Source organism: Oncorhynchus kisutch, linkage group LG26 (genome assembly GCF_002021735.2).
Source record: "Oncorhynchus kisutch isolate 150728-3 linkage group LG26, Okis_V2, whole genome shotgun sequence".
NCBI classification, from domain to species: domain Eukaryota; kingdom Metazoa; phylum Chordata; class Actinopteri; order Salmoniformes; family Salmonidae; genus Oncorhynchus; species Oncorhynchus kisutch.
The window spans coordinates 45,611,804-45,683,892 of NC_034199.2; the positions used below are offsets into that span (position 1 = coordinate 45,611,804).

Genomic DNA, 72,089 nt, shown 5'->3' on the forward strand with positions numbered 1-72,089 from the left:
TATAGCCTCACTACTGTATATAGCCTCTCTACTGTATATAGCCCCTCTACTGTTATAGCCCCTCTACTGTTATAGCCCCTCTACTGTATATAGCCCCTCTACTGTTATAGCCCCTCTACTGTATATAGTCTCACTACTGTATATAGTCTCACTACTGTATATAGCCTCTCTACTGTTATAGCCCCTCTACTGTATATAGCCTCACTACTGTTATTTTTCACTGTCTTTTTACTGTTGTTTTTATTTCTTTACTTATCTATTGTTCACATATTACCTTATTTTTACTTAAAAATTGCACTGTTGGTTATAGCCTGTAAGTAAGCATTACACTGTATTCTGCGAACGTGACTTTGATTTGAAGTTGTATATTCTTCAAAGTTGTTTATTCATTTCACCAACGATACTAAAAATAGCAGCAAAAAATTATAATAATTCTGATGCATCCTTGAACCTATATAACATTACCGCCTGCGCTTAGATTTACCATTGCGTTAGGTTAGTTGAAATAGAGGCCTTTCTTTCTCTCTTTCTTTCATTCTCACTGGCAGCTGAGTTTTCTTGACCTGATGGTAGCTTGGCCTGTGAGCAACCGTTTGTCTCTTTTCATCTCTGTCTGTGTGACATAAACAATCTATCTTTTACACCTCATACTCTTTCCACGGGTGCACACACACACACACACACACACACACACACACACACACAAATGAACAAATGAAGGCACACCACCACAAGCAGTGTTTGCTATTAATTACGGCACGTCTGCAATTTTAATCACGCCATTATACCGTTAAATATGAACAACATGAAAAATACTAACAAAAACAAAGGGAAGTAATTAGGCCGGATCATTATTTTTTATTAATTGCTAGCTACACAATCCCTGCTTCTCTCTCTTTCTGATCTATCTCCTCTCGCTTTCTGATCTATCTTCTCTGTCTTTCTAACATATCTTCTGTCTTTTCTAACATATCTCTTCTCGCTTTCTGATCTATCTTCTCTGTCTTCTAATCTATCTTCTCTGTCTTTCTGATCTATTTTCTCTCTCTCTACTCGATCTTGTCTGTCTTTCTGATCTATCTTGTCTGTCTTTCTGATCTATCTTGTCTGTCTTTCTGATCTATCTTGTCTGTCTTTCTGATCTATCTTCTCTGTCTTTCTGATCTATCTTCTCTGTCTCTTCTAACATATCTCCTCTCGCTTTCTGATCTATCTTCTCTGTCTTTCTAACATATCTTCTCTGTCTTTTCTAACATATCTCCTCTCGCTTTCTGATCTATCTTCTCTGTCTTCTAATCTATCTTCTGTCTTTCTGATCTATTTTCTCTCTCTCTCTACTCGATCTTGTCTGTCTTTCTGATCTATCTTGTCTGTCTTTCTGATCTATCTTGTCTGTCTTTCTGATCTATCTTCTGTCTTTCTAATCTATCTTCTCTGTCTTTCTGATCTATTTTCTCTCTCTCTCTACTCTATCTTCTCTCTCTTTCTAATCTATTTTCTCTCTCTCTCTACTCTATCTTCGCTGTCTTTCTGATCTATCTTCTCTGTCTTTTCTAACATATTTTCTCTTTCTCTCTAATCTATCTTCTCTGTCTTCTAATCTATCTGCTCTGTCTTCTAACATATCTTCTCTCTCTTTCTGATCTATCTTCTCTGTCTTTCGCTCTCTTTCTAATCGATTTTCTCTCTCCTCTCTCTTTCTAATCAATTCTCTCTCCTCTCTCTTTCTAATCGATTTTCTCTCTCCTCTCTGGTAAACACAATACCTGCCATGTCCCAGGTTCAAAACATTAGTCAGAGTAAAGACAAAGATCAAGGCACGACACACTACATGAACAAAAGTATGTGGACACCTGCCAGTCTAACATCTCCTTCCAAAATCATGGGCATTAATATGGAGTTGGTCCCCCTTTGCTGCTATAACAGCCTCCACTATTCTGGGAAGGCATCATCCACTAGATGATGGAACATTGCTGTGGTGACTTGTTTCCATTCAGCCACAAGAGTATTAGTGAGGTCAGGCACTGATGTTGGGCGATTAGGCCTGGCTCACAGTCTGCATTCCAATTCCAGATCTGTCCGTCGGACTGCCAGATGGTGAAGCGTGATTCATCACCCCAGAGAACGTGTTTCCACTGCTCCAGAGTCCAATGTCGGCGAGCTTTACACCACTCCAGCCGATGTTTGGTGTTACGCACAGTGATCTTAGGCTTGTGTGTGACACTGCTGAAGTCCCCGACTAACAGTTATTGTGCTGATGTTGCTTCCAGAGGCAGTTTGGAACTCAGTAGTGAGATGTGGATTTTTACTCTCTTTGCGCTGCTGCACTCGTTGTTTCCGTTCTGTGAGCTTATGTGGCCTACCACTTCGCGGCTGAGCCGTTGTTGCTCCTAGACGTTTCCACTTCACAATAACAGCACTTACAGTTGACCGGGGGGCAGCTCTAGCAGGGCAGAAATTTGACAAACTGACTTGTTGAAAAGGTGGCATCCTATGAAGGTGCCATGTTGAAAGTCACTTAGCTCTTCAGTAAGACCATTCTACTGCCAATGTTTGTCTATGGAGATTGCATGGCGGTGTGCTCGATTTTATACACCTGTCAACAACGGGTGTGGCAGAAATAGCCAAATCCACTAATTTGAAGGGGTGTCCACATACTTTTGTATATATAGTGTAAGTGCCCTCATACAGACAGTATAATCATTGATTTTAAAACAAAAAGGGGTGTGAAAAAGAGCTCTGGAATAAAAACCGATCTTAAGTCCCGTGAGAGTGGGTTGTTGTGGGTTTGCTTACCCGTTTAGTCTTGTCTGAGCAAGAGCCCTTTCATTAGAGTATGTTACTCTATTGCACCACTGTGGTGGATTTGATGAAGGCTTTTGATCGTAGAGTAGAAATGTTTGGTTTCTGCTTCTGAAGAAGTCCATTAATGATTGGTTATGTATCAAACCCTGGTGAAACCCACAGCCTTGTGTTGGGCCTACAGAGATACAGTTTTAAACCAGAGGTGACTCAATAAGGGCTTTCTTTCTAAAGGGGACAAGTATGTGTGTGTCACAGAGCTGTCTCTATCACTGGTCTGTCTCTGGTCTGTCTCTGTCTCTGGTCTGTCTCTATCACTGGTCTGTCTCTGGTCTGTCTCTGTCTCTGGTCTGTCTCTATCACTGGTCTGTCTCTATCACTGGTCTGTCTCTGGTCTGTCTCTGTCTCTGGTCTGTCTCTATCACTGGTCTGTCTCTGGTCTGTCTCTATCACTGGTCTGTCTCTGGTCTGTCTCTGTCTCTGGTCCGTGTCGATCTCTATCTCTGGTCTGTCTCTGGACTGTCTCTGGTCTGTCTATGTCTCTGGTCTGTCTCTGGTCTGTCTCTATCACTGGTCTGTCTCTGGTCTGTCTCTGTCTCTGGTCCGTGTCGATCTCTATCTCTGGTCTGTCTCTGGTCTGTCTCTGTCTCTGGTCTGTCTCTGTCTCTGGTCTGTCTCTGTCTCTGGTCCGTGTCGATCTCTATCTCTGGTCTGTCTCTGGACTGTCTCTGGTCTGTCTCTGTCTCTGGTCCGTGTCGATCTCTATCTCTGGTCTGTCTCTGGTCTGTCTCTGTCTCTGGTCTGTCTCTGTCTCTGGTCTGTCTATGTCTCTGGTCTGTCTCTGTCTCTGGTCTGTCTCTGTCTCTGGTCTGTCTCTGGTCTGTCTCTGTCTCTGGTCTGTCTCTGTCTCTGGTCCGTGTCGATCTCTATCACTGGTCTGTCTCTGGACTGTCTCTGGTCTGTCTCTGGACTGTCTCTGGTCTGTCTATGTCTCTGGTCTGTCTCTGGTCTGTCTCTGTCTCTGGTCTGTCTCTGGACTGTCTCTGTCTCTGGTCTGTCTATGTCTCTGGTCTGTCTCTGGTCTGTCTCTGTTCTGTCTCTGGTCTGTCTCTGTCTCTGTCTCTGGTCTGTCTCTGGTCTGTCTCTGTCTCTGGTCTGTCTCTGGTCTGTCTCTGGTCTGTCTCTGGTCTGTCTCTGGTCTGTCTCTGTCTCTGGTCTGTCTCTGGTCTGTCTCTGTCTCTGGTCTGTCTCTGGTCTGTCTCTGTCTCTGGTCTGTCTCTGGTCTGTCTCTGGTCTGTCTCTGGTCTGTCTCTGTCTCTGGTCTGTCTCTGGTCTGTCTCTGGTCTGTCTCTGTCTCTGGTCTGTCTCTGGTCTGTCTCTGTCTCTGGTCTGTCTCTGTCTCTGGTCTGTCTCTGTCTCTGGTCTGTCTCTGTCTCTGTCTCTGGTCTGTCTCTGGTCTGTCTCTGTGTCTCTGTCTCCATCTCTGGTCTGTCTCCATCTCTGTCTCTGTCTCCTTCTCTGCTCTGTCTCCTTCTCTGCTCTGTCTCCATCTCTGGTCTGTCTCCATCTCTGGTCTGTCTCCATCTCTGGTCTGTCTCCATCTCTGTCTCTGTCTCCATCTCGGCTCTGTCTCTGTCTCTGTCTGTGTCTCTGTCTCCATCTCTGGTCTGTCTCCATCTCTGGTCTGTCTCTGTCTCTGTCTCTGTCTGTGTCTCTGTCTCCATCTCTGGTCTGTCTCTGTCTCTGTCTCTGTCTGTGTCTCCATCTCTGGTCTGTCTCCATCTCTGGTCTGTCTCTGTCTCTGTCTCTGGCCATGTTAGAACAGTCCCGTGACTCCTGTCGTGTCTAAAGACAAACAAACAAAAACCGTCTGTCAGAGAATCAGTGCACAACTGATAAATTGTCGCTTATAGATCTGTCAGTCTGCCGGCAGTAACGTTGAAGGTGTCTGGCTTGTATTACTGAGCCAGCTAGAAAGATGAAGTAAGAAGCTAACATTAAACAAAGCCTACCTCATCAGGAGCAAAAGATAGGCTACTTAGTTTTCATAGTACCTTTACATTACAGAGAGCAGGCTACTGAGACAGACAGTGATGTGGCACTCAGTGGTGAGGCTGAGGCAGACTACAATGCATTCAGGAGAAAGAAGAAGAGGAGGCAGACAGAGAGTAAGCAGACAGAGAGGTTAGTACAGTGGTTCCCAAACTTGGGGTCAGGGGCCCCGTGAGAAAATCTGTACTAGCCCTTAGCGAACAAGCAAAACATAAAAATGAACGTCTCCACATGGCCTTTCTTCCATATCGTCCAACATTAAAATGTAACCAACACAACTCTAAAAACGTCAGACATTTTCAGTTTGTCGCTGATGCTACGTGTTAGTGTGAATCATTTCTCATATCTCCCCCCTTTCAGAGGTATCACATTACAACTGTATAGCTAATGGGCTAGGTGTTTGCAGATGGCCTGAGGTGAATGAAGCAGCCGAGGGGTTAATGATGGGTTGTTCTCCAAATAGCATTTCAAGGTAATGAGTTTCACCCTTCCAGAACCGTACTTAAACACAAAACCCCAGTTACAGCCTTGGGTGGGTCGACCAGAGGGTGGAGTGGAGAGATCCCTTCCTCTCTCATCTTCTCTGCTGAGGGTGGAGTGGAGAGGGTGGGACGACCAGAGGGTGGAGTGGAGAGTTCACGTCCTCTCTCATCTTCTCTGCTGAGGGTGGAGTGGAGAGGGTGGGTCGACCAGAGGGTGGAGTGGAGAGTTCCCATCCTCTCTCATCTTCTCTGCTGAGGGGGGAGTGGAGAGGGTGGGTCGACCAGAGGGTGGAGTGGAGAGTTCACGTCTTCTCTCATCTTCTCTGCTGAGGGTGGAGTGGAGAGGGTGGGTCGACCAGAGGGTGGAGTGGAGAGTTCCCATCCTCTCTCATCTTCTCTGCTGAGGGGGGAGTGGAGAGGGTGGGTCGACCAGAGGGTGGAGTGGAGAGATCCCTTCCTCTCTCATCTTCTCTGCTGAGGGTGGAGTGGAGAGGGTGGGACGACCAGAGGGTGGAGTGGAGAGATCCCTTCCTCTCTCATCTTCTCTGCTGAGAGTGGAGTGGAGAGGGTGGGTCGACCAGAGGGTGGAGTGGAGAGATCCCTTCCTCTCTCATCTTCTCTGCTGAGAGTGGAGTGGAGAGGGTGGGTCGACCAGAGGGTGGAGTGGAGAGATCCCTTCCTCTCTCATCTTCTCTGCTGAGGGTGGAGTGGAGAGGGTGGGACGACCAGAGGGTGGAGTGGAGAGTTCCCGTCCTCTCTCATCTTCTCTGCTGAGGGTGGAGTGGAGAGGGTGGGACGACCAGAGGGTGGAGTGGAGAGTTCCCTTCCTCTCTCATCTTCTCTGCTGAGAGTAGAGCGGAGAGGGTGGGATGACCAGAGGGTGGAGCAGAGAGATCATCTGCCCTGTAAGAGCCATTATTCACTGTGAAAATGTACCTCGTCCACTTAGAACCTAAAACAGAGAATGCTGTCATTAAAATTCCAAACATTCCTCAAAAAATATACCACGTGAAAGGACAGGACACTGCTGACAGGACACTGATGACAGGACACTGATGACAGGACACTGATGACAGGACACTGATGACAGGACACTGATGACAGGACACTGATGACAGGACACTGATGACAGGACACTGCCGATAGGACACTGCCGATAGGACACTGATGACAGGACTATGCCAACAGGACACTGCCAATAGGACACTGCCGATAGGACACTGATGACAGGCCACTGATGACAGGACACTGATGACAGGCCACACTGGCTGCTGGTTTCATGGTTTGGGACGTGCCATCCTTGAGAGGCCACGTGTAATTGACCAATTCAGATTTGACATAATTCTGGTTTTACATAATACCACTGCAGACTTGACTTTCACTGTGGGGAAGATTAATATGATCAAATAAAAAATTGACCAAATGGACAGAAAGTACGGCCAACTGGAGTTCAGATAACATCTGTTTTTGAGTAGGAGGTTAGTGAGAATTGATTTCTGACATAACAGCACTCTACACTCAGCATCTCCTGAAGACTCACACAATGAATGATTGCCTACACACCTGGGTCCCTTAGTCCCTTTCCCTAAAGCTAGTGTTAAACTTTGTCTACTCCCTTTCTTCTTCTTTCCTCTTTCTTCTGTGATAGACAGGTACTCACCGTAGGTGTCAGTAGTTCACAGGGGCGTCTCTCTTTTGTATAAGGCAGCGCTGGTGGGCCCTTCAAACTGCAGCTTGATGGCCTGTTTCAGGTTGAGCTGGGGGTCCGTGGTCGTCATGACCACCATGCAGGGAGGAGATAAGGCACTACTGGACTTTATAGACATCTTCTGGTTCTCCTCCCGTGTCTCTCTCTGGGCCGGGCTCTGGAGCTCGTAAGGGTAGCCCATAGGGAGACAGTTCCTGTTTTTGGGGCCATCTTGTCCTGGCATCACCCCTAGAGAAGCCATAACAGAGTTCCACCTCCCCCCTTCGTACTGAGACCTCGCCTCCTGGATCAGGCTGGGGGGTTTGTGTTTACTGGGATAGTCGAATCCTATTGGGTAGCCTTTGCAAGGCTGGTCAGAGTCATGTACCGTGGCCGTGACTGTGTAGAGGGTGGGTGGAGGAGGGCTGGCCTTAGGGCATTGGGCCCTGCGGCTGCTGCTGTGCAGGCTGCCATGAGCGGAGTCTGGCGGAGGCAGGGTGGAATGGCCAAATCGGCTGCGGGGGAGGGAGTGCTGCTGGATCTGCTGGGTGAAAGACAGGCTGTCAGCGGGGACGGTCTGCACCGTGGCCAGGGAGTGGGCTGTGGAGGAGGATGTCTGGGAGCTCTGGATGGAGTGGAAATGCTCGGCTGTGGAGCCTGGGGAGCAGGAGGCCGAGGCTGAGGAGGTGGAGACGCTAGCCTCGTTACTCTCTGAGCAGGTTGAGTACAGGCTCTTCACAGTGGATGACTTGGGCGACCGGGTGTTCGATTGGGGCAGAAGGCTTGAGTACGGTTTGGCTCCGTAGCTCTCCAGCATCCTGACGATGGTGAAGTGGCCCCGCTTTCCGGCTACATTGACGGGGCTGCGGCCGTACTTGTCTACGTGGTCTGGGTTGGCCCCTCCCTCCAGTAGCATGGCAACGATGTTGGCGTGGCCCTCCTGAGCCGCGATGCACAGTGCCGTGGCCCCCTGCTGTCGACAGGCCAGATCCACGTTGATCCCCCTGACCTCCAGGAGCAGACGACCAGGCGCCACATGACCCCGCCAGGCTACAGAGTGCAGGGGGGGTCGTCCCTCCCCATCCTGGGCGTTAGGGTCCGCCCCATGGCTCACCAGCAGCCCCACCGCCTCCAGATTGCCCTGCCAGGTGGCCACGTGCAGCGCCGTACGCCCCTCCATGTCCCGGGACTCCAAGGGCACGCCCCCTTTCTCTATGAGGAGGGCAGCCATGTCCAGATGTCCCTCCAGAACCAGGAGGTAGAGCAGCGGACGGCCCTCTGCGTCCCGTACGTCCGTGTCGGTGCCCCGCCTCATCAGTAGCTCCACCACCTCAGCGTGGTCCTCCAGGGCGGCGGCGCTCAGCGCAGAGTGGCCGTCGTACGCCCGGTGGTCAATGGGTGAACGGTGGTCCAGCAGAAGCCTCACCGTGCCACAGTGGCCCTCCTGCGCAGCCAAGATGAGGGGTGTCCGTCCCTCGATGTCCATCTCTCCGACACGAGCCATGCTCCCACTCTCCATCAGGATGGCACATATACCCCGGTGGCCCTCGCAAGCGGCGGCGTGCAGCGGGGTCCAGCCCAGATCATCTTTATGGTTCTCATCCAGCCCTCGGTCCAGGAGAGCTCTGACCACCTCCACGCTGCCCTGTGCTGCTGCCAGGCTCAGAGCTGTACGACCCTCCCCATCGATGCTATCCACCGTAGCGCCCCAGAACAGCACCCTGCCCACCGTCTTAGTATGGCCCATGGCGGCTGCCGCCAACAGTGGGGTGACAGCAGCAGAAGCGGCGGCGGCATGTGGCCCGGCGCTCTCGTCTACGTCGGCCCCAGCCTCTAATAACAGTTCTACCACCTCCTCGTGACCTTCATACGCCGCCAGCAGCAGAGGGGTCATCCCATTCCGGTCCCTGTGCCCCGGGTCAGCCCCTCTCTCCAACAGCAGGCTGGCCACGTCTCCATAACCCTTGACCCCGGCTGCTGTGGGCACACAGAGGGCAGCCACGGACAAGGCAGTACGTCCGTCTCCATCGGCCAGGTCGACCTCCGCACAGTGGTCTAGCAGGATCTCTACTGCCTCCCTGTGTCCCATGTAGGCGGCAGCGATCAGCGGCGTGCGGCCCTCCCGGTCTGCCATGTCCACCTGCGCTCTGTAGTCCAGCAGTGTGAGGAGGATCTCCTCATGACCCCCCCAGGCTGCCGCCCTCAGCGCCGACCGGCCCTCCGCATCACACCCGTCCACGTCCGCCCCTGCATCTAGCAGCAGGTGCACTGCCTCAGTGTGACCACCCCAGGCCGCAGACCGTAAGGCTGTCCAGCCCTCGCTGTCCGCGTGTTCCACCATCCTCACGGCGGCCTCCGGCTGCTGACCCCTGGCCCAGTCCAGCAGCATCCCCAGCACCTTAACATGGCCCTGCCTGGCAGACAGCGTCAGGGGTGTCTGGCCCTGGTGGTCACTGATCAAAGGGTCAGCCCCTCGGGACAGGAGCAGGATGGCAACGTCGGCTGAGCCTGCGTGAGCCGCGCTGGCCAGCAGGGTGCGTCCGTCTGTGGGGTCGGTCCGGTTCACACTGACCCCGCTGTCCAAGAGCACCCTCATTGAGTCCTGCCTCTCCAGCACCCGCCGGATGATGGTCCCCCCTTGTCCTGCACAGTGTACCCCCGTGCTGGGGCCTCTGTCTGGGGCGCAGGAGGGAGGGAACACCCCACTCTTCATCAGCAACTGGAGGACTTCCTGCTTGACCAGGACAGGGGGCTGAGAGGCAGGGGAAGAGGGGTATGAGGAGCTAGCCAGAGAGGGCACATCTGCCCACAACAGCCATAGGGCCAGGAGGTCAGGTTTGTCCTTGTGCATGCCTGAGCTGATCAGGTGCGAGCCCATCTGACAGGTGTCCTCTGTGTTAAGGTGTGGGGCGCGCAGGGTGAGAGCCATGGCCAGCATGGTGTGTCCCTCAGACACGCTACACAGATACTTCTGGGTGCAGTACTTCACGTCCGTCAGCCACTCTGCAAAACTAGCATGGAACAGAAGCTTGCTGCCTCCCGGCCCGTCGATAAGCAGCGTAGACAGAGCCTTTAGCCTGCTCTGGAAGTCCAGAAGGCTGAGGGACATGTCCTGGGTCCAGGTGGCTGTGTAGATCTCCTGGGTGGTGAAGGGCCTAGGGGAGGCCAGGAGGGCGTTGAGGAGGGGCCTAACCTCAAGGAACAGGCACCTGGGGAAGAGTCTCTGGCAGAGCCACAGGTAGAGGCCGTTGAGGGTCCCGGGGATGTCTCGGATCTCCCGGAGACCCACCAAGGCCCCCGCCACGCCATCTAGAACGCGTTCCAGAAACAGGAAGCAGCCGCCACTCTTGATGTGCAGCAGGTTGAGCATGTCGGCTGTCTCGGGGGTCAGCTGACGGCGGAGCGGCCCTTCCTCGTCCAGCCTCCGCAAGATGTACTGCTGCACGTCACGCACTGGCGCCGGCTTCCGCAGGTCATCCAGACACAGCTTACGGAAACCTGGAGGAGAGAGAGACAGAAAGAGAGAGGCGAGAGAGACTTATTGAAACTCACTTCGTTTATTTTTCTGTTTTAGGAAGAGGTATTGGACTTCCCTGCAAAGACAGGTGTATAACGTGTATGGGGTAGCATTGAACTGCTGTCAGGCCAGAGGGATACAGTTGATGTCGGAAGTTGACATACACCTTAGCCAAACACATTAAAACTCAGTTTTTCACAATTGCTGATATTTAATCCAAATAAAATGCCCTGCCTTAGGTCAGTTAGGATCACCACTTTATTTTAAGAACGTGAAATGTCAGAATAGCGGTCGAGAGAATTATTTATTTCAGCTTTTATTTCTTTCATCACATTTCTAGTGTGTCAGAAGTGTATATACACTCAATTAGTAATGGGTAGCGTTGCCTTGGGTCAAACGTTGGGTCAAACGTTTAAGGTAGCCTTCCACAAGCTTCCCACAATACTTTGGGTGAATTTTGGCCCATTCCTCCTGACAGAGCTGGTGTAACTGAGTCAGGATTGCAGTCCTCCTTGCTCGCACACGCTTTTTCAGTTCTGCCCACATATTTTCTATAGGATTGAGGTCAGGGCTTTGTGATGACCTTTGTCGTCCTTAAGCCATTTTGCCACAACTTTGGAAGTATGCTTGGGGTCATTGTCCATTTGGAAGACCCGTTTGCGACCAAGCTTTAACTTCCTGACTGATATCTTGAGATGTTGCTTCAATATATCCACATACTTTTCCATCCTCAAGATGCCATCTATTTTGTGAAGTGCACCAGTCCCTTCTGCAGCAAAGCAACCCCACAACATGATGCTGCTACCCCTGTGCTTCACGGTTGGGATGGTGTCTTTGGCTTGCAAGACTCCCCCTTTTTCCTCCAAACATAACGATGGTCATTATGGCCAAACAGTTCTATTTTTGTTTCATCAGACCAGAGGACACTTCTCCAAAAAGTACGATCTTTGTCTCCATGTGCAGTTTTATGGTGGTTTGGAGCGGTGGCTTCTTCCTTGCTGAGCGGCCTTTCAGTTTATGTCGATGTAGGACTCGTTTTACTGTGGATATAGATACTTTGTACCTGTTTCCTTCAGCATCTTCACAAGGTTCTTTGCTGTTGTTCTGGGATTGATTTGCACTTTTTGCACCAAAGTACGTTCATCTCTAGGAGACAGAACGCGTCTCCTTCCTGAGTGGTATGATGGCTGCGTGGTCCCATGGTGATTATACTTGCGTACTATTGTTTGTACATATGAACGTGGTACCTTCAGGTGTTTGGAAATTGCTCCCAAGGATGAACCAGACTTGTGGTCTACAATTTTTCTCTAAGGTCTTGGCTGATTTCTTTTGATTTTCCCATTATGTCAAGCAGAGGCACTGAGGCTGAAGGTAGGCCTTGAAAGACATCCACAGGTACACCTCCAATTAACTCAAATTATGTCAACTAGCCTATCAGAAGCTTCTAAAGCCATGACCTCATTTTCTGGAATTTTAGAGGCACAGTCAACTTAGTGTATGTAAACTTCTGACCCACTAGAATTGTGATACAGTGAATTATAAGTTAAATAATCTGTCTGTAAACAATTACTTGTGTCATGCACAAAGTAGATGTCCTCACCGACTTGCCAAAACTATAGTTTGTTAACAATAAATTTGTGGAGTGGTTGAAAAACGGGTTTTAATGACTCCAACCTAAGTGTATGTAAACCTCTGACTTCAAATGTATATATATATATATATAAACACTATATATACATAAGTACGCGGACAGGCTATTTCAGCCACACCTGTTGCTGACAGGTGTAGAACATTGAGCACACAGCCATGCAATCTCCATAGACAAACATTGACAGTAGAATGGCCCGTACTGAAGAGCCCAGTGACTTTCAACTGAGACTCAGTCATAGGATACCACTTTTCCAACAAGACCGAGTTCCATACTCTGGAAGCAAGAGCACAAGAACTGTACGTCGGGAGCTTCATGAAATGGGTTATTTGGGTTATTAAAGCCCATGATTTCAGAATGAGATATTCAACGAGCAGGTGTCCACATACATTTGTTCATGTAGTGTGTATATATACAGTACCAGTCAACAGTTTGGACACACCTACTCATTCAAGGGCTTTCTTTATTTTTACTATGTTCTACATTGTAGACTAATAGTAAAGACATCAAAACGATGAAATAACCCAAATGGAATAATGTCGTAACTAAAAAAGATTTTAAACAAATAAAAATGTTTTTCAGATTTTAGAATCTTCAAAGTAGGCACCCTTTGCCTTGATGCTTTTCCAACCGTCTTGAATTAGTTCCCACATATGCTGAGCACTTGTTGGCTGCTTTTCCTTCATTCTGGGTGATTGTGGAGGCCAGGGCATCTGATAGAGCACTCTATCACTCTCCTTCTTGGTCAAATAGCCCTTACAAAGCCTGGAGGTGTGTTGGGTCATTGTCCTGTTGAAAAACAAATGATAGTCCCACTAAATGCAAACCAAATGGGATGGCGTATCGCTGCAGAATGCTGTGGTAGCCATGCTGGTTAAGTGGGCCTTGAATCCTAAAAAAATCACCAACAGTGTCACCAGTAAAGCTCCCCCACACCATCCCACCTCCTCCTCCATGCTTCACGGTGCGAACAACACATGCGGAGATCATCCGTTCGCCTACTCTGTGTCTCACAGACACGGCAGTTGGAACCATAGATCTCAAATTTGGACTCATCAGACCAAAGGACAGATGCCCACTGGTCTAATGTCCACATTGCATGATGACTCTTTGCTGTCCCCAGTCCACCTGACCGTGCTGCTGCTCCAGTTTCAACTGTTCTGCCTGCGGCTATGGAATCCTGACCTGTTCACCAGACATGCCAGAGACACTCTTAATGATCAGCTATGAAAAGCCAACTGACATTTACTCCTGAGGTGCTGACTTGCTGCACCCTCGACAACTACTGTGATTATTATTATTTGACCATGCTGGTCATTTATGAACATTTGAACATCTTGGCCATGTTCTGTTATAATCTCCACCCGGCACAGCCAGAAGAGGACTGACCACTCCTCATAGACTGGTTCCTCTCTAGGTTTCTTCCTAGGTTTTGACCTTCCTAGGGAGTTTTTCCTAGCCACCGTGCTTCTACACCTGCATTGCTTGCTGTTTGGGGTTTTAGGCTGGGTTTCTGTACAGCACTTTGAGATATCAGCTGATGTACGATGGGCTATATAAATAAATACATTCGTTGGCCCAAGTTTTTGTCTAGTTTCTTGGCCCAAGCAAATCTCTTCGTCTTATTGGTGTCCGTTAGTAGCGGTTTCTTTGCACCAATTCGACCATGAAGGCTCCTCTGAACAGTTGATGTTGAGATGTGTATGTTACTTGAACTCTGTGAAGCATTTATTTGGATTGCAATCTGAGGTGCAGTTAATGAATTTAACCGTGTTGAGCAGGATTGTGTTGGAAATAGAGTCTCTCTCTCCTCTCCAGAACGGACGTCTTCAGATGTCACCCACCCTGTGATAATGAGAGTGTGGGGTATCTGTGCTTTGTTAAAATTAATGTAGTGCTGTGTGGGCAGTAGGAACTGGCATTCAGCACGCCTGACAAGGACAGGAATACAATGGCTGGTCCCCTCGCTGCTTTGTTCCTGATCACGCCACAGTTGATTAAAATTTGCATTTTCTAACACTACCCACATTCTAATGACATTCAAATGTATTTTTGTTTTGTTGACCTTTTGTAGAAAAGCCTGACTTGAGATATTGTCCATGCTATAGGCTTGTAGAAAAGCCTGACTTGAGATATTGTCCATGCTATAGGCTTGTAGAAAAGCCTGACTTGAGATATTGTCCATGCTATAGGCTTGTAGAAAAGCCTGCCTTGAGATATTGTCCATGTTATAGGCTTGTAGAAAAGCCTGCCTTGAGATATTGTCCATGTTATAGGCTTGTAGAAAAGCCTGCCTTGAGATATTGTCCATGTTATAGGCTTATAGAAAAGCCTGACTTGAGATATTGTCCATGCTATAGGCTTGTAGAAAAGCCTGACTTGAGATATTGTCCATGTTATATGCTTGTAGAAAAGCCTGACTTGAGATATTGTCCATGCTATAGGCTTATAGAAAAGCCTGACTTGAGATATTGTCCATGCTATAGGCTTGTAGAAAAGCCTGACTTGAGATATTGTCCATGCTATAGGCTTGTAGAAAAGCCTGACTTGAGATATTGTCCATGTTATATGCTTGTAGAAAAGCCTGACTTGAGATATTGTCCATGCTATAGGCTTGTAGAAAAGCCTGACTTGAGATATCGTCCATGTTATATGCTTGGGGCGGCAGGTACTCTAGTGGTTAGGGCATTGGGCCAGTAACCGAAAGGTTGCTGGATCGAATCCCCGAGCTGACATGGTACAAATCTGTCATCCTGAGCAAGGCAGTCCCACCTTTTTAAAAATGGTATTTTACCCCTTCTTCTCCCCAATTTCGTGGTATCCAATTGTTTTAGTAGCTCTATCTTGTCTCATCGCTACAACTCCCGTACGGGCTCGGGAGAGACGAAGGTTGAAAGTCATGCGTCCTCCGATACACAACCCAACCAAGCCGCACTGCTTCTTAACACAGCACCATCCAACGCGGAAGCCAGCCGCACCAATGTGTTGGAGGAAACACTGTGCACCTGGCAACCTTGGTCAGCGCGCACTGCGCCCTGGCCCGCCACAGGAGTCGCTGGTGCGCGATGAGACAAGGCCAAACCCTCCCTAACCCGGATGACGCTAGGCCAATTGTGCGTCGCCCCACGGACCTCCCGGTCGCGGCCGGTTATGACAGAGCCTGGGCGCGAACCCAGGGTCTCTGGTGGCACAGCTGGCAATGCAGTACAGCGCCCTTAACCACTGCGCCACCCGGGAGTAAAGATGTCGATTCTGATTAAGGCAGCCCACCGCACCTCTCTGATTCAGACGGCATTCAGTTGGAAGGTATTCAGTTGGAAGGCATTCAGTTGGAAGGCATTCAGTTGGAAGGCATTCAGTTGTACAACTGAAAAGCCTAGCAGAAAAGCCTGATTTTAGATATTGTCCATGTTGAAAACACATAGACTCTGTCAGCTGATGAGCCTAAGGGCACTACAGCTGTTCTAATCACGTTTACAGTAAACAACCATGTTAGGCTGTGTATTGGCAAGAATGGTGGCAGACAACTTTGTTTCATGTTTACGAAAGCATAATACTAATTAAACCGGTCTGGGTAGCAGCCAGAGGTGGTGCTTTCAAACACAAGCCAACTCACTCCATATACAGTACCAGTCAAAAGTTTGGACATACCTACTCATTCAAGGGTTTTTCTTAATTTGTTTGACTATTTTCAACATTGTAGAATAATAGACATGAAAACTATGGAATAACACATATTGAATCAAGTAGTAACATTGTTAAAAGTTAATCTGTGTAATGTCTTTCCATCTTAATGCATTTGAGTCAATCAGTTGTGACAAGGTCGGGGTGGTATACAGAAGATAGCCTTATTTGGTAAAAGACCAAGTCCATATTATGGCAAGAACGGCTCAAATAAGCAAAGAGAAACGACCTTCCATTATTACTTTAAGACATGAAGGTCAGTCAATGCCGGAACATTTCAGGAACTTTGAAAGTTTTTTTTTCAAGTGCAGTCGCAAAAAAACATCAAGTGCTATAATGAAACTGGCTCTCATGAGGACCGCCACAGGAAAGGAAGACCCAGAGTTACCTCTATTGTTCAGAGGAGACTACGTGAATCAGGCCGTAATGATCGAATTGCTGCAAAGAAACCACTATTAAAGGACACCAATAAGAAAAAGGGACTTACTTAGGCCAAGAGATTTTTGGTTCCAACTACCATGTCTTTGTGAGACGCAGAGTAGGTGAATAGATGATCTCTGCATGTGTAGTTCCCACGGTGAGGCATGGAGGAGGTGTCATGCTGTGGGGATGCTTTGCTGGAGACACTGTCTGTGTTTTATTTAAAATTCAAGGCACACTTAGTAGAACTATCATTTGTTTTTCAACAGGACAATGACCCAACACATGTCCATATGTGGAAACTCCTTCAAGACTGTTGGAAAAGCATTCCAGGTGAAGCTGGTTGAGAGAATGCCAAGAGTGTGCAAAGCTGCCAGCAAGGCAAAGGGTGGCTACTTGGGGTTTTAGGCTGGGTTTCTGTACAGCACTTTGTGACATCAGCCGATGTCTGGGCTTTATCAAATAAATTTGATTGATATTTGTGTAGAACATACAAAGGAAAACCTGAGACAGCCCGCACATACCTGAAAACATCTTACACACAGCCTTGTTCTGTCTGCGGACAGAGCAGACCAGGAGCAGCCAGCTGGGGAAGAGGTGCTGGTGGCTGGACAGGAGCTCTGAGATAGAGTTGTTCCTCCCTGGAGCCCCAGCACTGGAGGACCCCTCACCGGCCCCATACTCAAACCCCGAGTCCAGGGAGTCCACAACCAGAAACAAGGGCTGCCCTGGGGGAGGGAGGCCCAGCAAAGGCAATAACACTGCCCTGGAGAGAGAGAGAGAGAGAGAGAGAGGGGAATGTAGCTGGTATTTCATCACACGTGGTAAATTAACAGATCAGATGTTTTATTTTACCTTCATTTAAACAAGGCAAGGCAGTTAAGAACAAATTCTTATTGACAATGGCGGCCTAGGAACAGCATGTTAATTGCCTTGTTCAGGGGCAGAACGACAGATATTTACCATTGTCAGCTCGGGGATTCGATCTAGCAACTTTTCGGTTACACTGGCCCAACGCTCTAACCACTAGGCTACCTGCCACCCAAAATAGCTGTAGTAAATTACTGTACATAATTGCATCGTTCAGTGACTGAACTGTCTGAACATGAATGTCCATGGTTGAAGCTACCGTAATGAAACATGGTGAAAGCTGGTGTCATAAAGGTAGAACAGAACTGTGTTATCAACTGTGTTTTTTCTCTCCTGAAGGAAATAGCTTCTACATTCACCAGGGCTATGGGTGTTACATCTGTCCTGCTCAGGCAAGCCTTTCGGCCCCACTCGCCCTGGTTTAACTCCCTCACCCTGTCTCCCTAGGCCTGGGTAGAGTGATCCAGTGACTCAGGTCTAAAGAAGCCCTGGGATTTCCTGTACCGCCCTGGGCACACACACACACAGTACACACAGTACACACACACACACACACACACACACACACACACACACACACACACACACACACACACACAGACAGACAGGTCTGTAGTCCCTGCCAGCCCTCTTACAACCTTCTTATCAAAAGCCCTGTTCTACTAACTATAGCATAGTAACAACAGACACAGTAGATTTACTAACTATAGCATAGTAACAACAGACACAGCAGATGTACTAACTACAGCATAGTAACAACAGACACAGTAGATTTACTAACTATAGCAGAGTAACAACAGACACACCTGGACAGGACACCTCTACAGTATACAGGGTTCAATGGAGTCCTCTGGAACCGGAGGGTGGCTTCACACCATACCTAGGCCATGTTACATCCATGCAGTGTATGTGTGTGTATGTGTACTGTGTGTGTATTGTGTGTGTGTACTGTGTACTGTGTGTGTGTGTACTGTGTACTGTGTGTGTGTGTACTGTGTGTGTGTACTGTGTGTGTGTGTGTACTATGTACTGTGTACTGTGTACTGTGTGTGTGTGTGTGTGTGTGTGTGTGTATGTGTGTACTGTGTGTGTGTGTGTACTGTGTGTGTGTGTGTACTGTGTGTGTATGTGTACTGTGTGTGTGTGTGTGTACTGTGTGTGTATGTGTACTGTGTGTGTGTGTGTGTGTGTGTACACACTGTGTACTGTGTGTGTGTGTGTGTACACTGTGTATCTGGTACTGTGTGTACTGTGTGTGTGTGTGTACTGTGTGTGTGTGTACTGTGTGTGTGTGTAATGTATGTGTGTGTGTGTGTGTACTGTGTGTGTGTGTACTGTGTGTGTGTGTGTGTGTGTGTGTGTGTGTGTGTGTGTGTGTACATAATGGGGGCGATGACACGGCGGTGCTGTGTGTTGTTTTAACGCCTCACATCTGGCAGTACAGTACAACACGATGCAGCAGACATCTAACGATGTGACACGTTGAAACGTTTTGGAACCACATGTACTGTATAAAGTGTTTGATTGGTTGAGACGGTGTTGAAAAAAGAGAAAGAAAAAAAATGAAAAGAAGGTACTAATTCAAAGAGAGACCTGAATAACAGCCTTGGTCATTCACAAACATTCAACAACGGAGTAACACTCCTACGCTTCAATGATCTCTCTTAGAAGTATCCAAAGGAAGGTGTCAGCTAATGTAAATGTAAGATATAGTCTAGAGAACACAATTGTAAAAGTCGGCCGTACTTCCCTCCCACCCCCACTACTCACGCTGACCAATACACTAGAGCTCAAGTTTTATGTAAAAGCACTTAGTGCCTATTGAGAGAGGGGATGTGAATGCAGTCTCCAGTCTAAACCATTTAGGTCACGAGCTTTATTACACTTATGATATACTAGTGGAGCACGCCCTGTGTATGTGAGCACACACACGCTGTGTGTGCACAGAATCAGGTTAATGACCCTTTAATTGACTCAGGGCTTCCTGCCCCATCCTGTCATCGTGGCACTGGCCCGAAGGCTGACCTTTGAACCCACAGCCCTGCTGTGATTGTACAGTGTAAGCTAAGCGGGTTGTTATATGTTGTTAACAACTCCAATGGCTACAGCTAGCATTTATATGGTGTTAACGACTCTAATGGCTACAGCTAGCATTTATATGGTGTTAACGACTCTAATGGCTACAGCTAGCATTTATATGGTGTTAACGACTCTAATGGCTACAGCTAGCATTTATATGGTGTTAATGACTCTAATGGCTACAGCTAGCATTTATATGGTGTTAATGACTCTAATGGCTACAGCTAGCATTTATATGGTGTTAATGACTAATGGCTACAGCTAGCATTTACATGGTGTTAATGACTCTAATGGCTACAGCTAGCATTTATATGGGGTTAATGACTCTAATGGCTACAGCTAGCATTTATGTGGCGTTAATGATGCTAATGGCTACAGCTAGCATTTATATGGTGTTAATGACTCTAATGGCTACAGCTAGCATTTATATGGGGTTAACGACTCTAATGGCTACAGCTAGCATTTATATGGGGTTAATGACTCTAATGGCTACAGCTAGCATTTATATGGTGTTAACGACTCTAATGGCTACAGCTAGCATTTATATGGTGTTAATGACTCTAATGGCTACAGCTAGCATTTATATGGTGTTAACGACTCTAATGGCTACAGCTAGCATTTATATGGGGTTAATGACTAATGGCTACAGCTAGCATTTACATGGTGTTAATGACTCTAATGGCTACAGCTAGCATTTATATGGGGTTAATGACTCTAATGGCTACAGCTAGCATTTATATGGTGTTAATGACTAATGGCTACAGCTAGCATTTACATGGTGTTAATGACTCTAATGGCTACAGCTAGCATTTATATGGGGTTAATGACTCTAATGGCTACAGCTAGCATTTATGTGGCGTTAATGATGCTAATGGCTACAGCTAGCATTTATATGGTGTTAATGACTCTAATGGCTACAGCTAGCATTTATATGGGGTTAACGACTCTAATGGCTACAGCTAGCATTTATATGGGGTTAATGACTCTAATGGCTACAGCTAGCATTTATATGGTGTTAACGACTCTAATGGCTACAGCTAGCATTTATATGGTGTTAATGACTCTAATGGCTACAGCTAGCATTTATATGGTGTTAACGACTCTAATGGCTACAGCTAGCATTTATATGGTGTTAACGACTCTAATGGCTACAGCTAGCATTTATATGGGGTTAATGACTCTAATGGCTACAGCTAGCATTTATATGGGGTTAATGACTAATGGCTACAGCTAGCATTTACATGGTGTTAATGACTCTAATGGCTACAGCTAGCATTTATATGGGGTTAATGACTCTAATGGCTACAGCTAGCATTTATATGGTGTTAATGACTAATGGCTACAGCTAGCATTTACATGGTGTTAATGACTCTAATGGCTACAGCTAGCATTTATATGGGGTTAATGACTCTAATGGCTACAGCTAGCATTTATGTGGCGTTAATGATGCTAATGGCTACAGCTAGCATTTATATGGTGTTAATGACTCTAATGGCTACAGCTAGCATTTATATGGGGTTAACGACTCTAATGGCTACAGCTAGCATTTATATGGGGTTAATGACTCTAATGGCTACAGCTAGCATTTATATGGGGTTAATGACTCTAATGGCTACAGCTAGCATTTATATGATGTTAACGACTCTAATGGCTACAGCTAGCATTTATGTGGCGTTAATAATGCTAATGGCTACAGCTACCATTTATATGGTGTTAATGACTCTAATGGCTACAGCTAGCATTTATATGGTGTTAACGACTCTAATGGCTACAGCTAGCATTTATATGGTGTTAACGACTCTAATGGCTACAGCTAGCATTTACATGGTGTTAACGACTCTAATGGCTACAGCTAGCATTTATATGGTGTTAACGATGCTAATGGCTACAGCTAGCATTTATATGGTGTTAACGATGCTAATGGCTACAGCTAGCATTTATATGGTGTTAACGACTCTAATGGCTACAGCTAGCATTTATATGGTGTTAACGACTCTAATGGCTACAGCTAGCATTTATATGGTGTTAACGACTCTAATGGCTACAGCTAGCATTTATATGGTGTTAATGATGCTAATGGCTACAGCTAGCATCTGTTCAAATTCAAGGATCCTTTGTATATGCTTTCACCCTCACTCCAAGCTCGTGTTTCCTCTGACAGTGTTCACATGACAGTGGCTCAACTTCAGACACTTTCTCTCACTCAGGCTCTGAATGCACACAGCTCCCTCCAGGCTATGGGTCAGGGGAATGTGGAATGTAGCCCTATACTTCACACCAGAAACACAGCAAACAGAGAGGGAGAGCGTGAGCGTTCCTCCGCCGTCCACAACCATCCCCAGAGTCAGCACGACAGCAGCAGACAGACAGAGAGGGTCCTCGTAAGAATGGCGACCTCACCAAGCGGTACCAACGACTTCGTCTTTGCGACTCGAGGGAACGCATTTTTCATGTCTTTGTTCTTTTTTTTCTTCTGAAAGGACGTGTCGTAAATAGCATTGTAGCATTCATTCATACTGGAGGGCCATTGTGAGAGCGTTGAATGGCCTGTATTATTAGGGGAGAAATAAATAAATAAATAAACCAAGGAAGCGAGACAATCACTAGCTTTTTTTCTGTGGTGCTTTTGGCCCTCTTTGTTTGACTGAGCAGCACTAGCAGTGACAGGCTTTTAGAAGTACAGTGTAAATAGAATCTGAATGTCAATGCCATTTTTATTTAACCTTTATTTAACGAGGCAAGTCAGTTAAAGAACAAACTCTTATTTAAAATGACGCATACCAAAAGGCAAAAAGGTCTCCTGTGGGGATGGGGGCTGGGATAAAAAATAGATATAATGCACAAATATACAGGACAAAACACAAATCACGACAAGAGAGACAACACAACAGTACATAAAGAGAGACCTATAAGACGACAACATAGCAAGGCAGCAACACATGACAACACAGCATGGTAGCAACACAACATGACAACAACATGATAGCAACACAACATGGCAGCAGCACAACATGGTAGGAGCACAAAACATGGTACAAAAATGATTGTGCACAGGCAACAGCACAAAGGGCAAGAAGGTAGAGACAACAATACTTCATGCAAAGCAGCGACAACTGTCAGTAAGAGTGTCCATGATTGAGTCTTTGAATGAAGAGATTGAGATAAAACTGCCCAGTTTGAGTGTTTGTTGCAGCTCGATCCGGTCGCTAGCTATAGCAAACTGAAAAGACGAGTGACCCAGGGATGTGTGTACTTTGGGGACCTGGCAGAACGGGTGTTGTGTAGGTGGAGGATGAGGGCTACAGTAGATATCTCAGATGGGGGGAGTGAGGCCTAAGAGGGTTTTATAAATAAGCATCAACCAGTGGGTCTTGCGACGGGTATACAGAGATATCTACTGTAGCCCAATATGTCTTATAAGGAGCAATGGTAGCAAATCTGATGGCCGAATGGTAAACTCCCTGTTATCTGTAGGAAGTAGTCAAGGACAGTTAACTAGGAGAAGCTTGATGGTTGTGTAATTTATTTCACTTTCCAAATACATTATGCTAATACGACTATTCATATGCTACTGTGAAAGTGTGACTATTATGTCAAATCAAACAATGGGTATTTTCCCCAGACGTACTTATCCCTCTATCAATCTGACTGACTCAATGTTTGAGTCTGACAGCCCTTGAAATGTCTCTATAGAAATGTCACATCCGCTTCTGCAGACAATGTATTGAATTCACATCAGAGCAGAGCGATTCACAAAGCCGTCTAGATAAGTTGATTAGTAATGCCAGAGAGTAATAGACGGGGTATAGGGTGCAGACCTTTTGAAGGTGTCATCCGGGTCCCTCTGGCAGTGTAGGGGCTCCAAGGTGGTAGCCACCAAGGGGGTGTCCAGTGTGTCCCTGTACCCCAGGGGGAGGAGGGGGCTGACCCTCAGCTGATCCACCAGTCCCAGGACAAACCTCCACACCGTCACGCTCCTCCCGTCCTCCCGTTGGCAGAAGTGAAACCCCAAACAGCGTGGTGCCAACCCAAGCCCTGCATCCGATGTGGGCCATACTGCCTCTGTGCATAGGGCTGTCTTCCCTGCCCCGGGCCCCCCAGTCACCAGGACCCCCGGGGGCCGGCCGGGAGTGGACCTGGCCTCCAGACAGCGCCCAAGCTTTTCCAGGGCCCATTCCCGGCAGTAGAAGCGGCGGCCCCGAAGTAGGCTGGTGCTATGGCTGCTGCCACTCATCGGGCCCCTGGGAACCAACCAGGAGTCACTCCACCACGGATCCAACGTCCCATACTCCCCTCTCCAGTTCCTCTTGTACTTTTGCTTTTGATATGAATGGACAATTGTAGACTATTATATGGATAATAGCTTTGGTAGTGTCAGGATACTTTCCTTGAGTGTCCTGAAAGTTCTGCATCAGATGTTATGTTCTGGTGGATCCTCCAGGTACCATCCTTGTCCCTTAATCCTTCTCCTGTGGCCAAATAAGATCAGTCCTCTGGACACTCAGGTGTGTGGAGTGAGATCCTTTAGTCTCTGCACAGGTTCCTCCAGTCAATCAGTGTGTCTCTGCCATCTCAACCCGGGGTCCTCAGGTCAATCAGTGTGTCTCTGCCAAATCAACCCGGGGTCCTCAGGTCAATCAGTGTGTTTCTACCAAATCAACCCGGCATCCTCAGGTCAATCAGTGTGTCTCTGCCAAATCAACCCGGGGTCCTCAGGTCAATCAGTGTGTCTCTGCCAAATCAACCCGGGGTCCTCAGGTCAATCAGTGTGTCTCTGCCAAATCAACCCGGGGTCCTCAGGTCAATCAGTGTGTCTCTGCCATCTCAACCCAGGGTCCTCAGGTGAGAAATAAAAGGAAAAGGTTCATGAATAGAAAATAGAATAGAGCTGCGGCTGCTACACGGTTCCAGTAGCGACTCTTTCTTTCACACTGCTGATCCTCTCCTCTGTCTGGGAGAGACAGAGAGAAAAGAGAGAGACAGAGAGAGTGTCAGACCGTGAGAGATTGCGACGAGGGATCACCCCAGATAAGATATCCTTATGTTCTCCCTCCCTCCGTGCTGCTGCTGCTGCTGAAAGTCCTGCTTTCTCTCGTTGCGATTCCTACATTTGTCTCAAAGTTTCTTCCCTCTCCGTACAGTTGGCTCAGATGAAATTCCCTCCTCTTTCACACGCCCTCTCCGTCCAACCCTCGCTCCCTCCCTCCCCCCTCTCTCTCCCTCCCTCCCTCGCTCCCTCCCTCCCCCTCTCTCTCCCTCCCTCCCTCCCCCCCCTCTCTCTCTCTCCCTCCCTCCCCCCCTGTCTCTCTCTCCCTTCCCCCCTCCCTCTCTCTCCCTTCCCCCCTCCCTCTCTCTCCCTTCCCCCCTCCCTCTCTCTTTCTCTCTCTCCCCCCTCTCTCTCCCTCCCTCTCTCCTCCCCCCCATTTCTCAGCATGTCAGGGCATGTATTGAAGCAGAGTGGCATTTAAACTGTGAGTCAGAGACAGGGAGGGAGAGTAAAGAAAAAAGAAGAGAGAGCATATTGGAACGTGTGAGCGATCTAAAGAGAGGAGGAGTTGGATTGCTTGTTTGGGGTCAAAGTTCATCCACAACAGCATGCTATAACTGAGGCTTTCACACCGCTCCTGGGTCCCTCCTGTCCAGGGGTTTGGCTCAGAGAGGGAGGGAGGTTGTGAATGAGCTCCAGAACTCCTGTATAAGTACACCTCACATGGTTATTGTTAAACAGATGTGATGAAGTAGAACCCATGCTGCTGTTATTGCAGGAATCAGGATGGAACCAACCTTTAACTAGGTCGCTGACAAAGCAACTTGATGTACTCTGACTGTTTCCACGTTTCGTGAGGAAAGCATTCGAGGCTCAGAGAGGTGTTTTTTTATATATTTTTAAACGTGATGATGGGTAAAAGGGTTTGATGCTTATCTGAATTGTGGCCACGCAGACGACGATGACGTCACATGATGTATGACGTCGCCAGAATCAAAAGATAGACGGCTGTATCTTCTACTGTAGCCATGCACAGCAGACTGTAAAGGGGATTCCATTGTGTCTTTCAAACTGGGATTGAAATACAGTTATTATGACAACCAATTGTTTCCAGAAACTTCTTGTATAAATGCTTTCCTTCTTCATAGTTATTTGTGGTTATGCATTGATGTTGAGCCTAATTTATTTATTTAAATGTTTTATAAAAAAAAAACTGTATCGTTAACTTATCACATTTCTTTAAATTTAAACTTATTTTTCATTAAAAATAAAAATAATAATTTTAATTTTTTTGGTCAGCAGTGATGTTGTGTTTTTACCAGTACATTCCTCTTATACTGATCAGATGTGTCTAGGACCATGTGATCACTTTAAGCAATTGATTGATGGTTTCCGTACCTTTTACTCTCATAATGTTCACTGTTGGGGCAATAGGCTTACATCTAGTGGGGCATTGGAACGTACTGTAGCACACAGAGCAGTAGGATATTGAACAATGCTCTGAAAATGTAGACTCTGATATTAAACGTTGATATTTAGATTGTTTAATTCCCATAGACGTTAACATTTTGCACATAATAAAACAGCCCGAAGGAACACATTGGGCAGATTGTTTGATCAGTGAGCTATGCAGAGGAAGTGACTCATAAACAGCCCGAAGGAACACATTGGGCAGATTGTTTGATCAGTGAGCTATGCAGAGGAAGTGACTCATAAACAGCCCGAAGGAACACATTGGGCAGATAGTTTGATCAGTGAGCTATGCAGAGGAAGTGACTCATAAACAGCTTGAAGGAACACATTGGGCAGATTGTTTGATCAGTGAGCTATGCAGAGGAAGTGACTCATAAACAGCCCGAAGGAACACATTGGGCAGATTGTTTGATCAGTGAGCTATGCAGAGGAAGTGACTCATAAACAGCCCGAAGGAACACATTGGGCAGATTGTTTGATCAGTGAGCTATGCAGAGGAAGTGACTCAAACAGCCCGAAGGAACACATTGGGCAGATTGTTTGATCAGTGAGCTATGCAGAGGAAGTGACTCATAAACAGCCCGAAGGAACACATTGGGCAGATTGTTTGATCAGTGAGCTATGCAGAGGAAGTGACTCATAAACAGCCCGAAGGAACACATTGGGCAGATTGTTTGATCAGTGAGCTATGCAGAGGAAGTGACTCAAACAGCCCGAAGGAACACATTGGGCAGATAGTTTGATCAGTGAGCTATGCAGAGGAAGTGACTCATAAACAGCTTGAAGGAACACATTGGGCAGATTGTTTGATCAGTGAGCTATGCAGAGGAAGTGACTCATAAACAGCCCGAAGGAACACATTGGGCAGATTGTTTGATCAGTGAGCTATGCAGAGGAAGTGACTCATAAACAGCCCGAAGGAACACATTGGGCAGATTGTTTGATCAGTGAGCTATGCAGAGGAAGTGACTCAAACAGCCCGAAGGAACACATTGGGCAGATAGTTTGATCAGTGAGCTATGCAGAGGAAGTGACTCATAAACAGCTCGAAGGAACACATTGGGCAGATTGTTTGATCAGTGAGCTATGCAGAGGAAGTGACTCATAAACAGCCCGAAGGAACACATTGGGCAGATTGTTTGATCAGTGAGCTATGCAGAGGAAGTGACTCATAAACAGCCCGAAGGAACACATTGGGCAGATTGTTTGATCAGTGAGCTATGCAGAGGAAGTGACTCATAAACAGCTCGAAGGAACACATTGGGCAGATTGTTTGATCAGTGAGCTATGCAGAGGAAGTGACTCATAAACAGCCCGAAGGAACACATTGGGCAGATTGTTTGATCAGTGAGCTATGCAGAGGAAGTGACTCATAAACAGCCCGAAGGAACACATTGGGCAGATTGTTTGATCAGTGAGCTATGCAGAGGAAGTGACTCATAAACAGCTCGAAGGAACACATTGGGCAGATTGTTTGATCAGTGAGCTATGCAGAGGAAGTGACTCATAAACAGCCCGAAGGAACACATTGGGCAGATTGTTTGATCAGTGAGCTATGCAGAGGAAGTGACTCATAAACAGCTCGAAGGAACACATTGGGCAGATAGTTTGATCAGTGAGCTATGCAGAGGAAGTGACTCATAAACAGCTCGAAGTGAAGGCTTGTCTAGTTAACTTTTGTATAAACATATTTTATATGAACGTACGTTTGTGCAAACAATGAGACACAATAAGACAAGTCAGCTAGCTGGTAGATACGCAAATTAAACATTTACAATTGCTGTTACAATGGCTTGTCTAGCCGTTAGATAGCTAGAGCAAACAGCTGTGCTGTGATGAAGTCACAAATAAACAAATATTTGGGTTCTTGGCAGGTCACATGATCAGACCAGCAGATCGGGTCACATGATCGGACCAGCAGATCGTGTGTTCAGGCCAGCAGATCGTGTGTTCAGGCCAGCAGATTGTGTGTTCAGGCCAGCAGATCGTGTGTTCAGGCCAGCAGATTGTGTGTTCAGGCCAGCAGATCGTGTGTTCAGGCCAGCAGATCGTGTGTTCAGGCCAGCTGTGTGAACTTAGCACGACCTGTACCGGATACGTTAGAAAGAGTTTCTATTGGTTGTTTCTATAGGTTGTTTCTATAGGTTGTTTCTATTGGTTGTTTCTATAGGTTGTTTCTATAGCTTGTTTCTATAGGTTGTTTCTATAGGCTGTTTCTATAGGTTGCTTCTATAGGTTGTTTCTATAGGTTGTTTCTATAGCTTGTTTCTATTGGTTGTTTCTATTGGTTGTTTCTATTGGTTGTTTCTATTGGTTGTTCCTATAGGCTGTTCCTATAGGTTGTTTCTATAGGTTGTTTATATAGGTTGTTTCTATAGGTTGTTCCTATTGGTTGTTCCTATAGATTATAGGTTGTTCCTATAGGTTGTTTCTATAGCTTGTTTCTATTGTTTTTTTCTATTGGTTGTTTCTATTGGTTGTTTCTATAGGTTGTTCCTATAGGTTGTTTCTATAGGTTTCTATAGCTTGTTTCTATAGGTTGTTCCTATAGGTTGTTTCTATAGGTATACCCCTCCTGTCTCAGCCTCCAGTATTTATGCTGCAGTAGTTTGTGTCGGGGGGCTGGGGTCAGTTTGTTATATCTGGAGTACTTCTCCTGTCCTATTCGGTGTCCTGTGTGAATCTAAGTGTGCGTTCTCTAATTCTCTCCTTCTCTCTTTCTTTCTCTCTCTCGGAGGACCTGAGCCCTAGGACCATGCCCCAGGACTACCTGACATGATGACTCCTTGCTGTCCCCAGTCCACCTGGCCATGCTGCTGCTCCAGTTTCAACTTCCACCTGACTGTGCTGCTGCTCTAGTTTCAACTGTTCTGCCTTATTATTATTCGACCATGCTGGTCATTTATGAACATTTGAACATCTTGGCCATGTTCTGTTATAATCTCCACCCGGCACAGCCAGAAGAGGACTGGCCACCCCACATAGCCTGGTTCCTCTCTAGGTTTCTTCCTAGGTATTGGCCTTTCTAGGGAGTTTTTCCTAGCCACCGTGCTTCTACACCTGCATTGCTTGCTGTTTGGGGTTTTAGGCTGGGTTTCTGTACAGCACTTTGAGATATCAGCTGATGTACGAAGGGCTATATAAATAAATTTGATTTGATTTGATTTAGGTTGCTTCTATAGGTTGTTTCTATAGGTTGTTCCTATAGGTTGTTTCTATAGGTTGTTTCTATAGCTTGTTTCTATAGCTTGTTTCTATAGCTTGTTTCTATAGGTTGTTCCTATAGGTTGTTTCTATAGGTTGTTCCTATAGGTTGTTTCTATAGGTTGCTTCTATAGGTTGCTTCTATAGGTTGTTCCTATAGGTTGTTTCTATAGGTTGTTTCTATAGGTTGTTTCTATAGGTTGTTTCTATTGGTTGTTTCTATAGGTTGTTTCTATTGGTTGTTTCTATTGGTTGTTTCTATAGGTTGTTTCTATTGGTTGTTTCTATAGGTTGTTTCTATAGGTTGCTTCTTTGTACAGAAGGATGTGCTCTCAAGAGACCAGAAAAAGGTAGTTGCTGATTGTTGATTTTTACATTTGATACACAGTGCTGAAATACATTGGTTAATGTACGGGAAAAGGTTTATTTGGTGTGTGTGTGTGTATGTGTGTGTGTGTGTGTGTGTGTGTGTGTGTGTGTGTGTGTGTGTGTGTGTATGTGTGTGTGTGTGTGTGTAGGTGGGGTACTGATTGCTTTAAGGGAACATATCTCCTTTCCTGACTCCCTGTTGCCAAAATGATGTAAAAATAGCTGGAATGTATCATTGCAGGAAATCCTCTCACAGCCGTGTGTTTCTATCTGTCTGTTTGGGAACAGGAACAGGAAGGAACTCAGCCAAGAATGGAGGGAAGAGTCCAACTGAAAGAGAGGACTCTTAGGCTTCCTACACCTGCACTGGCATTCATTCAGTCCTTTACAGTACTTCTCTGGACATGTATTCTAGCCCAGGGACGGGCAACTAGTTTACTTTCTAAATGTGCTAGTTTCTCGTTATGTAAGTCACAGACAGTCAGTCAAATAGCCCAGCTAACATTTTTTTTTAGAAGAGTAAGTTAGCTGGCTAGACTATCTAAACTTGTAGTAATCATGGTCGAATTACCAACTGGGGGTGGGGGCATTGATTTTGTTAGTCACTCACTCAGATATCATATTAAAACTGCAAATATTTCTCTCCACCATGTGTCAAAATGTGTAGAATTGCAGAAAACGAACTTCATAACTGTCAAGAGGGGGACCATTACAATGTTGAGCTCACAAGTATGTCAACATGTCCTTTGATTGTTTTTGGGGAAAAGTAGCCTGAAGTGTATCATTCATTTATTCTATTTGGGCCCCATATCTATTTTTCATTCTATCAATTCAGACCCATTCATAAACCACATTGTGCAATAATTAAGTGTTAATGCCCGAATAAGACAATGTTAGTCTAAAATAAATGTGAGATAATGTCTAGACACTTTTTATAGTGGGGATCAAGTTTATAAATTGCCTGGCTGGGCTGATGAGACAGTGGATTGCACAGTGAGATGGAACAGAGTAAATAGACATTTCAACGTCATAGATTTAGCCGGTGTTAACTTGTGAAATAGACACTGGTTGGAATGCAGTTTTAACCAATCAGCATTCAGGATAAGACCCACCCGTTGTAAAATGATGCAATAAACACAGGTGAACGATCATTGCAACATTCCACTGGACTGTTGTCTCTTTCTACTGGGCTTTCCTGAAGCATGAAGCCAATGTGACGATCCTCCCACTCTGTCTGCCGAATTCTTTCTCTTTGCTCTCGTTTTCCTTAATAGGATGTAGCTGGGCGGGGCCGTCAGCTAAATGGGACACACCTGGGCTCAGGTGTGTCCCAGGATAAATGCACCTCTTCCCCATTCATTGGGGAGAATCTCTCCATGCAGACACAGACAGATTTTGGTTGTGGCATTTTTGTGGCTATTTGGTTTGTTTGCGTTGGCACCTTTCAACACCCCTCATTATCACATGTATACACGTGTATACACGCGACCACTCACTTACACTACTGACTACACACACACACTAGACACTTTAAACAATGCTACCTAATATAATGTTTACATACCCTATATTATTCATCTCATATGTATACGTATATACTGTACTCTATATCATCTACTGCATCTTTATGTAATACATGTATCACTAGCCACTTTAACTATGCCACTTTGTTTACATACTCATCTCATATGTATATACTGTACTCGATACCATCTACTGTATCTTGCCTATGCCGCTCTGTACCATCACTCATTCATATATCTTTATGTACATATTCTTTATCCCCTACACTGTGTATAAGACAGTAGTTTTTTGGAATTGTTAGTTAGATTACTTGTTGGTTATTACTGCATTGTCGGAACTAGAAGCACAAGCATTTCGCTACACTCGCATTAACATCTGCTAACCATGTGTATGTGACAAATAAAATTTGATTTGATTTGATTTGAAGCTAGCTGTGTGAGTCAAGGCTTCGACTAGAAGAAAAAAAACAGCTGAATTTGACCCCGAGATGTGGGAGCAGGTCACGACATGTCTCTTCTCATTTGCATAATGTTGCTCATTTGCATACTGTATCTGCACCTCAACGGTTCGATATCTCTGTCTCTGCCTCAAGGTTTCCATCTGTTGTGTTGAATCTCTTCACTTCTCTACAGTGACTAGCAGGAAACACTGACTATACCAAACATTAGGAACACCTTCTTAAGATGGAGTTGAACCCGCCCCTCCCTTTTGCGTTCAGAACAGTGTCAATTCGTCGAGGCCGTGGGACTCTACAAGTTGTCGAAAGCGTTCCACAGGGATGCTGGCCCTTGTTGACTGCAATGCTTCCCACAGTTGTGTCAAGTTGGCTGAATGTCCTTTAGGTGGAGGACAAAGGAAAATGTAGAGAGTGAAAAACCCAGTAACTTTGTAGTTCTTGACACAATCTGGTGCGCCTGTCACCTACTAACAAGTCCTGTTCAAAGGCACTTCAATCTGTTGTCTTGCCCCGTTCACCCTGTGAATGGCACACATACACAATCCATGTCTCAATTATCTCAAGGCTTAAAAATCCTTCTTTAACCTGTCTCTTCCCCTTCATCTACACCGATTGATAGTGAATGTAACGAGTGCCATCAATAAGGGATTCACCGGGTCAGTCTGTGTCATGGACAGAGCAGGTGTTCTTAATGTTTTGTACACTCAGTGTAGTCTACACTCACTGTTTATATCACTTCCATCTCAGTAATGATTTTAATGATGTCAGTAAAGGAATTATACAATGTTAATTGATGTTGTAGTTGTCATCAACATCACTTTCACAGGTCATGCTTAGACAATAATACATGTACATTTTTCGTTAATACGTTTACCATGCTACTCGCTCTCTTAAAGGGATAGTACACACAAATTACAAAATGAGACATTTGTTTCGTTACCCTGTAAGCTGTCTATGGAAATGGTATGACAGCAATCCATGGTTTGTTTTACTTTTCCACATGCTAATGTTTTAGCGTTTGTGGTACAAATCCCCATTCAAGTCAATGGGACCGATATTAGCATATTTTTGCGCATCATGTTCAAATTAAGTGAAATAAAATAACATTGTTTTGGTCACATAGACATGGTTAGCAGATGTTATTGTTTCACACCTGGTAGGTGGATGGGACTACCAGCTCTCTGTAACCTAGAGGGCAACCAGTGGGTCCGTCTCCTCTATACCAGGTTTCTTGCAGGATGACAATGTCTGTATTACCGATTTCTTTGGTGAAGCCCGGGTTCCTGCTCTTTAGGCCAAAGGCAGATTACCTCAGGCCTTGGATATTCCAGGATGATATAGTGAATGCTTTGTGATCCATATGGCCTGATGGAGTGGCTCAGCTGATGGAGTGGCCCAGCGGAACCAACAGTGAAGCCATGACTCGTCCGAGACAGAAACGGTTGAAGTAAGATATGATTTTGTTACTCTCATCTGAGGGAGATGTTGCCACATGAGACTCTAGTCTAGATCACCTTACGTGAGGGGGTCAGTTGACTTTTCTCCTCATTTATGGTGAGGCCCAGAAATCGAATGTGGTTCAAGAGGGTCCTCGTGTCCATTGTGGCCTGTTCCCTGTTCCCAGTTACTCCTTCAGTAGAATGTGTCACCACAACAAAAGGCAAAAGCCGACCAGTCGAAAAGCTGCACTAACAGTGTCCACCATACAACGTGAGAGTCCGTTCGGGATAGACCCTTGACGAGAACTCTCATCATAGTAAATAAAAACTGATAAAGCTTCCGTATTGTCTGCATCTGTGAAAAGTGTCCATTGCCTTAGCTGGGCACAACACACTGGAGGAATCCTCTAGTTCACCCGCAACAGCAAGAGTGGCGTATGTGGACAACTGGCCGGTTGACGTGTCTGTCAGACACGCTATAGGGGCTGTTTGTGTTTGTGAACTGAGCCCCAGGACCAGAACTCTTGGCCAGAATGACGGGGTTAGGATGTAGATTGACTCTCCTTTCCTCTGAACTCATTAGGAAACATTCAGTCAACCACGGTGTCAATAGTAGAAAACCCGGAGACATTAGAGGAACTGTGGCCAGCATCAGAATTGGAGTTCATAGCCTTTCATCACTGTACTCAGTGCTCATGGGAACTCCACTTGCCTCTCTCCATTTGGCCTTTGGGCTTGTGAGAAGATGCCATTGCCAACGGAAAGCACCTCAGGATGACTACGCAGTCTAAGACCCCGCCCATTTTCTCAAGCTCGAAAAGCCATGCTTGAAATGGTTGTTTCTCTCTGAGGGAAGAAGATATGTGTAGTGTAGAGGAACAGAACAAGATGGCAACCACAGCTACACACTGCATAAGACCAGAATTGTAATCTAGCTGTTATGTGAGTTTCTAAGGGAAACTAGGATAGTTACGGTCTGTACTGTAAAGTAATGGAACAGAATTGTAGCAAACCCAGCTATATACTGAAACCCTCAGTGTAGTAGAGCTGAGATGTAAGTTTCAAGGGGAAAACTAGCTAGGATGGTTACTGTATGTACTGTGAAGTAATGGAACAGAACCCATTGAGCATCGATCCATCTTCGCACTGTGTGAAAAACAGCATAATATACCTGTAATGTGAGTTGCCAGGGGAAACTAGGATGGTTACTGTCTTAACTATAAGTGCAACAGGAAACTAGTAACCCAGCTACACACCTCACGGTGTAATAGAGCTGAGATGTGAGTTTCCAAGGGAAACTAGGATAGTTACTGTCTGGACTGAAAAATTGTGTAACAACAACTATCGTAACCCAGCAACTGTGTGAAGAAAACAAAGCACCAGTGTAATGTCACTATGGTTGGGTTAACATAAACTCAGCCCAATACTGGAGAATGAAGCTAACAATGCAATACTACCTCATCCCCATACTGTTTTTATTTATTTACTTTTCTGCTCTTTTGCACACCAATATCTCTACCTGTACATGACCATCTGATCATTTATCACCCCAGTGTTAATCTGCAAAATTGTAATTATTCTCCTACCTCCTCATGCTTTTTGCACACATTGTATATAGACTCCCCTTTTTTTTCTCTACTGTGTTATTGACTTGTTAATTGTTTACTCCATGTGTAACTCTGTGTTGTCTGTTCACACTGCTATGCTTTATCTTGGCCAGGTCGCAATTGTAAATGAGAACTTGTTCTCAACTAGCCTACCTGGTTAAATAAAGATGAAATAAAAAATAAAATAAAAATATTACTGTGTCTATAGTATACACTGTGCAATTGTGTACGATAGTCTAGAACCTACAGTATCAGCCGTAGTCACTATGTGAAGCAGAGGAGACATGAAGGGCTGTAGCTTTTCTTTGTGGAAAAATAATTAAGCCAACGGTGTAACGTAAATAAGCTACCCAGACTAACTATTTATCAGTATTATAGCTTGGGGGTAAGAAGTTGTTCATAGTCGTTTCGTTTCCAGACTCTGTGCCACCTGCCGTGTGGTAGCAGAGAGAATAGTCTACGACTTGGATGGCTGGAGTCTTTGACAATTTTTTTTAGAGCCTTGCTCTGACACCGGCTGGTGTAGAGGTTCTGCATGGCAGGGAGCTTGGCCCCAGTACATCACTACCGTCTGGTGTAGAGGTTCTGCATGGCAGGGAGCTTAGCCCCAGTACATCACTACCGGCTGGTGTAGAGGTTCTGCATGGCAGGGAGCCCCAGTACATCACTACCGTCTGGTGTAGAGGTTCTGCATGGCAGGGAGCCCCAGTACATCACTACCGTCTGGTGTAGAGGTTCTGCATGGCAGGGAGCCCCAGTACATCACTACCGTCTGTAGTACCTAACTCACAAGGGGAAATTAGAACGCTGATTATTCCTTTGGTATCACTTTTGGTTTCTCTCCCTCGAAAAACAGATGACAAAAAAAGATTACAAACGGGCTTTATTTACTAGTGTGGAAAGACTGATAGCCTCTCGGTATAAAGAGAGTTTCTGATGTCCTTTTTTGCTGATGTGAAGAAGCAACTGAATGAGAGCCAAGCAAGGATACGATATGGAAAAAGATTGCCCATATGTTCAAGAGCTGAGCTATTTAATTAATGTGTTCTTTTTGATGATATATACTAGTTTATTTAACCAATTTAATGTATTAATTTTGACTTGGCCTATTTAATAGGCTATTTTGCAGAATAAAGCTGAGTGACTCACTCATCTGTGGCTTTGGATCATAATAAATAAGGGAGAAGGAAATTCATTATAAAAAAAAATTCTGACCATTTGGCAGACAACAAATTCAATAATAGTACAGCCAAGATTTAAAAACCGTTACATTCCTGATTTGCTTTAGCCAACATGTTGGAGTTCATTTATTATTTCATTATTTTATTTCTTTGTAACTTCTATTTATAACCCAAATGCTTGAATGAAATTATCAGACCAAAAGATGACACAACAGTTCACCTTTATTTATTTATTTATTTTACCTTTATTTAACCAGGTAGGCAAGTTGAGAACACCTTTATTTAACCAGGTAGGCTAGTTGAGAACACCTTTATTTAACCAGGTAGGCAAGTTGAGAACACCTTTATTTAACCAGGTAGGCTAGTTGAGAACACCTTTATTTAACCAGGTAGGCTAGTTGAGAACACCTTTATTTAACCAGGTAGGCAAGTTGAGAACAAGTTAACATTTACAATTGCGACCTGGCCAAGATAAAGCAAAGCAGTTCGACAGATACAACGACACAGAGTTACACATGGAGTAAAACAAACATACAGTCAATAATACAGTATAAACAAGTCTATATACAATGTGAGCAAATGAGGTGAGAAGGGAGGTAAAGGCAAAAAAGGCCATGGTGGCAAAGTAAATACAATATAGCAAGTAAAACACTGGAATGGTAGTTTTGCAATGGAAGAATGTGCAAAGTAGAAATAAAAATAATGGGGTGCAAAGGAGCAAAATAAATAAATAAATAAAAATTAAATACAGTTGGGAAAGAGGTAGTTGTTTGGGCTAAATTATAGGTGGGCTATGTACAGGTGCAGTAATCTGTGAGCTGCTCTGACAGTTGGTGCTTAAAGCTAGTGAGGGAGATAAGTGTTTCCAGTTTCAGAGATTTTTGTAGTTCGTTCCAGTCATTGGCAGCAGAGAACTGGAAGGAGAGGCGGCCAAAGAAAGAATTGGTTTTGGGGGTGACTAGAGAGATATACCTGCTGGAGCGTGTGCTACAGGTGGGAGATGCTATGGTGACCAGCGAGCTGAGATAAGGGGGGACTTTACCTAGCAGGGTCTTGTAGATGACATGGCCAGTGGGTTTGGCGACGAGTATGAAGCGAGGGCCAGCCAACGAGAGCGTACAGGTCGCAGTGGTGGGTAGTATATGGGGCTTTGGTGACAAAACGGATTGCACTGTGATAGACTGCATCCAATTTGTTGAGTAGGGTATTGGAGGCTATTTTGTAAATGACGTCGCCAAAGTCGAGGATTGGTAGGATGGTCAGTTTTACAAGGGTATGTTTGGCAGCATGAGTGAAGGATGCTTTGTTGCGAAATAGGAAGCCAATTCTAGATTTAACTTTGGATTGGAGATGTTTGATATGGGTCTGGAAGGAGAGTTTACAGTCTAACCAGACACCTAAGTATTTGTAGTTGTCCACGTATTCTAAGTCAGAGCCGTCCAGAGTAGTGATGTTGGACAGGCGGGTAGGTGCAGGTAGCGATCGGTTGAAGAGCATGCATTTAGTTTTACTTGTATTTAAGAGCAATTGGAGGCCACAGAAGGAGAGTTGTATGGCATTGAAGCTTGCCTGGAGGGTTGTTAACACAGTGTCCAAAGAAGGGCCGGAAGTATACAGAATGGTGTCGTCTGCGTAGAGGTGGATCAGAGACTCACCAGCAGCAAGAGCGACCTCATTGATGTATACAGAGAAGAGAGTCGGTCCAAGAATTGAACCCTGTGGCACCCCCATAGAGACTGCCAGAGGGCTAGACAGCAGACCCTCCGATTTGACACACTGAACTCTATCAGAGAAGTAGTTGGTGAACCAGGCGAGGCAATCATTTGAGAAACCAAGGCTGTCGAGTCTGCCGATGAGGATGTGGTGATTGACAGAGTCGAAAGCCTTGGCCAGATCAATGAATACGGCTGCACAGTAATGTTTCTTATCGATGGCGGTTAAGATATCGTTTAGGACCTTGAGCGTGGCTGAGGTGCACCCATGACCTGCTCTGAAACCAGATTGCATAGCAGAGAAGGTATGGTGAGATTCGAAATGGTCGGTAATCTGTTTGTTGACTTGGCTTTCGAAGACCTTAGAAAGGCACGGTAGAATAGATATAGGTCTGTAGCAGTTTGGGTCAAGAGTGTCCCCCCCTTTGAAGAGGGGGATGACCGCAGCTGCTTTCCAATCTTTGGGAATCTTAGACGACACGAAAGAGAGGTTGAACAGGCTAGTAATAGGGGTGGCAATAATTTCGGCAGATAATTTTAGAAAGAAAGGGTCCAGATTGTCTAGCCCGCCTGATTTGTAGGGGTCCAGATTTTGCAGCTCTTTCAGAACATCAGCTGAATGGATTTGGGAGAAGGAGAAATGGGGAAGGCTTGGGCGAGTTGCTGTTGGGGGTGCAGTGCTGTTGACCGGGGTAGGAGTAGCCAGGTGGAAAGCATGGCCAGCCGTAGAAAAATGCTTATTGAAATTCTCAATTATGGTGGATTTATCAGTGGTGACAGTGTTTCCTATCTTCAGTGCAGTGGGCAGCTGGGAGGAGGTGTTCTTATTCTCCATGGACTTTACAGTGTCCCAGAACTTTTTTGAGTTAGTGTTGCAGGAAGCAAATTTCTGCTTGAAAAAGCTAGCCTTGGCTTTTCTAACTGCCTGTGTATAATGGTTTCTAGCTTCCCTGAACAGCTGCATATCACGGGGGCTGTTCGATGCTAATGCAGAACGCCATAGGATGTTTTTGTGTTGGTTAAGGGCAGTCAGGTCTGGGGAGAACCAAGGGCTATATCTGTTCCTGGTTCTAAATTTCTTGAATGGGGCATGTTTATTTAAGATGGTTAGGAAGGCATTTAAAAAAAATATCCAGGCATCCTCTACTGACGGGATGAGATCAATATCCTTCCAGGATACCCCGGCCAGGTCGATTAGAAAGGCCTGCTCGCAGAAGTGATTCAGGGAGCGTTTTACAGTGATGAGTGGAGGTCGTTTGACCGCTGACCCATTACGGATGCAGGCAATGAGGCAGTGATCGCTGAGATCTTGGTTGAAGACAGCAGAGGTGTATTTAGAGGGGAAGTTGGTTAGGATGATATCTATGAGGGTGCCCGTGTTTAAGGCTTTGGGGAGGTACCTGGTAGGTTCATTGATAATTTGTGTGAGATTGAGGGCATCAAGTTTAGATTGTAGGATGGCTGGGGTGTTAAGCATGTTCCAGTTTAGGTCGCCTAGCAGCACGAACTCTGAAGATAGATGGGGGGCAATCAGTTCACATATGGTGTCCAGAGCACAGCTGGGGGCAGAGGGTGGTCTATAGCAGGTGGCAACGGTGAGACACTTGTTTTTAGAGAGGTGGATTTTTAAAAGTAGAAGTTCAAATTGTTTGGGTACAGACCTGGATAGTAGGACAGAACTCTGCAGGCTATCTTTGCAGTAGATTGCAACACCGCCCCCTTTGGCAGTTCTATCTTGTCTGAAAATGTTGTAGTTTGGAATTAAAATTTCTGAATTTTTGGTGGTCTTCCTAAGCCAGGATTCAGACACAGCTAGAACATCCGGGTTGGCAGAGTGTGCTAAAGCAGTGAATAGAACAAACTTAGGGAGGAGGCTTCTAATGTTAACATGCATGAAACCAAGGCTATTACGGTTACAGAAGTCATCAAAAGAGAGCGCCTGGGGAATAGGAGTGGCGCTAGGCACTGCAGGGCCTGGATTTACCTCTACATCGCCAGAGGAACATAGGAGGAGTAGAATAAGGGTACGGCTAAAAGCTATGAGAATTGGTCGTCTAGAACGTCTGGAACATAGAGTAAAAGGAGGTTTCTGGGGGCGATAAAATAGCATCAAGGTATAATGTACAGACAAAGGTATGGTAGTATGTGAATACAGTGGAGGTAAACCTAGGTATTGAGTGATGAAGAGAGAGATATTGTCTCTAGAAACATCATTGAAACTAGGAGATGTCATTGCATGTGTGGGTGGTGGAACTAATAGGTTGGATAAGGTATAGTGAGCAGGACTAGAGGCTCTACAGTGAAATAAGCCCATAAACACTAACCAGAACAGCAATGGACAAGACATATTGACATTAAGGAGAGGCATGCTTAGTCGAGTGATCAAAAGGGTCCAGTGAGTGGAGAGGTTGGTTGGGGGTCACGGCGATTTAGACAGCTAGCCAGGCCATCGGTAGCAAGCTAGCATAGGATGGAGGTCTGTTGTTAGCCACCTCTTGCGCTCCGTCAGTAGATTAGTGGGGTTCCGTGTGGTAGAGGGGATTAATCCAAATCACACAACCTGACACAAAGACTAAAGTTGAACATTCATAACTCAATATCCCAGGCCTGATTTGCCCTGACAGAAATGCATCAACCCCTTTCCAAATGTGCAAATTTATTATAATCCACATAATAATTAAAACAACCTTATAGTAGGTGATAATTTATATACCATATGTCAATAGAACGAAGCATACAGTATTTGTTTTTATTTGAGGAGTGGTTAAAAAACAAGTTTTAATGACTCCAACCTACATGTATGTAAACTTTTTTCTTCTTTACTAGGCAAGTCGGTTAAGAACAAATTCTTATTTAAAATGACTACCCAGACGACGCCAGGGCCAATTGCGCGCCACCCTACGGGACTCCAAATCACAGCCGGTTGTGATACAGCCTGGATTCGAACCAGGGTGTCTGTAGTGATGCCTGAAGCACTTAGATGCAGTGCCTTAGACCTCTGTGTCACTCGGGAGCCCTTCAACATCTTTGTGTTTTCCTTTAATAAAATAATGATAAAAACTAGATGGAATAGATGTGCTCAAGGATGCCCTCTGGTGTTCAACAACAAAACAGCAGGATTAGTCAGGAGCCTATAAAACAGCCGCTATACATTTCAGTGCCATACTTGTATTTAGTAACCTGTTAGAGGTAAGATTGTAGCGAGCAGGAGTTAGGAGTTTGATAGTTACTCATGACCAACTCTCCTTGCGTGCAGAATGAAGAGGTTTACAAAGTTGGGGAGCCCAACACCAACCTGGAGGGGTAAACCAAACCCCTGAAGGAAGAGATGGGAGTGAAGGGCCCGATCCACGCTGACTTCATGTGTCAGGACCACAACATCGCTCACGTCATTAAAGGTTCATGTGGGACCTATACTCACCTACAGGTTACTATGTACAGGTTCAGTTCCAGTACCATATTTACAATGTACAGGGATACTGGAGTGGTACAGGTAGATACATGTATATATATCGAGGGGTAAGGTGACGAGCCTTCAGGATGTGAGTGTGTGTGTGTGTAGAGTCAGTATAAATATGTGTGCAAGCAAATTAAATTAGTATGTGTGTGTGTGTGTGTGTGAGGGTGTGTGTGTGTGTGTGTGTGTGTGTGTGTGTGTGTGTGTGTGTGTGTGTGTGTGTGTGTGTGTGTGTGTGTGTGTGTGTGTGTGTGTGTGTGTGTGTGTGTGTGTGTGTGTGTGCATTGGAGTGTCAGAATGCGTCAGGGTGTAGACTCCTGTGAGTATTCATAGAGACAGTACACAAATACAGTACAAGGGTCAACAGATCCTGTTTGCTATTTAGCAACAAGTCTTATGGCTTGAGGATAGACGCTGTTCAGGAGCCTGTTGGTGTCAGACTGGATACACCTGTACCACTTTCCGTGCGGAAGCAGAGAGATGGGGCTAGGGGGTAGCATTTTCACTTTTGGATGAATGGCGTGCCCAGAGTAAACTGCCTCCTACTCCCAGATGGGAATATATGCATGTTGTTATTACTGGTGGATAGCAAACACACTGAAGTTTCTAAAACTGTTTGAATGATGTCTGTGAGTATAACAGAACTCATATGGCAGGCAAAAACCTGAGAAGAAATTCAAACAGGAAGTGAGACCTCGATTTTGAAAACAGTACCATTTGAAGTCCAGCTTAGATATGGATGTTTATGCACTTCCTAGGGCTTCCACAAGATGTCACCGTCTTTAGATTCTGGTTGTATGATTCTACTATAAAGGTCCGATTATCCGGACCTTCCTTTCACACCTCCTGATATAGAGGTCCTGGATGGCAGGGAGCTCGGTCCCAGTGATGTACGGGTTGTAGAGCCTGTAGTGATGTCTGCACCACACTCTGTAGCGCCATGCGATTCAGGCGGTGCTGTTGCCATACCAAGCTGTGATGCAGCCAGTCAAGATGCTCTTAATGGTGCAGCTGTAGAGCTTTGGGGATTTGAGGGCCCATGCCAAACCTTTTTAGCCTCCTGTGGGGGAAGAGGCATTGTTGCGTGTGTGTGGACCATTTAAAGTCCTTAGTGATTTGGACACCGAGGAACTTTAAGCTCTCAACACGTTCCACTGCAGCCCCGTCTACGTGGATGGGGGCAAGCTCGCCCCACCATTTCCTGAAGTTGTCTTGGGTCTAAGGTGTCTGGGATGGTGGAGTTAATGTGTGCCAAAGCCAGCCTCTCAAAGCACTTCATGATTACAGATGTGAGTGCTACAGGGTGGTAGTCATTGTGGCATGAAGCCTCAGAGTTCTTAGGAACAGGAATGATGGTGGTCATCTTGAGATGTATGGATTACAGACTGGGACAAGGAGAGGTTGGAAATGACAGTGTTGATGCCTGCCATGCTCTGAGAATACGCTGTGGAATACCGTCCGGCCCTGAGGCTTTTACGAGTGTTGACCTGATTAAAGACTCAGGTCGGCCTCGGAGAGCCGAGATCCTCTGGGTCGGTAGGGGCCCTCACGCGCAGCACGGTGTTGTTATAATCGAACAATGAATGCAATTAAATGTATCGAGTTCTTCTGGTAGAGAGGCATCGTTAGGGCAGATCCGGGTCTTCATTTGTAATTAGTAATGGACTGTAGTCCCTGCCACATGTGCCAGAGCCTGTGTAATATGATTCCACCAAGGGAGGCTGGTGAGAGGAGCTATAGGAGGACAGGATCATTGTAATGGCTGGAAAGGAAACCGCCACTGTGGGGACAACATCACCGATGCATTTCCTAATGAGGCTGGTGACGGAGGTGGTTAGCTCTGAACATATCAGCAGTCCTGCAGCATAATCTCTGATTCTGTTCACCGTTTCTCAACGGAGCGAGTAACGGGTACTTCCTGTTTGAGTGTCTGCTTGTAAACAGGAAGCAGGAGTACAGAGTCATGATATGATTGGCCGAATGGGGGGAGGAGGGAGGGCCTTGTATGCTTGCCTGTAGGTAGAATATCAGGACCTTATCACCCCTAGTGACGTTGGAGACGTGTTGATGTAAATTGGGCATCAAGGTGTTGTAATGACGTGGAATTACATTTGCAGGTGTAACGGATGTGAAATGGCTAGCTAGTTAGCGGTGGTGAACGCTAAGTAGCATTTCAATCAGTGACGTCACTCGCTTTGAGACCTTGAAGTAGTGGTTCCCCTTGCTCTGCAAGGGAGCGATGGGTAACGATGCTTCGTGGGTGTCAGTTGTTGATGTGTGCAGAGGGTCCCTGGTTCGAGCCCGGGTCGGGGCGAGGGGACGGACTAAAGTTATACTGTTACACAGGCAACTAGAAAAGAAAAGCAGACTTTTTTTCTTGCGAGTTTTCAAGCTTGTTTATAGCCTCGTACAGTTTGTTAAGTGCCAGCATGTTATTTTTCTTGTCCTTAAGTGGAATGTCTACTACGTTCATGATAACAGCTTAAAACTCCCGTGGGTGAGGTAGAATTCATCTGACCATAAGGTAATACAGGACAGGTGAAAAATGCATGGATGGATCTGATGTAAAAAAGTTTTTGACGTTTATAAGAAGTTACAGCGGATACAGTTAGTGAAAATACAAGTAAAAATAAATGCCAAAAAAGTATCACAAAATAGCAGAGAGCTCGCAAAACGGCGGTCATACAGTATGCCGCCATGCTTCGCCATATTTCGTTTATGTCGAGCGGACCTGATACCTAATCAATAACTTTTAAAAACATTACAGTAATTATTGCCAATAAACTATTTTAAATATCTTCCAGGTACACTTATGTGAAACAAAATATATTTTTTTACCTTCAGGTTACTAATAAAAGGACACGCTGACACAGACACAAAACCTATTGTTGTATTTTCATGACATGATAGCTAAAATAATTCTGTCAAATAAGTATTTCACTGCATGACCTTGCTGAAACATGCCATGCCAGGTGTCACATTTGCTGACCACTCTCACTAGCGTCATGACAGCAACACTAGCTGGATGCTATCCACATTAAGACTTCCTGTTTCGGGATTCTGCCTTCAAAATAAAAGTTTTACAATAAAACCATGGCGAATGCTAGAGGCCTCTAGTGGCCAAAGGGGCTTCTTAGCATTGGCATCGCCATTGAGGGCACTTTAATGAAGCCAACTGGGTGGGACTTCCAACTTAATCGGCTGATCCCTCTTGGTGACCCTGTTGCAGTCATGTCCAACCGGGTCATCAGGAGAAATCAGCCAAATCGGTAAGAAGAAAATTGACTACTTCAAAATGGAGATTACCTCAATGGTGCTACCCATGCTGTCACAGAGGCTATAATGGCACAGAGTCCTCTATCTCAATTGGTAAAACGCTATGCGTATGATACGAAATCAATCTTTTTTGCAGCTATGCATAGTACATAATGTTACAAATGATGTAAATATATACAGTACCAGTCAAACGTTTCTACACACCCATTCCAGGGTTTTTCTTTATTTGTGTTCATCTGCTAAATTGTAATTATTTGCCTACTTCCTCATGCGTTTTGCACACAATGTATATAGACTCTCTTTTTTTCTACTGTGTTATATTGACTTGTTAATTGTCTACTCCATGTGTAACTCTGTGTTGTCTGTTCACACTGCTATGCTTTATCTTGGCCAGGTCGCAGTTGTAAATGAGGACTTGTTCTTAACTAGCCTACCTGGTTAAATAAAGGTGAAAAAAAATGGTACTATTTTCTACATTGTAGACTAATAGTGAAGACATCAAAACTATGAAGCACATATGGAAATCATGTAGTAACCAAAAAAGTGTTATATATACATATATACATTGTACAGACCATACTGAGTACTCCCCTCCCCACTTTTACAGAATCATTATTTCTCTATAAGCCAATATGTAATGCATATGTAGTGATTTGGGGGCATTTATTTGACGTTGGAATGTGTTTTAAAATCTCAAATTAATGCACATTTCAGTTAAATATGAACAAATTAGTCATTGTTAATGTTTAGACATTTTAATGTTTAATTTTTTTTCATACATCATTAATAAATACAGGTTAATGACACTTTTGTAATTTACTTGAGGGACTGTTAATTTGTACGTTTCCGAAATTCCGTTACCCGGAAGTACTATTTTATTTTCGCTGTCGAGACGCTGATTCTACTGTCCGGCATCTTGTGCGCGTTTGTCAAAAGGGGTCCCTGTCTGGTTTATGTACAACTCTGTAGTCAACAATGTTTGCTTTAAGATCACTAGCATTTAAATCGGTTCCATTCCCAGGGAAATCACAGTTGGTAAACTCGGGGCTTCACACCAGTGCCAGATGGAGCGGTGCAAAAGTTGCAGTTGTAAGTAAACCTGGATCAGATATAGTGTGTCGAGTAGTGGCCTACATGATTAATGTGTGCCAAGTCAGTTCTGACCAGTTGCAGGTAGTATCGGAAATCCCTAGCTGAGTAATCGCTCAACTACACTCTCTTATATTGCGGTGTTGTTGAGTTTTGATAAATGGTCGCAACATTGAGTCAATCAGTCGCTTGCATTTATTTTTTATTTTTTTTAGCAACGCTAGTATTTACACACTAAGGTTGCTAGGAATTAACTTGCAAAGCCAGAAATGAAATAAAATGTCATTTCAAGTCACCCTGCAGATTCTTCTTCTTCGATGTGGTTTAACGGCAGTTGTCATCCAATAAATGTTGCGTTAACTGCCACCTACTAGACTGGGGTATAACTCGTATGCTTTGCATAATTAAACAAAATTAAAATAAATACCATACTCCACTATTTAAATATAGATATATAGTCCTACTTCATGCCAACAGCCTGAAAGGATGGGGCACCACCACTTAACACACCCTGTAACTCTTCTGATGTCAAGTCTCACACACCCAAATACCTCTCTGCAGCTGCCACCACAACCTCTCTGTTCAGAACCTCTAACTGTTCCTTCCTTGCAGTACAGTTGATAACCGTTACTATAAAATGCCTAAAATCTAATCTAACATGCTGACCAGACAAGGACACGTTGCGTGCGCGAGCGACGCAAAATACATTTAGAAATCCATGTTATTCAATTATTGCGCGCGCACGTCAACGAGCGGCTGCACGCGCCATTGTGCAAAAAATTATTTTGTCCCCCCTACACCAAACGCGATCACCACAAGCAGGTAAAAATATCAAAACAAACTCTGAGCCAATTGCATTCATTTGTGGACAGGTCAAAAAGCATTAAACATGCATGGCTAGTTAGCTTGTACTTGCTAGCTAATTTGTCCTGGGATATAAACATTGAGTTGTTATTTTACCTGAAATGCACAAGGTCCTCTACTCTATCAATTAATCCACACATAAAACAGCCAACCGAATCGTTTGTAGTCATCTCTCCTCCTTCCAGGATTTTTCATCTTTTAACTTATATGGTGATTGGCATCTACACTTTCATAGTATTACCACGACGACCGGCTAAACAGTTAGTCTTTCAATCACCCACGTGGGTATAACCAATGAGGGGATGGCACGGTGGGTACCTGCTTCTATAAACCAATGAGGAGATGGGAGAGGCAGGACTTGCAGCCGATCTGCGTCAGAAATAGAACGTTGTCGGGGAAACATCAAAACAACAGACAATGACTCTTCTGTTTTACCACATACGCCACCCTGTCTGCGTCGCATCATAAACACCGGGAATCTTTCCCTTCAGTTGGTCAGCTTTCACGTTTACCTCTACCCCAGTAATCACTCCTTTCAATGGCACACTTTTCTTGAAAGCAAAACAATTCACATCTCCCCCTCATTAGTTGAACACCTGCTCCCTCTGACCAGCAGAAACAAACAATTATCACAAGACCACTTCTGAATTACCCTCACCGATTCCACAGCACCCAACACTGTTTTCACCCACCCTGAAACCACAAATGGATCAGCCAAAAGGCAAGAGTCCACTTTTTTCCAAAAACGTCACTCCTACTGTCACAGATTATTCTTCATCCTGACCGTGGGTTACAAGCCTCGGGCTATGAGAACTTCACCACACCCGACCGATCACCTCCGATACTCCCACTTCTCCTCTTTAACAAACCATCTCCCTCACTTCCCCCACCATGTTTACCTGACTCAATCTCACAGTCTTCCTCCCTCTATCGTTTAGATGACCTCTGACCTCCATTCCTCCTCCGTATTCCAAGTATAACTATCTACTTCTGATAATACTGCACTTCTGACATACTTCTTGTTCTTGTCTTGTCAAGGGATGCCATTATAACCGGCTGTCACAATCTCCGTACAATCAGCACGAACCGCTCGGGATGTCCACCCTGCCGATTGTCTGTAGGGTTTGTCCTTATGCAGAGGGAACATTTAAAAAAAATAAACACTAATATAACATAAACCAACTTTCCAAACTTCCTCTCAGCTTACCTCATGTCAAAATAAAAGTCCTTCAAGTGTGCCATGCCTGCACACAAAAAAGCAAGAACTTGTGGGGGACTTTTATTTTGACATGAGGTAAGCAGAGCGGAACTGACCATGCTGACGAACTGCAGACCCACGTTTGGAAATTCTGTTAAGTTAGATACTACATGAATGTACTTTTTAAAATGTTTATTCCCCCCTGCATCAGGCCCAAGCCTACAGTCAGTCGACAGAGTAAGTTGAAACTGAATGTTATTTAACTTCTGGCTTCAGGCGGACTACTTCATTTTAATTTTAATAACCAACTCATCATCAAGCAGCTATCGATAGGCCGCTTTGAAAAATGGTCAGTTCTGAAAATGCTTAGGCTTACCTGTGCCTATGTTTATCGTCTACAACTGCGATTCATACTTTGAATAAAAACTTTTCTCAAATAAAATCAACTTTTTCCTCATTGTGTTAATCAACTGGAGACTTAACAGCCTGTATATGATAAATGTTTTTAGTAAAAGTATGAATTTCAGTGGAAGGACTGCAGTTGTACAGGTAAGCGTTTTTCAGAATTTGCTCTGGCGGATATTCCTGCAGTCGGCATGTCAATTGCACGCTCCCTCAGAACTTAAAACATCTGTGGCATTGTGTTGTGTGACACACTGCACGTTTTAGATTGGCCTTTTTTATTGTCCCCCAGCACAAGGTGCACCTGTGTAATGATCATGCTGTTTAATGGAAAATGTCTGGGATCTTTTTATTTCAGCTCATGAAACATGGGACCGACACTTTAAATGTTGCGCTTTATATTTTTGTTCAGTATAGATTTGTTGTTGGGAGTTGATCTTGTTTTGTTGTTGGGAGTTGATCTAGTTTTGCATTCATTTCCCATAAGATGATCAATAATTTCTTATGAGGTGAACGTGTCATATTAATGTGAGTCATGTTAACAGGTGCTGTCTGGCTGTGGTGTGTATGACGGAACAGAGATCCATGAAGCATCAGCGTGAGTCTATTGTAGTAGGCCTATTTCCATTCTATTCCAAGCCTGTCTTACACTATACAACATGCTATTTACTTGCTTACACTGTCTTACACAACATGCTATTTACTTGCTTACACTGTCTTACACAACATGCTATTTACTTGCTTACACTGTCTTACACAACATGCTATTTACTTGCTTACACTGTCTTACACAACATGCTATTTACTTGCTTACACTGTCTTACACAACATGCTATTTACTTGCTTACACTGTCTTACACAACATGCTATTTACTTGCTTACACTGTCTTACACAACATGCTATTTACTTGCTTACACTGTCTTACACAACATGCTATTTACTTGCTTACACTGTCTTACACAACATGCTATTTACTTGCTTACACTGTCTTACACAACATGCTATTTACTTGCTTACACTGTCTTACACAACATGCTATTTACTTGCTTACACTGTCTTACACAACATGCTATTTACTTGCTTACACTGTCTTACACAACATGCTATTTACTTGCTTACACTGTCTTACACAACATGCTATTTACTTGCTTACACTGTCTTACACAACATGCTATTTACTTGCTTACACTGTCTTACACAACATGCTATTTACTTGCTTGACAAGATGGCTAAAACATACATCTTAAAATTGTTATAATGTTTTTTAATTCAATGTTTTATTTAACTAGTATATTGACTTGTTAATTGTTTATTCCAGGTGAAACTCTGTGTTGTTGTTTGTGTCACACTGCTATGCTTTATCTTGGCCAGGTCGCAGTTGCAAATGAGAACTTGTTCTCAACTAGCCTACCTGGTTAAATAAAGGTGTTCTCAACTAGCCTACCTGGTTAAATAAAGGTGTTCTCAACTAGCCTACCTGGTTAAATAAAGGTGTTCTCAACTAGCCTACCTGGTTAAATAAAGGTGTTCTCAACTAGCCTACCTGGTTAAATAAAGGTGTTCTCAACTAGCCTACCTGGTTAAATAAAGGTGTTCTCAACTGGCCTACCTGGTTAAATAAAGGTGTTCTCAACTAGCCTACCTGGTTAAATAAAGGTGTTCTCAACTAGCCTACCTGGTTAAATAAAGGTGTTCTCAACTAGCCTACCTGGTTAAATAAAGGTGTTCTCAACTAGCCTACCTGGTTAAATAAAGGTGTTCTCAACTAGCCTACCTGGTTAAATAAAGGTGTTCTCAACTAGCCTACCTGGTTAAATAAAGGTGTTCTCAACTAGCCTACCTGGTTAAATAAAGGTGTTCTCAACTGGCCTACCTGGTTAAATAAAGGTGTTCTCAACTAGCCTACCTGGTTAAATAAAGGTGTTCTCAACTAGCCTACCTGGTTAAATAAAGGTGTTCTCAACTAGCCTACCTGGTTAAATAAAGGTGTTCTCAACTAGCCTACCTGGTTAAATAAAGGTGAAATAAAAAATTAAAACATAAAAAATAGGCAAGTCAGTTAAGAACATTTTCCTATTTACAATAACGGCCTACACCGGCCAAACCCGGACGCCGCTGGGCCAACTGCTCCGCTCTATGCACCAGTTGCCTGTGAGAAGTGGGCCAGCAGGAGGTGGCGTCTAGCCTGATGCACACGGGGAACAAGAGGTGCTACATCGTTCTCTCTGATGTGGTGTTGTGTGTGTGTGTGAGACAGGATCCTGGTGCACCTGAGCAGGGGCGGGGCCGAGGTGCAGATGTACGCCCCTGACGTGTCCCAGATGCATGTCATCGACCACGGGAAGGGAGTGCCAGTTGAGAACGAGTCCAGGAACGTCTTATCAGAGTCCGCACGCATCGCTAGGGGCAACGTCACAGATCTCGCCAAACTCAGCGTTGGCGACCATGACGCCATCATCTTCCCAGGAGGCTTTGGGGCTGCAAAAAACCTGTAGGTGGAACAGCGTTGTCATACCACATTGTAAAAAAAAAAAAAAAAAGGTTAATTCATATCATTCATGTTAAGTATACCTGAGGAACAAACACTTTGAGCTTCTGCAAGGGCATCTCAACGTTTCTGTCTGTACCCCTCAGATCTGTTTTGCTTGTCTTGTGTGGCAGGTCGACGTTTGCTGTGGACGGTCCAGACTGCAAGATCAACACAGATGTGGAGCGTGTCCTGAAGGACTTTCATAAGGCAGGCAAACCTATCGGGTCAGTGCTGTCGTCGTGTGTAAAACTGTGCTTGTTGGGGATTGAGATCGGATAACCCAGACCAAAAAAACATTGTGTAATCTGGTCAGATGCTCGATTTATATTTACGTAGTCTGTCCAAGAGCGACTAGGGATCGAGTGCCACTTGTAAATGAATACCTTTTGGGTGTATCTCAATCGTTTTAAAGTGGCTTCATATTCTTGTATCCTTTCCTTCCATTCACACTCATTTGAAGTTAAGCAGTCAGATGGATAGATGGCGGAAAGGAATGAAAGCCGTTTTAGAAAACTACCATCTAATATCAGTTTGTGCTCTCGGTTAAGACGAGGATTCTAGTATCTCTAACTGGTTGTATAAATGAGGAAGAGTTATTGTATTTATTGTGTTTTTACATAACCTTTATTTAATCAGGGAGTCATACTGAGACCAAGGTCTATTTTACAGATGAGCCCTGAATTACAGAAATGATAGAAAATACTCATATCAAAAAAATAAATCCTAAATGCAAATAGATAGAAAAACACAGTCCTAAAAAAATAAAAAAATCACCAGTAATACGGTCCTCAATCAGCTTTCTGAATGGACCTAGAGTCACCAGAACATCACATTCATCAGTAATAAGGTCCTCAATCAGCTTTCTGAATGGACCTAGAGACACCAGAACATCACATTCATCAGTAATACGGTCCTCAATCAGCTTTCTGAATGGACCTAGAGACACCAGAACATCACATTCATCAGTAATACGGTCCTCAATCAGCTTTCTGAATGGACCTAGAGACACCAGAACATCACATTCATCAGTAATACGGTCCTCAATCAGCTTTCTGAATGGACCTAGAGACACCAGAACATCACATTCATCAGTAATACGGTCCTCAATCAGCTTTCTGAATGGACCTAGAGACACCAGAACATCACATTCATCAGTAATACGGTCCTCAATCAGCTTTCTGAATGGACCTAGAGTCACCAGAACATCACATTCATCAGTAATAAGGTCCTCAATCAGCTTTCTGAATGGACCTAGAGACACCAGAACATCACATTCATCAGTAATACGGTCCTCAATCAGCTTTCTGAATGGACCTAGAGACACCAGAACATCACATTCATCAGTAATACGGTCCTCAATCAGCTTTCTGAATGGACCTAGAGACACCAGAACATCACATTCATCAGTAATACGGTCCTCAATCAGCTTTCTGAATGGACCTAGAGACACCAGAACATCACATTCATCAGTAATACGGTCCTCAATCAGCTTTCTGAATGGACCTAGAGACACCAGAACATCACATTCATCAGTAATACGGTCCTCAATCAGCTTTCTGAATGGACCTAGAGACACCAGAACATCACATTCATCAGTAATAAGGTCCTCAATCAGCTTTCTGAATGGACCTAGAGACACCAGAACATCACATTCATCAGTAATACGGTCCTCAATCAGCTTTCTGAATGGACCTAGAGACACCAGAACATCACATTCATCAGTAATACGGTCCTCAATCAGCTTTCTGAATGGACCTAGAGACACCAGAACATCACATTCATCAGTAATAAGGTCCTCAATCAGCTTTCTGAATGGACCTAGAGACACCAGAACATCACATTCATCAGTAATAAGGTCCTCAATCAGCTTTCTGAATGGACCTAGAGACACCAGAACATCACATTCATCAGTAATAAGGTCCTCAATCAGCTTTCTGAATGGACCTAGAGACACCAGAACATCACATTCATCAGTAATACGGTCCTCAATCAGCTTTCTGAATGGACCTAGAGACACCAGAACATCACATTCATCAGTAATACGGTCCTCAATCAGCTTTCTGAATGGACCTAGAGACACCAGAACATCACATTCATCAGTAATACGGTCCTCAATCAGCTTTCTGAATGGACCTAGAGACACCAGAACATCACATTTAATAACATTTTGAAGATTGTTCCAGAAATGGGGTGCAAAAAAACAAAAAGCTGAATTATCTAACTGATGAGTTACCCATCCCTGAGACCTGGTTAACTTTTTGTGTCATGAATCTTGTTCTGGGGGCAGCTCTGCATAGTGGCATTAGCTAGCACAGCCACAAAGTAATACAATACAATTTTAAACCAGACCTTGTCCACCCTGCTAGCCTAACCACCCTGCTAGCCTTAACCACACTGCTAGCCTTAACCACACTGCTAGCCTTAACCACACTGCTAGCCTTAACCACCCTGCTAGCCTTAACCACACTGCTAGCCTTAACCACACTGCTAGCCTTAACCACCCTGCTAGCCTTAACCACACTGCTAGCCTTAACCACACTGCTAGCCTTAACCACACTGCTAGCCTTAACCACACTGCTAGCCTTAACCACCCTGCTAGCCTTAACCACACTGCTAGCCTTAACCACCCTGCTAGCCTTAACCACCCTGCTAGCCTTAACCACCCTGCTAGCCTTAACCACCCTGCTAGCCTTAACCACACTGCTAGCCTTAACCACACTGCTAGCCTTAACCACACTGCTAGCCTTAACCACCCTGCTAGCCTTAACCACACTGCTAGCCTTAACCACCCTGCTAGCCTTAACCACCCTGCTAGCCTTAACCACCCTGCTAGCCTTAACCACCCTGCTAGCCTTAACCACACTGCTAGCCTTAACCACACTGCTAGCCTTAACCACCCTGCTAGCCTTAACCACCCTGCTAGCCTTAACCACACTGCTAGCCTTAACCACCCTGCTAGCCTTAACCACACTGCTAGCCTTAACCACCCTGCTAGCCTTAACCACACTGCTAGCCTTAACCACCCTGCTAGCCTTAACCACACTGCTAGCCTTAACCACACTGCTAGCCTTAACCACCCTGCTAGCCTTAACCACCCTGCTAGCCTTAACCACCCTGCTAGCCTTAACCACCCTGCTAGCCTTAACCACCCTGCTAGCCTTAACCACCCTGCTAGCCTTAACCACACTGCTAGCCTTAACCACCCTGCTAGCCTTAACCACCCTGCTAGCCTTAACCACCCTGCTAGCCTTAACCACACTGCTAGCCTTAACCACACTGCTAGCCTTAACCACCAAATGACCAAAAAGCATATTTTTTTAGTTTTCAATCTGCGTATAGTAGCTCATATGCCTAAAGGTTAGTAATGATGTTAGGTAAAGTGGGAGTTTTTGTAAAAAATAATTTATAAATTAAAACATATCAATGTATCCACCTATGTGACATCAGAGGGCCAACCTCTAAACTAAGCTGGTCACATGGAATTAGTACATTGTCCTAACCTGGCTATATTTAACCTAGGTTGTGTTGTATCTCTCCTGTGTTGGCTGCCAAGCTGCTTCCTGGGGTAGAGGTGACGGTGGGGCACGAAGAGGAGAAGGGGGGCAAGTGGCCCTATGCTGGCACTGCTGGGGCTATTAAGGCCCTGGGAGCCAAGCACATCGTTAAGGAGGTCACCATATCCTTTCACATGCTGGATTATGAATACTGAACACAAGTATAGACGCAACATGCATGTATTTCACATGACTGGGAATACAGATATGCTTCTGTTGGTCACAGATACCTTACAAAAAGGTAGAGGCGTGGATCAGAAGACCAGTCAGTATCTGGTGTGACCCACCATTTACCTCATGCAGCACAACACATCTCCTTCACATAGAGTTGATCAGGCTGTTGATTGGGGCCTGTGGAATGTTGTCCCGCTCCTCTTCAATGGCTGTGCTGAACACGCTGTCGTACACGTCAATCCAGAGCATCCCAAACATGCTCAATGGGTGTCATGTCTGGTGAGTCTGCAGGCCATGGAAGAACTGGGACATTTTCAGCTTCCAGGAATTGTGTACTGATCGTTGAGACATGGGGCCGTGGTGGCGGATGAATGGCACGACAATGGGCCGCAGGATCTTGTCACGGTATCTCTATGCATTCAAATTGCCACCGATAAAATGCAATTGTGTTTGTTGTCTAACTGTTATCTTACTGTTGACATCAGCAATTAAACACGTGTTGCGTTTAAGGTCATTTGATAGATCATGGCGCTTGCAATAAGTGGGTTAAACTCCCATATGTTATAAATGTTTTATATAACTAGGAAAGTCAGTTAAGAACAAAATCTTATTTACAATGACAGCCTACTGGGGAACAGTGGGTTAACTGCCTTGTTCAGGGGCAGAACGACAGACCTTGTCAGCTCGGGGATTCGATCCAGCAACCTTTGGGTTACTGGCCCAACGCTCTAACCACTAGGCTACCTGCTGCTCCAATTGTAAGTATGTTAAATACTACATATATTACAACATTTGTCAAAGGCAATGTGAAAAGTATGTTACAAAGTTACTGCACTCAGCTGAAAGTGAATATGTCATTTAAGCTGTTTTGATGTGTGCTTTTGATTAGCCTCTGTAATCCCTGTCTCTGTGTGTGACCCTTGACCCTGAGTGTCATCACGAGGCCCACGTAGACCAGAAGAACAAGGTAGTGACATCACCAGCCTTCATGTGTGAGACCCAGGTGCACCTGATCTTCGACGGCATCGGCGCCATGGTAAACAACGTCCTCAAACTCAGTGGAAAGTGAAAGAGCAGAACCCACAATAGTTTATAATTAAATATCGTACCAACTAGCAATGTTGTTCAACACAAATCCACTTCACCAGTAAACTATATCGAAGGAGTGTGCTCGTTATGTGGTTTTACAGCTCTCAACAAAGTATTCGTCAAAAGCTTTAGATTTTATTATATGTGCCAGTATTCAATAAAAGTAATTATTTTGTATGTTTTTGATGGAAATCTAGAGAATATTAATTTATTATAATAATAAACTACTTTATTCTGCTAACTAGATACAGGTACATTTCCCTGTTATAGGAATGGAATGGAATTCTAGTGTTGTAAAGAGAAGCACTACTAGTTCCTGTATTGTCCAGCAGAGGGCGCTAACAGGTCATTGGCCACTCGGTTTTATATGCAAACGTGTTGAGGTTCCTCTCTCTCTCATTCAAAGATTGGGAGCAGGTGTACGAATGTATTAACTTTTAAATCATCTGTGTTTCTAGGCGAATAAGCTATAAATATCTCAAATGATGAAGTCAGATTTTAAAAAATAAAAAAAATTAAGCATTTCATTCAGACTTGAGACGGCATGCGCTAAGGAAAGGCAGTGTTTAGAGAATGGCTTTACTTACCTGGAGTCATATATATTGTCATTGAATTCATGTCTGTTGAATAAAGAGATGTCAGTGAACTCATCATGTCTGTGGAATGAAGAGATGTCAGTGAACTCATCATGTCTGTGGAATGAAGAGATGTCAGTGAACTCATCATGTCTGTGGAATGAAGAGATGTCAGTGAACTCATCATGTCTGTGGAATGAAGAGATGTCAGTGAACTCATCATGTCTGTTGAATAAAGAGATGTCAGTGAACTCATCATGTCTGTGGAATGAAGAGATGTCAGTGAACTCATCATGTCTGTGGAATAAAGAGATGTCAGTGAACTCATGTCTGTGGAATAAAGAGATGTCAGTGAACTCATCATGTCTGTGGAATAAAGAGATGTCAGTGAACTCATCATGTCTGTGGAATAAAGAGATGTCAGTGAACTCATCATGTCTGTGGAATGAAGAGATGTCAGTGAACTCATGTTTTATGTATTGAACCTTTATTTAACTAGGCAAGTCAGTTAAGAACACATTCTTATTTCTCATGACGGCCTACCTAGAGGCCTCCTGCGGGGATTACATAAAGAGAGACCTAAGACAACAACATAGCATGGCAGCAACACATGACAACACAGCATGGTAGCAACACAACATGGTAGCAACACAAAACATGATACAAACATTTGGCACAGACAACAGCACATAGGGCACGAAGGTAGTGACAACAATACATCACACAAAGCAGCCACAACTGTCAGTAAGAGTGTCAATGATTGATTCTTTGAATGAAGAGATTGAGATAAAACTGTCCAGTTTGAGTGTTTGTTGTAGCTCGTTCCAGTCGCTAGCTGCAGAGAACTGAAAAGAGGAGCGACCCATGGATGTGTGTGCTTTGGGGACCTTTAACAGAATGAGACTGACAGAACAGGTGTTGAATGTGGAGGATGAGGGCTGCAGTAGAGATCTCAGATAGGGGGGAGTGAGGCTTAAGAGGGTTTAATAAATAAGCATCAACCAATGGTCTTGCGACGGGTATACAGAGATGACCAGTTTACAGAGGAGTATAGAGTGCAGTGATATTTCCTATAAGGAACATTGGTGGTAAATCTGATGGCCAAATGGTAAAGAACATCTAGCCACTTACCTGCCGATTTATAAATGATGTTTCCGTAATCTAGCATGGGTAGAATGGACATCTGAATCAGGGTTAGTTAAGCTGCTGGGGTGAAAGAACAGCAACTACAATAGAGGAAACCAAGTCTAGATTTAACTTTAGCCTGCAGCTTTGATATGTGCTGAGAGAAGGACAGTGCACAGTCTAGCCATACTCCCAAGTACTTGTAATGAGGTGACTACCTGAAGCTCTAAACCATCAGAGGTAGCAATCACACCTGTGGGGAGAGGGACATTCTTCTTACCAAACCACATGACCTTTGTTTTGGAGGTGTTTAGAAGAAGGCTAAGGGCAGAGAAAGCTTGTTTGACACTAAGAAAGCTTTGTTGTAGAGCATTTAACACAAATTCTGGGGAGGGGCCAGCTGAGTATAAGACTGTGTCATCTGCATATGAATGGATGAGAGAGCTTCCTACTGCCTGAGCTATGATGTTGATGTAAATTGAGAAGAGCTTGGGGCCTAGGTTCAAGCCTTGGGGTACTCCCTTGGTGACAGGTAGTGGCTGAGACAGCAGACTTTCTGACTTTATACACTGCACTCTTTTGAGAGGAGAGATTGAAGAAAGGCTTGGCGATGATGGGAGAAGCAATCTTAAAGAAGAAAGGGTCTAAACCATCTGACCCAGATGTTTTTTTGGGGGTCAAGTTTAAGGAGCTCCTTTAGCACCTCGAACTCAGTGACTGCCTGCAGGGAGAAACTTTGTAGCAGGGCAGGGGAAAAAGAGGGAGGAGGATCAGGGATAGTCGCATTAGAAGGGGTGGGAGATGAGGAAATGTTGGACGGGCAAGGAGGAATTGCTGAGTCAAATAGGAATCCTGACTTAATGAAGTGGTGATTAAAGAGCTCAGCCATGTGCTTCTTGTCAGTAACAACCACATCATCAACATTAAGGGACATGGGCAGCTGTGAGGAGGAGGGTTTATTCTCCAGGTCTTTATTTTCCAGAACTTCTTGTGTTAGACCCAGAGAGAGAATTGCTCCTTAAAGTAACTAACTTTTGTCTTCCGAACAGCCTGAGTGCATTTATTTCTCATATGCCTGAACGAGAGCCAGTCAGCCTGAGTGTGCGTGTGTGCCGAGCCTTTCGCCAAATGCAATTCTTGAGGTGGAGTAACTCTGCAAGATCATGGGTGTGTTTGTTAACAATACCACTGAAAATATTGAAAAATAAGGTCCAAGAGGGGATCAAGCTGATTCTATACCATTTTGCAGAGGCCAGGTCATGAAGGAAGGCTTGCTCATTAAAGTTTTTTAGCAAGCGTCTGTGACAAATCAGGACAGGTTGTTTCACTGAGCAGCCATTACGAACACAGGCTGTAAAACAGTGATCACTAAGGTCATTACAGAAAACACCAGACTGATACCTATCAGGATTATTTATGAGGATAACATCGAGGAGAGTAGCCTTTTCTGAGTGTTTGGGGTCATACCTTCGTAATAATCTGAGAAAGATTTGGGGAGTCCCATTGCTTTAGGACAGGTGGTTTAAGCATGTCCCAGTTTAGGTCACCTAGCAGGACAAATTCAGACTTAGCGTAAGGGGCCAGGAGAGAGCTTATGGCATTTAGGGTACAGGCCGGTGCTGATGGAGGACAATTAGCACCCAGCAACAGTCAACAAAGAGCTATTTGAAAGTTTAATGCTTCAAATCAGCAAATCAAATTGTTTGGGGACAGACTTGGTGGAGACAACCGAGCACTGAAGGTGATCCTTGGTAAAGATTGCCATTCCCCCACCTTTGGAAGATCTGTCTTGCCGAAAAAGGTTATAACCAGAAAGGTTAACATCAGTGTTCAAAACACTCTTCCTTAACCATGACTCAGTAATAAAGACGTGTCAGTGAACTCACCTGTGTGGAATTTGGTATTTTTGGTATTTTATTAGGATCCCCATTAGCTGTTGCAAAAGCAGCAGCTACTCTTCCTGGGGTTCAACACAGAACATGAAACATAATACAGAATGACATAATACAGAACATCAATAGACAAGAACAGCTCAAATACAGACCTACATGTAGCCTACATATCAATACATACACACAAACTATCTAGGTCAGATAGGGGAGAGGCGTTATACCAAACTATCTAGGTCCAATAGGGGAGAGGAGTTATACCAAACTATCTAGGTCCAATAGGGGAGAGGAGTTATACCAAACTATCTAGGTCCAATAGGGGAGAGGAGTTATACCAAACTATCTAGGTCCAATAGGGGAGAGGCGTTATACCAAACTATCTAGGTCCAATAGGGGAGAGGCGTTATACCAAACTATCTAGGTCCAATAGGGGAGAGGCGTTATACCAAACTATCTAGGTCCAATAGGGGAGAGGCGTTATACCAAACTATCTAGGTCCAATAGGGGAGAGGAGTTATACCAAACTATCTAGGTCCAATAGGGGAGAGGAGTTATACCAAACTATCTAGGTCCAATAGGGGAGAGGAGTTATACCAAACTATCTAGGTCCAATAGGGGAGAGGAGTTATACCAAACTATCTAGGTCCAATAGGGGAGAGGCGTTATACCAAACTATCTAGGTCCAATAGGGGAGAGGAGTTATACCAAACTATCTAGGTCCAATAGGGGAGAGGCGTTATACCAAACTATCTAGGTCCAATAGGGGAGAGGAGTTATACCAAACTATCTAGGTCCAATAGGGGAGAGGCGTTATACCCAACTATCTAGGTCCAATAGGGGAGAGGAGTTATACCCAACTATCTAGGTCCAATAGGGGAGAGGAGTTATACCAAACTATCTAGGTCCAATAGGGGAGAGGAGTTATACCAAACTATCTAGGTCCAATAGGGGAGAGGCGTTATACCCAACTATCTAGGTCCAATAGGGGAGAGGAGTTATACCCAGCTATCTAGGTCCAATAGGGGAGAGGCGTTATACCAAACTATCTAGGTCCAATAGGGGAGAGGAGTTATACCAAACTATCTAGGTCCAATAAGGGAGAGGCGTTATACCCAACTATCTAGGTCCAATAGGGGAGAGGAGTTATACCAAACTATCTAGGTCCAATAGGGGAGAGGCGTTATACCCAACTATCTAGGTCCAATAGGGGAGAGGCGTTATACCAAACTATCTAGGTCCAATAGGGGAGAGGCGTTATACCAAACTATCTAGGTCCAATAGGGGAGAGGAGTTATACCAAACTATCTAGGTCCAATAGGGGAGAGGAGTTATACCAAACTATCTAGGTCCAATAGGGGAGAGGAGTTATACCAAACTATCTAGGTCCAATAGGGGAGAGGAGTTATACCAAACTATCTATGTCCAATAGGGGAGAGGAGTTATACCAAACTATCTAGGTCCAATAGGGGAGAGGCGTTATACCAAACTATCTAGGTCAGATAGGGGAGAGGAGTTATACCAAACTATCTAGGTCCAATAGGGGAGAGGAGTTATACCAAACTATCTAGGTCCAATAGGGGAGAGGCGTTATACCAAACTATCTAGGTCCAATAGGGGAGAGGAGTTATACCAAACTATCTAGGTCCAATAGGGGAGAGGAGTTATACCAAACTATCTAGGTCCAATAGGGGAGAGGCGTTATACCAAACTATCTAGGTCCAATAGGGGAGAGGCGTTATACCAAACTATCTAGGTCCAATAGGGGAGAGGCGTTATACCAAACTATCTAGGTCCAATAGGGGAGAGGCGTTATACCAAACTATCTAGGTCCAATAGGGGAGAGGCGTTATACCAAACTATCTAGGTCCAATAGAGGAGAGGAGTTATACCAAACTATCTAGGTCCAATAGGGGAGAGGCGTTATACCAAACTATCTAGGTCAGATAGGGGAGAGGCGTTGTGCCGCATGATGTTGCTTTATCTGTTTTTTAAAACCAGGTTTGCTGTTTATTTGAGCAATATGAGATGGAAGGAAGTTCCATGCAATTAGGGCTCTATATAATAATATACGCTTTTTTGGATTTGTTCTGGATTTGTTCTGAATTTGTTCTACATTCATGAAATAAATATCCATCAACTGCCTTGTTGATAGTGCTGTTAAGAAGGTAGAGCAGTGCGGAAGTTTGTCGACTTCGAAATCAAAGGAGTAGGCACTGCAGCTGCAGACACAGGTGCCCCCAGCAACACAGGTGCCCCCAGCGACACAGGTGCCCCCAGCGACACAGGTGCCCCCAGCGACACAGGTGCCCCCAGCAACACAGGTGCCCCCAGCAACACAGGTGGCCCCAGCAACACAGGTGCAGGAAAATCAGGATCCAGGACGGCAAAACTATTCAATCAAATGTATTTCAACCAATCAAATGTATTTCAACCAATCAAATGTATTTCAACCAATCAAATGTATTTCAACCAATCAAATGTATTTCAACCAATCAAATGTATTTCAACCAATCAAATGTATTTATAAAGCCCTTCTTACATCAGCTGATATCTCAAAGTGCTGTACAGAAACCCAGACTAAACCCCCAAACAGCAAGCAATGCAGGTGTAGAAGCATGGTGGCTAGGAAAAACTCCCTAGAAAGGCCAGAACTTATGAAGGTCAGTCCTCTTCAGTCTATGAGGGGTTGTCAGTCCTCTTCTGGCTGTGTGGGTTAGAGGCAGAGAATCCCAGTGGAGAGAGGGGAACCAGCCAAGCAGACAGCAAGGGCAGTTCGGTGCTCCAGTGCCTTTCCGTTCACCTTCACACCCCTGGGCCAGACTACCCTCAATCACAGGACCTACTGAAGAGATGAGTCTTCAATAGAGACTTAAAGGTTGAGACCGAGTCTGCTTCTCTCACATGGGTAGGCAGACCATTCCATAAAAATGGAGCTCTATAGGAGAAAGCCCTGCCTCCAGCTGTTTGCTTAGAAATTCTAGGGACAGTAAGGAGTCCTGCATCTTGTGACCGTAGCGTATGTGTAGGTATGTACGGCAGGACCAAATCAGAGAGATAGGTAGGAGCAAACCCATGTAATGCTTTGTAAGTGAGAAGTAAAACCATGAAATCAGCCCTTGCCTTAACAGGAAGCCAGTGTAGAGAGGCTAGCACTGGAGTAATATGATCACATTTTTTGGTTCTAGTCAAGATTCTAGCAGCCGTGTTTAGCACTAACTGAAGTTTATTTAGTGCTTTATCCGGGTAGCCGGAAAGTAGAGCATTGCAGTAGTCTAACCTAGAAGTGACAAAAGCATGGATACGGCATCATTTTTGGACAGAAGGTTTCTGACTTTTGTTACGTATTAGTTGTCCGTTTCCGAGACACTGCTTTGCGGGACTGTCTTCGGCTTCCACGGCTTACAACATGCGACCATCATTGATAGCCTTGCTCCTCTTGCTGTGCTCCTTCAACTCTGCCATCAGATGGGGGAGCTCCCGGCAACACCGGATAAACAACAAGGCTGAGATGCATCCAACAAGCCCTCCAGCCACCTGCGTAGAAAAGGTAAACATTCTACTCTGCATTTTCCCCAGTTTCTTACCACTTTACGCCTTTAATCCTCAGCAAGCAAACAATTGCCACATTGGAACTCTGAGTGATCCGGTTTGTCCTGAAACAAAGCGTAGTAGATCTGGAACCTCATTTATTTCTCCAGACAAATCGGGCTCCATTGCAAAACTAATCTGGTACCAACTTCGTTAGCTTGATGGCTAGCAGCGTAGCATCTCTGTCAAGCAGGTCTGTTAGGCGGGATTCTGGGACAAGAAATTGCGGTCCTAGCTGTTAAAAGCTAACCCTAAAAGCTTACCGTGTTGCGAAATCCACACAAAAACTATTTTGGTATTCGTATTTAATGAACTTTGGTTATGTTTTAATCAAAATTAACAAAAGCTCATGTCAGTGAACTCATGTCTGTGGGATAAAGATATGTTGTCAGTGAACTCATGTCTGTGGGATAAAGATATGTTGTCAGGGAACTCATGTCTGTGGGATAAAGATATGTTGTCAGGGAACTCATGTCTGTGGGATAAAGATATGTTGTCAGGGAACTCATGGCTGTGGAATAAAGAGATGAGATTGGAAAAATGTTTGGCCTTTTCTGCTTGAAGGTAATGTTAAGAAAATTGCAAAAAGATACAAAAGACAGTGTGCATGTATTGTAGCTCTTCTGCAGAATTGGTTTCAGAGAAATCCGCACTACAGCAAGTGGCCAGATGAATTGGTTTCAGAGAAATCCACACTACAGCAAGTGGCCAGATGAATTGGTTTCAGAGAAATCCACACTACAGCAAGTGGCCAGATGAATTGGTTTCAGAGAAATCCACACTACAGCAAGTGGCCAGATGAATTGGTTTCAGAGAAATCCGCACTACAGCAAGTGGCCAGATGAATTGGTTTCAGAGAAATCCACACTACAGCAAGTGGCCAGATGAATTGGTTTCAGAGAAATCCACACTACAGCAAGTGGCCAGATGAATTGGTTTCAGAGAAATCCACACTACAGCAAGTGGCCAGATGAATTGGTTTCAGAGAAATCCGCACTACAGCAAGTGGCCAGATGAATTGGTTTCAGAGAAATCCACACTACAGCAAGTGGCCAGATGAATTGGTTTCAGAGAAATCCGCACTACAGCAAGTGGCCAGATGAATTGGTTTCAGAGAAATCCACACTACAGCAAGTGGCCAGATGAATTGGTTTCAGAGAAATCCACACTACAGCAAGTGGCCAGATGAATTGGTTTCAGAGAAATCCACACTACAGCAAGTGGCCAGATGAATTGGTTTCAGAGAAATCCACACTACAGCAAGTGGCCAGATGAATTGGTTTCAGAGAAATCCACACTACAGCAAGTGGCCAGATGAATTGGTTTCAGAGAAATCCACACTAAAGCAAGTGGCCAGATGAATTGGTTTCAGAGAAATCCACACTACAGCAAGTGGCCAGATGAATTGGTTTCAGAGAAATCCACACTACAGCAAGTGGCCAGATGAATTGGTTTCAGAGAAATCCACACTACAGCAAGTGGCCAGATGAATTGGTTTCAGAGAAATCCACACTACAGCAAGTGGCCAGATGAATTGGTTTCAGAGAAATCCACACTACAGCAAGTGGCCAGATGAATTGGTTTCAGAGAAATCCACACTACAGCAAGTGGCCAGATGAATTGGTTTCAGAGAAATCCACACTACAGCAAGTGGCCAGATGAATTGGTTTCAGAGAAATCCACACTACAGCAAGTGGCCAGATGAATTGGTTTCAGAGAAATCCACACTACAGCAAGTGGCCAGATGAATTGGTTTCAGCGACATCCACACTACAGCAAGTGGCCAGATGAATTGGTTTCAGAGAAATCCACACTACAGCAAGTGGCCAGATGAATTGGTTTCAGAGAAATCCACACTACAGCAAGTGGCCAGATGAATTGGTTTCAGAGAAATCCACACTACAGCAAGTGGCCAGATGAATTGGTTTCAGAGAAATCCACACTACAGCAAGTGGCCAGATGAATTGGTTTCAGAGAAATCCACACTACAGCAAGTGGCCAGATGAATTGGTTTCAGAGAAATCCGCACTACAGCAAGTGGCCAGATGAATTGGTTTCAGAGAAATCCGCACTACAGCAAGTGGCCAGATTAATTGGTTTCAGAGAAATCCGCACTACAGCAAGTGGTCAGATTAATTGGTTTCAGAGAAATCCACACTACAGCAAGTGGCCAGATTAATTGGTTTCAGAGAAATCCACACTAAAGCAAGTGGCCAGATGAATTGGTTTCAGAGAAATCCACACTACAGCAAGTGGCCAGATGAATTGGTTTCAGAGAAATCCACACTACAGCAAGTGGCCAGATGAATTGGTTTCAGCGACATCCACACTAAAGCAAGTGGCCAGGTGAATTGGTTTCAGAGAAATCCACACTACAGCAAGTGGACAGATTAATTGGCCCAATAAATAGTAGTTGTTAGCCTCCTACTACCACACTGATCTATTTAGTTTACAGAGATGTGTTTGGCAAGACCCATAGCGGACTCATAATTGACTCATAGCAGAGTCATAGCAGACTCATAGCGGAGTCATAGCAGACTCATAGCGGATTCATAGCAGACTCATAGCGGATTCATAGCAGACTCATAGCGGACTCATAGCGGACTCATAGCGGACTCATAGCAGAATCATAGCAGAGTCATAGCGGATTCATAGCGGACTCATAGTGGACTCATAGCAGAATCATAGCAGAATCATAGCAGAGTCATAGCGGATTCATAGCGGACTCATAGCGGACTCATAGCGGACTCATAGCGGACTCATAGCGGAATCATAGCGGATTCATAGCGGACTCGTAGCGAAACATATTTATGTAAGCTTGCGAGATCAGTGTGGTAATACGAGGCTAAGTCATAGGGTAGTAGGGTATAAGTAGCGTATAAATTGTGGTCCTGGAATTAAGTCCTGAGTACACAGATGCTCTGTTTATTACATGTCCTGTTGTCGTGTCTTTGGCATCATTAAAAGTGAATACTGTTATCTTATCAAATCAATTCTCTGTCATTGTTATTACGTGATTAAAGCTAATCGTATAAATGTAAATAACTAGGAAGTCGGGGCACCAAGGAAAATCTTCAGATTACGAAAGTTATAATTTTCCGAATATAACTCTTCAGATATTTTAACATCCGATCAATTAGTCTTCTATTAATTAATTATTATTTACCTCACGTCAGTCTCATTCCAAACGTCGTGAATTTTTGGTTATCTGCAGGAACCCAGCCTTTACTATAAACCATCCATACACCAATTGGCTTAATCATTTATCTACTAGCTAACAGAAATGGATAAACAAACAAACAGTAGATATGTTACTAACAAATGATAGGGAAGATTCCCTAGTGGGCTAAGCCGATATGATGGCTTGGTGGACAAAGGGAAGTGGGTGTGGACTGAGAAAGCTGGAAAGACACAATTAATCACTACACACAGTTGATAATAATGTACATTGAAATGCTAATCCTTTGCACATGAACACAACATCGCAATCGATATATATTTACGCCCAGGTGTCGTGATCTTCTCTGTTGGAATCCGGTCCGTCTGCTGGAGAGTTCATCCTGGTCTCTTTCTCTCTTTTTGTTTCCCTGAAGATCAAAGTCTTTCATGGTTAGAATAGATACTTCAGAGTACCATTCAGAAATGTTCTCATAGAATAGATGTTTTGGCAGTTGTCGGTATTCGCATGCCAGTTTTACATAATTTCTAGCTGCAGGCCAGTAATTTGTATCTAGGATTTGCTCTTATTCTGTTGGGATCGATAGTCTCAGAGTTTAACCATTTCCATTTTGTGTAGCCAATGCTCCACGTGGTATGGTTAGGAATTAAATAACTATTTGCAATCACAGCTCACGCTGTGGGTTTGCTCAGTCTTGGTACCCAAACCTGTGCCACCTCAGGTATGTGAAGAGGATTTCCTTAGGAGTTTTTGTTTATTCGTACCAATAGAAAAGGTGGTTCTTTGAAGTGTGATCATGTCTGTGCTCACGGGGGCCAATGACTTTAAAGGGAATACAATTCTCTCACATTAAAGGTTTAACATCACATTACGTAATTTCACAAATAGTTTCTTTACTCATTCATTTTATACAAGAATTAGATGCAAACCCCGTAATTGAGAAATGTACACATTCAGAGATATAGTTATGTGTGTTTCCTGTCCTCTCTGAGGTCACCAAATGAAACACACTAGTCATACCCATCCCTTAAGTGTCCACGGACTATTCCCACCTTCTCTCAAGTGGACATTTTGTTTCAAATTCCCATTTGGGGGATTTAGGAGTTCGGCCACATGAAATCCTTTGTTCTCTCTTTGTCTCTCTCTCTGCATGACCAGGGGGAGAGAGTCTCTTCCAGGAATTTATGGCCTGAGATAACAGAACCTGGGTGTAGGACAGAGTGAGAGAGAGGGGGAAGCCACGATCTATACCCAGAAAGGGCTACGTCATGACACTGTTGGTTGACAAATTTTCCATCTAAATGAATCTTTATCAGGTCCAGTAATGTATTTGTACATAGTGATTTAATGGATTATCTGATTGTGCAGAGGGATGATGAGCTGCGCCGGTATCCCTGAGAGGGTTACAGCTGCTGCTGGGCTGTCCTTCTTTCCTTTTATGCGTCACCAGTGATTGACAGGCGGTCACTCTCTGGAGGGGGCTCTAGTGGACTCCTCAAAGAGCTGTGAAGAGAGAGCGATCAGAGTGGACTCCTCAAGGACCTGTGAAGAGAGAGAGATCAGAGTTGACTCCTCAAGGGCCTATGAAGAGAGAGAGATCAGAGTGGACTCTTCAAGGACCTGTGAAGAGAGAGCGATCAGAGTGGACTCCTCAAGGGCCTGTGAAGAGAGAGAGATCAGAGTGGACTCCTCAAAGACCTGTGAAGAGAGAGAGGTCAGAGTGAACTCCTCAGGGACCTTTGAAGAGAGAGAGAGAGAGAGAGAGAGAGAGAGAGAGAAAGAGAGAGAGAGAGAGATCAGAGTGGGCTCCTCAAGGGCCTATGAAGAGAGAGAGATCTGAGTGGACTCCTCAAAGACCTGTGAAGAGAGAGAGGTCAGAGTGAACTCCTCAAGGACCTTTGAAGAGAGAGAAAGAGAGAGAGAGAGAGAGATCAGAGTGGGCTCCTCAACCCTCGCAACCGTGAGTGCACCCCTCAACCAGTGCATCTTGTTCTGCACCAACTCGTCGTATAACATCTCAGTCCCTCTATTGAAAGAGTCACATCATTACTTCTAACTTTCTTTGTATGGATTCCTGAAACTTTTCCGCTTTTTCACTTGGTCTGGAATGCAAGTAGTTAGCCAGCGAAAGCTTGCTACCGAGCTAGCATACGAACTCTGTAGCACAGACTAGATCCTCCATATGACGCTGAGAAAAAAAGTGCATCGTGGGTAGTTTAGAAAACTTCCGGATATAAGTTCATGTAATAACCCGAAAACACAACTACGTTTGTACTTCTAGGTAACCAGATGGTGACTACAACTAAGTTACTAAGTCTCACCGGAACAACTCCTGCGTCCTGCCGTGACTCTCCAGACGGCTCTGCTGCGTTCCTGGAATGGCTTTTCACAAGCAGGCTTTAATGGATCATTTGATATATTTGTGATTTATTTATCACATCTTAACATTTCACACTTTATAATAATTACCGTGATGCTGTCTGTCATCCGTGGTACTGCCTTCTACTGCCTGGCTGTTGGTTATTGGTTATTGATCACCATCCTCATCCCTGACAACACAGCCAATGAATCTTATTGACGTGGTTTGTTTGTTGTTCGTGTAGATGGAGAAAGTGGTCATTGAGGGTCGCGACCCTAAGTTCAGAGGTCGTTTCTGTGACATGCCTGTCATTGTTTTGGGTGCTTTTCCAGCTGGTCACTAGGTCAGCAGTGTCGGCCACTGTTTCTTAAACTTGGTCCTCTAACGTTACACATTTCTACCAATTCTATGAAGCACCCCTCAAGTTAGGAGTCTAACCAGCAGTTTTAACAGCTATCTTTAAAATAAAACCCCACTTATTAGCATATTTATTCATCTATTAACTTAAAAAAATATATATAGCAAGGTATAATAACTAGCAATTAGATTAGAGCATCACTGACGTCAAAGTCCATAAACAAGTTAAGAAATCAATCAGTCAAAGCAACAGAAACACCTCATTTATCATCAGGATTTAAAATGCCCTCGTGCCACCAGAGAATTCATTTATCATCAGGATTTAAAATGCCCTCGTGCCACCAGAGAATTCATTTATCATCAGGATTTAAAATGCCCTCGTGCCACCAGAGAATTCATTTATCATCAGGATTTTAAAATGCCCTCGTGCCACCAGAGAATTCATTTATCATCAGGATTTTAAATGCCCTCGTGCCACCAGAGAATTCATTTATCATCAGGATTTTAAATGCCCTCGTGCCACCAGAGAATTCATTTATCATCAGGATTTAAAATGCCCTCGTGCCACCAGAGAATTCATTTATCATTAGGATTTTAAATGCCCTCGTGCCACCAGAGAATTCAAACGGAGTTTGAAATGTTATAAGTGAAGATGTGAAGCGGTAAAAATTTTAAAGCGGATTCATTTATTCCGTGGAGACCCGAGGAATGTGAAGAGTTAACCCTGTGAACAGGTTTGACATCTCATTCTTTTATACATTAGCAATGAAGTTAGGTAAGTTGGAACCTTGTGTAGTAAACAAACCGGTAGTAATGAATTGATCTACAGGACTTTAATGTTGCCATCATGAACAGATGCATTTTGGGTATCTCATAATACATCTAAAGGAGTCCTGTGAGGCCCATTTTCAGACCAGAACATCTATTTATTCTGTTCCCATGAGCCCTGGTCTATGGAAGGGCATTCTCTTGCTACCCCTAGCCCCTCTTTATCAACCCTGCAGAGCTAGGAAAACAAGACCCTGGGTCCAGCCAATTTGTTCAGACAAATGTGGGGATTTGGGGCCACCGTGGGCTTCGCAGGGACGAGTGCTTAGTGTTTGTGTGCCAAGCACCCCCACCCCCTGATCCACCAAAGCCAGTCCATTCACCATGCCCTTTGTCTGTCCGGGTGGGTGAAAACTTGAACCTGACTACGGCTACGGAGTACGGACCCAACCTGTGGATTTCCTGTTTTTCTCCTATTACCTCTCTCTCTCTCTGTCTCTCTCTCTCTCTCTCTCTCTCTCTCTGTGTCTCTCTCTCTCTCTCTCTCTCTCTGTCTCTCTCTCTCTCTCTGTGTCTCTCTCTCTCTCGCTCTCTCTCTCTCTCTGTCTCTCTCTCTGTCTCTCTCTCTCTCTGTCTCTCTCTCTCTCTCTGTGTCTCTCTCTGTGTCTCTCTCTCTCTCTCTCTCTCTCTCTCTCTCTCTCTCTGTCTCTGTCTCTGTCTCTCTCTCTCTCTCTCTCTCTCTCTCTCTCTCTCTGTCTCTCTCTCTCTCTGTCTCTCTCTGTCTCTCTCTGTCTCTCTCTCTCTCTCTCTCTCTGTCTCTCTCTCTCTCTCTCTCTCTCTCTGTCTCTCTCTCTCTGTCTCTCTCTCTCTCTCTCTCTCTCTCTCTCTCTCTCTCTCTCTCTCTCTCTCTCTAACACTCTCTCTCTCTCGCTCACTCAATTGAGTTGGCTGGGTTGGTTGGTGTCTGCTAGAGGGGGTGTCCACTCTAGGGGTTGCCCCCCTCTTTCCATAGGCCCCAGTGTATTAGTATAAGTGGTTCTAGACAATCTGATCGGTGGCTGGGCATGGCGGGGTGGAGGAGCGGGCCTCCCTGGCATGCTGATCAGAGGATTAGGCCGAGCGGCTGCATCAGGTCAAGAGAGAAAGGGAAAGAGAAAGGCATGCGGGGGAAGATGAGGTACATGCCGGTCCCACACTACATTTCAAACTCACCCACACCGCTAGTCCAGGCTGGGTTTCTCTCCTCTCCTCTTCTCTCCTCTCCTCTCCTCTCCTCTCCTCTCCTCTCCCAGATAGAGGTGTATTAATGTCCAGATATTAATGTCTAGATAGAGGTGCATTAATGTCTAGATAGAGGTGTATTAATGTCTAGATATTAATGTCTAGATAGAGGTGTATTAATGTCTAGATAGAGATGTGTTAATGTCTAGATAGAGGTGTGTTAATGTCTAGATATTAATGTCTAGATAGAGGTGTATTAATGTCTAGATAGAGGTGTATTAATGTCTAGATATTAATGTCTAGATAGAGGTGTATTAATGTCTAGATAGAGGTGTGTTAATGTCTAGATATTCATGTCTAGATAGAGGTGTGTTAATGCCTAGATAGAGGTGTATTAATGTCTAGATAGAGGTGTGTTAATGTCTAGATAGAGGTGTGTTAATGTCTAGATAGAGGTGTGTTAATGTCTAGATAGAGGTGTGTTAATGTCTAGATAGAGGTGTGTTAATGTCTAGATAGAGGTGTGTTAATGTCTGGATAGAGGTGTGTTAATGTCTAGATAGAGGTGTGTTAATGTCTAGATAGAGGTGTATTAATGTCTAGATATTAATGTCTAGATAGAGGTGTATTAATGTCTAGATAGAGGTGTATTAATGTCTAGATAGAGGTGTATTCATGTCTAGATATTAATGTCTGGATAGAGGTGTATTAATGTCTAGATAGAGGTGTATTAATGTCTAGATAGAGGTGTGTTAATGTCTAGATATTAATGTCTGGATAGAGGTGTGTTAATGTCTGGATAGAGGTGTATTAATGTCTAGATAGAGGTGTATTAATGTCTAGATAGAGGTGTATTAATGTCTAGATAGAGGTGTATTAATGTCTAGATAGAGGTGTGTTAATGTCTGGATAGAGGTGTGTTAATGTCTAGATAGAGGTGTGTTAATGTCTAGATAGAGGTGTGTTAATGTCTAGATATTAATGTCTAGACAGAGGTGTATTAATGTCTAGATAGAGGTGTATTAATGTCTAGATATTAATGTCTGGATAGAGGTGTATTAATGTCTAGATAGAGGTGTATTAATGTCTAGATAGAGGTGTATTAATGTCTAGATAGAGGTGTGTTAATGTCTAGATATTAATGTCTGGATAGAGGTGTGTTAATGTCTGGATAGAGGTGTATTAATGTCTAGATATTCATGTCTAGATAGAGGTGTATTCATGTCTAGATAGAGGTGTATTAATGTCTAGATAGAGGTGTATTAATGTCTAGATAGAGGTGTGTTAATGTCTAGATATTAATGTCTAGATAGAGGTGTATTAATGTCTAGATAGAGGTGTATTAATGTCTAGATAGAGGTGTATTAATGTCTAGATATTAATGTCTAGATAGAGGTGTATTAATGTCTAGATAGAGGTGTGTTAATGTCTAGATATTAATGTCTAGATAGAGGTGTGTTAATGTCTGGATAGAGGTGTGTTAATGTCTGGATATTAATGTCTAGATAGAGGTGTATTAATGTCTAGATAGAGATGTATTAATGTCTAGATAGAGGTGTATTAATGTCTAGATAGAGATGTATTAATGTCTAGATAGAGATGTATTAATGTCTAGATAGAGGTGTGTTAATGTCTAGATATTAATGTCTAGATAGAGGTGTATTAATGTCTAGATATTAATGTCTAGATAGAGGTGTATTAATGTGTCACAAACCCCGCTTCCTGAGTCTGTGTTTGCCTGTGTTTCTGTCCTGGAGTGTGTTTCCGGTGTCCTGGAACGCACCCTGTCTGGTTGCCAGGCAGATTAGCTTGTTGGGAGATCGATGTTCACCCGCACCTGTATCCCATCAGTAATCTGCACACCTGTCCTGATCATCACCTCTCCCCTTCAAAAGCTCTGACCTGACATCCATTCCCTGCTGGATCGTTAGCCATGAACAGTATGTTGTGCCATAGTATCAGCCTCAAGTTGGATAGAATTTGTTTTGTTGTTTTGTACGTCTTGCTTGCCTTCAACTTACCTCCGTTTGTTCTGTCTTCAGTTACTCACCCGGATCATTTACCCCATTCCCGCCTGGTCATCGGAGGATTCCACTTCCCCATTGGATCCACCTATTTACTCCCATCAACTCACCACCGCTGCCCGCTACGCCACCTGGATGTATCTACCCACTCACATTCACTTGTAAATAAATACTCAC

The 72,089-nt window shown here is 44.5% G+C and overlaps 2 protein-coding genes across 2 annotated transcripts; one reads left to right on the forward strand and one right to left on the reverse strand.

The window, feature by feature from the left end:
- Positions 1–4,514: 4,514 nt before the first annotated feature.
- On the reverse strand, positions 4,515–24,360 carry LOC109871436 (ankyrin repeat domain-containing protein 50). The gene is made up of 4 exons (XM_020462331.2): positions 23,060–24,360; positions 16,817–17,058; positions 6,997–10,521; positions 4,515–6,288 (listed from the first exon to the last, which is right to left on the reverse strand). Exons 1-3 carry the CDS (start codon positions 23,473–23,475, stop codon positions 7,013–7,015), a joined length of 4,167 nt encoding a protein of 1,388 aa, XP_020317920.1. The 5' UTR covers positions 23,476–24,360; the 3' UTR covers positions 4,515–6,288; positions 6,997–7,012.
- A 20,395-nt stretch (positions 24,361–44,755) lies between these two features.
- Positions 44,756–55,835, forward strand: gatd3 (glutamine amidotransferase class 1 domain containing 3). The gene is made up of 6 exons (XM_020475180.2): positions 44,756–45,016; positions 48,026–48,078; positions 49,739–49,972; positions 50,143–50,235; positions 53,531–53,687; positions 54,680–55,835. The coding sequence occupies exons 1-6, from the start codon at positions 44,903–44,905 to the stop codon at positions 54,806–54,808; spliced, it is 780 nt and encodes a 259-aa protein (XP_020330769.1). The 5' UTR covers positions 44,756–44,902; the 3' UTR covers positions 54,809–55,835.
- Positions 55,836–72,089: the final 16,254 nt, after the last annotated feature.

What these genes read in the sequence shown, in the direction of transcription:
- LOC109871436 (XM_020462331.2), bottom strand. Translation starts at nt 23,475, where the DNA reads ATGAGTGGCAGCAGCCATAGCACCAGCCTACTTCGGGGCCGCCGCTTC. An exon ending in CCGGATGACACCTTCAAAAG is followed by an intron (nt 17,059 to 23,059) that starts GTCTGCACCCTA and finishes CTCTCTCTCCAG; the next exon opens with GGCAGTGTTATTGCCTTTGC. An exon ending in TGTGTGTAAGATGTTTTCAG is followed by an intron (nt 10,522 to 16,816) that starts GTATGTGCGGGC and finishes TCTCTCCTCCAG; the next exon opens with GTTTCCGTAAGCTGTGTCTG.
- gatd3 (XM_020475180.2), top strand. Translation starts at nt 44,903, where the DNA reads ATGTTTGCTTTAAGATCACTAGCATTTAAATCGGTTCCATTCCCAGGG. An exon ending in GCGGTGCAAAAGTTGCAGTT is followed by an intron (nt 45,017 to 48,025) that starts GTAAGTAAACCT and finishes TCATGTTAACAG; the next exon opens with GTGCTGTCTGGCTGTGGTGT. An exon ending in TTTGGGGCTGCAAAAAACCT is followed by an intron (nt 49,973 to 50,142) that starts GTAGGTGGAACA and finishes CTTGTGTGGCAG; the next exon opens with GTCGACGTTTGCTGTGGACG.